This window comes from Semicossyphus pulcher, unplaced genomic scaffold, assembly GCF_022749685.1.
Source record: "Semicossyphus pulcher isolate SPU_LCO1_2020_fin unplaced genomic scaffold, fSemPul1.0.p SCAF_5, whole genome shotgun sequence".
Lineage (NCBI taxonomy): Eukaryota > Metazoa > Chordata > Actinopteri > Labriformes > Labridae > Semicossyphus > Semicossyphus pulcher.
The window spans coordinates 6,832,524-6,891,915 of record NW_027211726.1 but is presented as its reverse complement, the minus strand read 5'-3'; the positions used below and the strand labels follow the sequence as shown (position 1 = coordinate 6,891,915).

The 59,392-nt window shown below is 42.8% G+C and overlaps 2 protein-coding genes across 4 annotated transcripts; both read left to right on the top strand.

Moving 5' to 3' along the window:
- The first annotated feature begins 1,613 nt into the window (after positions 1-1,613).
- LOC138608923 (zinc finger MYM-type protein 4-like) lies at positions 1,614-22,239 on the top strand. Of its 3 annotated transcripts, none has more exons than XM_069681512.1 (27): positions 1,614-1,633; positions 8,291-8,912; positions 10,258-10,404; positions 10,579-10,655; positions 10,833-10,982; positions 11,145-11,383; positions 11,475-11,673; positions 11,794-11,997; positions 12,098-12,248; positions 12,346-12,461; positions 13,531-13,692; positions 14,099-14,249; positions 14,338-14,510; positions 14,598-14,742; positions 15,707-15,802; positions 16,247-16,284; positions 17,367-17,514; positions 17,726-17,838; positions 18,045-18,264; positions 18,446-18,676; positions 18,790-18,899; positions 19,056-19,227; positions 19,321-19,472; positions 19,572-19,686; positions 19,790-20,038; positions 20,670-20,796; positions 20,907-22,239. In XM_069681512.1, exons 2-27 carry the CDS (start codon positions 8,294-8,296, stop codon positions 21,145-21,147), a joined length of 4,545 nt encoding a protein of 1,514 aa, XP_069537613.1. In that variant the 5' UTR covers positions 1,614-1,633; positions 8,291-8,293; the 3' UTR covers positions 21,148-22,239. The 3 variants fall into 3 exon arrangements, with proteins under 3 accessions (XP_069537613.1, XP_069537611.1, XP_069537612.1); XM_069681510.1 differs by lacking the exon at positions 1,614-1,633 and adding an exon at positions 5,546-5,609; XM_069681511.1 differs by lacking the exon at positions 1,614-1,633 and adding an exon at positions 7,183-7,250.
- A 6,236-nt stretch (positions 22,240-28,475) lies between these two features.
- Positions 28,476-59,127, top strand: LOC138608685 (uncharacterized). Its single transcript, XM_069681244.1, has 43 exons — positions 28,476-28,496; positions 28,825-28,938; positions 29,637-29,793; positions 30,122-30,314; positions 30,576-30,647; positions 31,681-33,586; positions 35,564-35,656; positions 35,773-35,823; positions 37,053-37,664; positions 38,405-38,478; positions 39,135-39,281; positions 39,413-39,573; positions 40,398-40,554; positions 40,638-40,829; positions 42,566-42,725; positions 43,259-43,326; positions 43,542-43,780; positions 43,860-44,040; positions 44,167-44,367; positions 44,533-44,683; positions 44,962-45,029; positions 46,045-46,137; positions 46,289-46,527; positions 46,631-46,811; positions 48,236-48,430; positions 48,654-48,804; positions 48,951-49,066; positions 49,531-49,677; positions 50,553-50,703; positions 50,794-50,966; positions 51,181-51,316; positions 51,455-51,580; positions 51,672-51,709; positions 52,340-52,457; positions 52,569-52,681; positions 53,580-53,760; positions 54,298-54,572; positions 54,651-54,816; positions 54,952-55,103; positions 56,140-56,254; positions 56,340-56,582; positions 56,760-56,880; positions 58,756-59,127. The coding sequence occupies exons 2-43, from the start codon at positions 28,917-28,919 to the stop codon at positions 58,982-58,984; spliced, it is 8,364 nt and encodes a 2,787-aa protein (XP_069537345.1). The 5' UTR covers positions 28,476-28,496; positions 28,825-28,916; the 3' UTR covers positions 58,985-59,127.
- Positions 59,128-59,392: the final 265 nt, after the last annotated feature.

The window sequence follows — 59,392 nt, the reverse complement described above, 5'->3', positions numbered from 1 at the left end:
CTTTCCAATTGTATTGTGTAACCAAGTCAATCTTTGATATAAGCAGGTTATTGCTGAAATGCTAACGTTAGCTGTTGTCTAACAGTAGCTAATGGGTTATCAAATATGTTGTTTTAACATGAAATGTGATTTTATTTATCTGAAAAACAGAATCAGTTAAATGATAGTAAAATTCCAAATTCTTTTGTATATGTGTCTTTTAACCTGGAACACAGCAGTACAACATCATAACAGCATTTGAGCTTCACACCCTGAGCGTGATGTCAGAAAAAATGGCTGTTGTGTGAATAAGGTGAATTGAGTGGCATTAGAATAATAAACAAATCATAAAAAAATGTGTAAATATGATTGTATATATAAATATGAATACTTTCTTACAGTATTAATGACAAATATTGGTATCTCGCATTGACATGGTTAAAGGCTCCTTGTTTCATAACGTAAATACATTAAAAATACATATTTTTAAAGTTTATAACCTGAAGACCATTTATGTTTAATATCACCATCCGACATGTAATTTTGGTGTATTTGTTAACACATAAATATCCCACTTTTATGTATTGTCACATGAATATACAAACATTTTCATTGCTGTAGAATGAGCACAGTTTGGGAATTAAAGCATGCTTTTATGTAAATACAATATGTTGTGCAGAATTAATTCAGGCTTCTTTTACAGAAAATCAATAATTGAGGAAAAATGGCATTCTTGATGATGAATTCTTGGTTGGATGAAGTAAAATAAACTTACCAATATGCAGCCAGTCGTTTCATATTTGAACATAAATAAAAGCAGTCCTCTTCTTTTCTGGCTTACCGCTATAAGGTTAGGAACTACAGTCAATGGTCTCAACTAAACTCTGCTAGATAGGTAGGTGCATTCACATGATGAAGACTGAAAATAAGCAAAATTGTTCAGGCTTTAATTAAACGCCTGTTATTTGGTGTCTAATGTGTTTTAAAAGCTGGGAGGCACTTATTAAACACCTGGTGGCGCCAATTAAACGCTGGGAATAGCAGGCGAGTTTTGACCCTTTTGGCTTTCCATATTGAGTCCGCCATCGTTTAACTCTGGTTTCATCATCGTGATAGTACATTGTCGGTATTTTTTACTAATAGCTTCTTTTAGGTTCTTACAGTCTCATATTTTATGCAAATTATCTGACAACATGACGGAGAGGAGGCTCTTTGGAGTAACCGGAAACTAAACCTGTCAGTCTCGCTCTGAAATCTCGCGTTAAGAGGACTTGTTGCAGGAAGAGAACGGTGAAAACGTGAGTTAGTGTGTTGTATTACAGAAAGTGTATTGTTTTACAGGTAAAAAAGGAAAATGGTTCGTTGTTGTGTATTTCCGAATTGTGACAACAGAATGACGCGCAACGCTCCGCACAGCTTTCATAGACTCCCTTTGACGAATATGGAAACACTGAAGTTATGGCTGCTTATTCTACAAATGGATCCAAACACCCCTGTCCAAACATTACAACAAGCAGATTATCGGGTCTGCAGTGACCACTTTGAGCGGGAGGACTACTGCCAGGCAAAAAGAAGAGCCACTATACCAAAACACTTTTTCCTGAAGAAAACTGCTGTTCCAAGAATGGATACTCTGGCTGCACACAAAAGTGAGGTAATGGTTTTATTATTGTTTTGGTATGGCCTCAGTGACGCCCCACACAAAAAGCACACACATGTCAGATGTCATGTCAATAAAGCTTAAAGGATAACTGAAATCGATCCAGTATTCAGGGAGGGAGCACCGGTGTCACAGTTTAACTGGTGTTCAATTAACTGGTGGCGGTCACAGATGTATGTGGGCGTGGCTTATGGGTCCGTTGTACACAAACGACGAAATAAATGACTCTACTCTTTCGCTGCTGTATTTCATTAATTAATCGGTGTCTTTTGAGACATTCTAAGACACAGTTTGCTGGAACATTCATTGTTCATTGAACAAGTATCGACATAGTCACTTACATTAGACATCGTTTTAAACTGATTTACAGGTTGGAGTTCCCTGAGACTGTGCAGCAAGATACGCAAGCAACGTAGAAACTAAATTTAAGAGTTAATGACTTGTGGATAACTTTTTGTCACCCGTGCACGTCAGTGCTCTGGCATCATAAGACGAGTTCTGAGATCGCCTTTGCAACCACAGCCACAAACAGCGGAACGCCACAAGTTAATTCAAACTTCAGCTGACCAGTTAATGTGTTCTTTTACACCACAGATGACTCATGCTTTAGATGTATTGAGTTTGAGTTATTGTGACGCGCTCACCGATTTGACTATCCTCTCTAGTTACTCGATGTTTCCGTGGCATTACGTTATTTTAAGAAAACAGAAGCGATCAGCGGTGGAGAGTGTATGGTCCACTATTGTCATGTAATGTTGTCCACAGAAAAATGAATGTTCCAGGAAACTGTGTGTCTTACAACATCTCAAAAGACACCAATTAATTAATGAAATACAGCAGCGAAGGAGTAGAGTCATTTGTGTACAACGGACTCATAAGCCACGCCCACACACACCTGGGACCGTCACCAGTTAATTCAAGCACTTAATCTGGTACACCTGTCGCCGTGAAATAAGATACAATGTAACTAAACGGGGCACCGGGCATACGCCAATAAACAGCCACTAAAAGCGCTTGTTTTTGCTACTGACAGGCTCAGGTCGTTATAATAAGTCTCTGACAACACTGTGGCTGCCATGCTACTTTACCTTATGCTCTGTTGTCTGTAACAAAGTCTCGCTCATATCTCGCGCAGACAGTAGTTGCAGGAAGAAGGAGAGATGAGTCAGAGAAGACGAGAAGACGCATAAGAAGAAGAGACAAGTACCGTTTGTTGGTTATTGTGTTGTATATATAATATAAGAGAAACAACAACAATGGTTCGAATGTGTTCATTTCCAAATTGTGGCAATAGAATGAGTAGCTACACTTCGAAAAGCTTACATCAACTGCCGTTCTCCGATGTGAACACGCTGAAGTTGTGGCTAGTTGTACTGCAAATGGATCCCCACACTCCTGTAAATACACTGCGCCTTGCAGACCCTCGGGTCTGCAGTGACCATTTCGACCGGGATGACTACTGCCAGCCAAAGAGGCCAAGACGAGCAATAAAGCGCTTCAACATAAAGAAAAATGCTGATCCGAGAGCGGAGATAAGTGCTGCAGACAGAGTGGAGGTAATATTATTAGCAAAATAATAATAAAAAATCAATAAACATCATACCCCATAAAGCTCTACAAAGTGACTATAATCCCAAAATAAACAACACCTTGAATTTCACACAAACGCATACTCTAAACCATAAAACTGTCAACACCTAAAACAATGAATTAGACTTTTAATTTCCTATTAATCTGATTAACTCTTAATGCTTTGGCAATATCATCAATATCACATTCACATCAATTAAGTATATTGAAATTAAATTGATGCCTCTTTTATTTTACAGTACACCATATGAGTAACGTTTGATGTTTCTGTTACTTATTTTTAATGATGTAAATGTGTATCCAGATACAAATAGGTAACTTGACTAAAGTAAGACTTGGATCTTATTTAGAGCCATTCATCCAGCTTTAAAGGCATTTCCGACCAGTTTGGAGACTCTGTTGTAGTTTTTTTTGTAGTTTTAGACTAGCTGCAAATTCCCTTTTTCTTAGACTCTGAATAACAACCAGCAGGATACAGTCTGGTGCAGTTTGTATAGTATAATATGAATATATACATATAGAATACTAGAATATAATATAGTATATAATAATAGTAATGCTAAAAGTATAATATAGTGCAGTATAATATGGAGGAAAAGAGTAGGTCCGGTATAGTATATGAAGATATAATATATCAAGTATATAAGTCAGACCAGCAGAGAGTCAATGAAGAGTGACGGTGATAAGAGTGACTGTCTGTTGGGGGACTTTTCCAGCAGGATGACAGTTTGTGGCTTCAACAGGTGTTGTACAGTCTGATGACAGTGGGTACAAAGGAGCGCCTAAAGCACTCAGTTCTGCTCCTTGGTGGGATGAGGCACTGTCTGAATGTGCTGCCCAACGGCCACAGCTCATCATGGAGAGGGTGAGAGGGGTTGTCCAAGATGGCTTTAATTTTGTCCTCCATCCTCCTCTCAGCCACTGACTCCAGACTGTCCAGTTCAAGGGCAACCACAGAGCAGGCCTTTCTCACCAGCTTGATGAGTCTGTTAGCCTCGCCACACACCACAGCAAAGTGCACAGTTAAGAGCACAGTGTGCTCGCCAATACAAACTGGTAGATGGTCTTCAGGAGCAAACACTGAAGGATCTGATTTTCCTCAGGAAGAACAGCCTGCTCTGTCCCTTCCTTGATAAGGGTATCCGTGTTGTGGGACCAGTCCGGTTTATTGTAGATTTTTTATTATTGAGTTACTTGCATCGTGTAAATGAGTAACTAAACCCCCAGACCACTTTTTTCAGCTGAAAACCTATGTATGTGGGTATTTAGTAGAGTTTAGATCAAATCAGGTCCAAATCTCGACATTTGAGTGCCAAGTGTTTGAATTCTACAAATTGTGTAAGAAATATGCATAGCGACCGCCCTCTACAGGTTGAAACCCGGCTACTGCAAATTCATTTTTCTATTGGCTGATCTGGTGGGTGGTGACGTATGTAGTGGCTGCTTTCGTCACCACACCCGATAAAAGGTACATCACCTGGTTCAGCAAACTGTGGGGTGTCAAGTGAATAGAGAGAACTGCAGAGGATTGATTATAACTGTAACTTTAGTGATTGAGTAGTTAGATTGTACTGTTATCATAGGTTAGTTAAGTGTTAGTTTTATAGTTGGAAGTATATAGTAGTTAGTACGTTAATAAGTGTTAGTACTTTTTAGCTAGGTGCCAGAATGGGTCGGCAATGTTACTTCCCGGGCTGCAATAGCACATCCGGATTGCACTTTTTTCCAGCGAACCTAGAAATTAGGCGCCGGTGGTTGCGTGTAATGGGCCTACAGGACCGTGAACTCCCGCGTAGAGCTGGGTTATGCAACCGTCACTTTTCCAGAGATTGTTTCTCCAATCTCATGGAGGTGGATATGGGTTTTTCTAAAGTGGCTATGCTGAAAGCAGATGCAGTGCCAGACCTTGCTTTCCAGGTGCCAACAGGACGAAAGTCACAGCAGCGGCGCCTGCTTCCGGTAAGTGTATATATTTGTAATAGGCATTTTATCAACAATAAGACGAATGCTTGGCTTATTTTATATGGTAAGAAGCGTCTCTTGCGAGGTAAATTACGTTGGCAAAATTAGGCTAAACTACCCTAAATGATGCTCTTGTGTCACGTAAACCGGGCTATATGCGCCCTTTCCCCGTTGCCCAACGTTATCTAGCTGTTCTATACGGTCTGGTAAAGTGATGAATATTGCAATAATTAGCCTGTGCTGCAATGGTAATATGCTTGGTTGGTCACGTTCATCTATATTAGAGTTAGGGCAGTACACGCGTTACAACACTGGGGCAGTAGCGAGCTCATTAAGTTTGATAACTGCCAAAAAGCAATCAAAAGAAGAAGACCAGCGCTCTCCAGCAAACAAGACATGATGCAAAACATGCAATAAGGTACCAATATCAACGTAATTCACGCATGTAAAGTGTTGTTTAGAAAGTGACATTTTATTTGGCAAACTCAAGAATCGGGGTTTTGGAGCAAACATGGCGGCTACGGAAACAGGCGATGGACAGCTACGGCTGACCACCAATCAAGTCTCGTCTGTGCAAGTCGCTCGCGCGGTAATGTTCTGCACGTTGTAACGGCTGTGTACATTCCTTATAACGTTGTTATATAAAGAAACTGGTACATCTAGAGTAGCTTCAACCCGGAGAGCAATTGAATAAGCATAGTGGTTAGTGATTTGTGCTGAACATATTAATAGTCTATAAAGGCTAGCTAACCTTAGCGAGCTAACAGGGAGAGGGGTGTGCAGATATGAGAGCACGTTAGCCATAGCTTAGCCAGCGGTGAGGGAATTTACAGGTCATTTAATTGGTCAACATGTCATCGTAACATGACTGAGTTTATGGTAGCGACTCAGACAGAGGTAGTTAAACCAAACCGTGTCAAACTCACGCTAGGTTGCAGCTTTGCATTGCTAAACATCTGTGCTGTTGTATTGCTAGGTGTGTTTACATTGCAAGAGCAGTATTGCTAACGTTGTATCAGCAACAAGCTAACTCTCCATGTAGTGAGACTGCGCGAGAATCAGAAAAATACCACGCTCTATGCAAGAACGATGAAATACAATCTCACAAAATTTAAAGACCGGGTTAAGCAAAGTCAGATATGTGTTTTGTGTTGTGCATATTAAATATGTTGGAAAATAGTTGTCGAACACATGTAAAGGGGCCTTCAACTATATATATTTCTGGATTGTGGAGTTAGACATTATGCCGTTTTCCACAATTGGTGTCTTAAGGTCTTTATTGGCAGCGTGACTCCCACACAATATATAAACCCTAAAACGCTACCGCAGCGCTACTTCTATGGCTCTATATCTCGAGTAACAAAATACCAGTGGTAGTTACATTAGCCTTCAAGCTCTGTCACATTATTTAAAGATCCCCTCCAGTGAAAATCCAGTTTTTGACCTTGTAAACATCTCCATGTGGTGTTTTTCATGTGCTACAAGACATATCAGGGACAACGTAAGCAGCCATCGCCATGGCTGGGCCTGTCTGCTTTTAAACTGCAGTGTACCAAGGACAGGCTGAACAACACGTTATCAGATAGGCAGGGTTTGAGACGTCACAAACCGTGACGCTATGCATATCATTATGTACAACCTATTACAAGCACTTGTACGTTGTGTGAGCCACCTGTAACTGTCATTGTAATTTATGCCAACTGACTACTAACGTTAACTACTAACTACTAAATTTCAAGCTAGCTAAATTTCAACAAGTTGCCACTAAACCATGGCAGAGACGTGTTTTGTTTTCGGCTGTAATTATACGAAAGGAAAAACGGTGAGCCTTCACTTGTTACCGAAGGATGGAAAACTCAGAGAGAAATGGGTGCAGTTTATCTGGAGAAATCGTGATGCCCCAGTCAAAGTTTCAGAGAAAACGCTGGTTTGCAGTAGCCATTTTCAAGAGAACAGTTTTTTAAATCTTACACAAAAAAGGATGGGTTTTGCCAAAAAACTTTTATTGAAGCCCGACGCTGTGCCATCCGTTTATCCTGGGGACACAGTTGGTCAACCGGTAAGTTTATTCTTTTTTTCCCCGCCTGTTTTAATTTTGTCCGTTGACTGTCCAACAAATTTGAGAGCTGATTGGGCGGTGAGCAGACTTCAAACAACACACCCACAATGTGTCAGAGCAGAGAATACTCCTGTTTGTACTCCTGGACTGAACTGTAATTGTATATAATAGGTGATTTCCATCATCACACAAATTTGGCGGGGTGTCTAGTCACATATTTTTCTGTAATGTGACAAACTCAAAAGAGTAATCTATCTTTGCTTCACCTGGTGTTAAACTTTTATTCCTGCATGTCGACTGTGCTCACATGAAAACTAGCTAAATAGTAAAGTCAAATAAGTGTTATACAGACCACATGCAGAGTTTTAAGGGAAGAGTCCACCTATGTGTGCACATAGCCCCTTAAACCTGCTCTTGCTATAAAAACAGAGACATAAAATGTAACTCTTTCTCCATCAATGGCTGTACAGCAACACTGGCCGTTTTATCAACTAATTATACCATATTTTTAAATTCATTATGGAGCGGAAGTTTGTTTTCTTCTCTGTCAGTGGTGGCATGTTTTTGCTCGTAGCTTTTTCCTGCTGGACAGAAACTTGTGACTAATTTACTGACAACATTACCACACTCATACAGGTTATAGTGACATCAAAATGAAAATACAAATAGGACCGTTTCTAAACTTCTTTGTAGCTTCTGTGAACAGTTGATTATTTGAACCCATTCCTTGTTTCAGGGATCAGAAAAATATGGGGATCCATCAAACTGAGAAGACCCATCTACACTATTCTAGGAGTGCCATGCATAATCAGCCATTGAAACTGATTATAAGGACTTATGTATGAGCATTTCTGACATATTAAACAGGAGTCAGCTCTGCAGTTGTATTCATCTTAATAATTAATTTTCACCAAAAAAGTCTGAAAATTTTAAATCAGGCTTGTTGTTTTTTTTTCAAATACACATACACAAAGTTACCTGTTGTTAAGGATTGTTTACACAAGAATATCAATGTAAGAAACCTTGTTTTTCTTTCACAGGTAATGGAGGCGACAAACGGAGAGTCCATGGAAGCTGTTACAGAGGCAGGAGCATCAGTGGCTGTTGGAGACCCAGAGCTCGTTCACAGAGCTTCATCCGGACACACGGATCACGAAGAGGAGGAAAAGTTTGTGACTGAACAAGAAATGAAAAGGGAAGAAATTGAACTTAAAGAAGCTGAGGATGCCGTTGATCCTTCTCCCGTATCCCTGTCACAGTCATCTTTTCCCACAGATGAGATAGTCAGCAAAGTCGTGGTTCAAGGTGACGAGCAAGGTAGTTCCTCAGACACTGAAAAAGAGATAACTGTGGTAAAAACGGAGGAAGAGTTTGAGTTATATGAAGAACATGTGGGACTTAGTGACAAAAACTCAGAGGACAGTCCAGCAGGACCTGATGTCAACAAGGACACAAATGTGGACAACAACAAGGAGATCACTGACACAGAAGAAAAGATGAACGCGGATAAAGAGGGGTCTCCTGGCTGTAACTTGAGGGTTTCTACAGTGGACGACCTTGATGAGATGATGGACATTGGTACGGTGGATCAGGTGGAACAGGAAGCTCAGATGAAGGAGGATAAACAGGATAGTTCGATGGATGTGGACAGCAGCCAATCAGGTAAAGTGAAGCAGATGTTTTCACTTGTGTTAATGAAAAATGTAAAATCAACGAAAGTTAATTGAAATTAAGCAAAAGTTCAGTTCTTTTTCAGCAAAGAGTGGCTTCATATTTATGTTTTCCTTATAAAATAAGAACTTTTGGAATAAAACATCAAAATAGTTCATAGAAGTGAACACTTCAAAATCATTGCTAGAAAGAACACTGTTTACAGACCTACTTGTTTAATGCATCTACTACATTATGGCTGAAAATGATCCCTTTCAAACATAAAGGAATACATTACATTGCTTGCTTTGTCTTTTTGCTTTAAAGGCTTAAATTACTTCTTTTCCTCAAAGGGGGTAAAAAGTGATATTTTTAAGGTCGGTTTTCCAAATACGAGTACAATGGAAATACCCTTGGAGAATAAATCTTGATGTACACGAAGAATGGTGGCAAAAACGCTTACACGAAAATGCCACACCAACAGGCGGCGATATAACACAGTCATGCAAAGAAGAAGAATCGCGGCAAGTCAAAAGTCTGAAAAAATCTGAATCCCGACGCCTCGATATAGTAGACGAGTAACATATATGTGTAAACATGTAAAAACGTCCTGTTACACATCACAGTTTTTGTCACGTCCTTCATTATGCAAGCAATGTCGCCTCATGAGGAGATAACGGCGCACAGCCTGACGTCACGAGCCAAAAACGCCGTTTACCCCGTCGACACGTCTCCACGGAAACAGAGTTTCTAAAAGTCTTCACCCTGGCCGTAGTTTTACAAAACATCAATTTTCAGGGACCTAAAACGGCGTTTGTGTGGACAAAAGGCCAAAACGCAGAGAAAAAGTTACTTTTTGGAAAATACCCGTGTATGTGTGTTTTGTTTTCAGGGTTTTCCATCCCTGGAACGCTCTTTAACTCATCATTTTGTTGCGCCCTTTTCTTCTGCAATTGTCTAATGCTGGACAATTCGCACCACCAACTGTTAATCTCTTTGATCGAACTCTTAAAGACATCAAAATGGATTTGAATGAAAACACACATTGATTGATATTGCTACGTTTGGATAGGAATCTGAGTCTGAGCACTTAAATATTCCACTTTAATTTTGTTGTCATTGTGTGACGGATGAAAAAGGATTTGTCACTCATTGACCTCTCTTTGGGAAACTCTGCCACTCTCACAGAGCTGTTGGAGTACAGTGTGAGCTACAGAATTGCAAACTTTTCAAGGACAGTTCAGCAGGACAGAAGCGCTTTAACATGTTTACTTGAATTCTGTATCTCCAGTTAAAAGACATTTTCTGCTGCATCAGAAGCACCCACTAATTTCTGCATTTGAAATGTCCCTCCCAGCCTCCGTGGCAGAGGACAGCAACTCTGTAGAGGAGGAAACTGATGTGAAACCAACCGTGTTACCACTAACCGCGGAGGATGTTAAGACGGCTATGGGATCGATGCGGTCCAGCTCATCTCCATCGTCTGAAGCCACGGCCAGTACAGGTGAGAGGATTCAGAGCAGGTGGCTGTTCTTAGAAGCAGTATTGAGTTATCATTCATTTTATCTGGTTTATTTTTTTTATATTTATGCCAAATGGAAGTCTCAATCAATTATTTTTTATCTGCATGCATTTATTCCCCCCCCCCCCCTTATTTGTGTGGCTCATGTTTCTGTAGGAAGTCACAGCTCATCTCCAGCGACCACAGTGAACGGGATGAAAGTAGTTAAGCTATCGATACCGAAATTAGACACAGTAAGTAAGAAAATCTGCTTCAGCGTTAAAACAGACTCTCAAATGTCTAATTCCAGCTTTAACGCCTTTTAGTATTTCATGTTTGGGTTTTTACACCTCCCTGTAAGTGAAGAAAGAACTCAGGGTGTTAAAGTCCAAACAACAGCAACATATTTCTTCCCTTTGTCCCTGTGATAGGAAAGGTTACCTGCTTCCACTCAGCCAGACCAATCTCCTTCGCCGCCTTTGGTGAAGGTGAAGGATGAACCTGTAGACGAAGAGTACGAACAAGCTCAGATATCCTCTGCGTCCACGGCCAGCGTCAAGGACGAGCCCAACACTGTGAAGGTAAGAAACGCACATCTTATTTAAAACAAAGGTTTGAGCTGACATTTTCTGGAGACAAAAACGTGTTCAATAAACTATGTATGAACATACTGACTTCAGTCAGAATTAGATGGATCTTGAATCCCCGGACCACCTCAGACCTCACTCTTATGTCTTTGACAGGAGGACTTGAGGATCGGATCGGTGTACTCCGTGCCCCCCGCTGCTGAAACCCAAACGCTGCCCATCATCAACCCCCCGACATCGCTCATGTACTGTTCCAACTGCAAGAAGTGCCTTCAGAAGGGACAGACAGCTTTCCAGAAGAAGGGCAACCCTGCGCTCTTCTGCTCCACCATCTGCCTCACGTCATCTCTGCCCACAGGCCGAGCAAACACCAAGATCTGCCACAACTGCCAGAAGTGAGTGCAGCTGAGTCCTCATCTCTCTCACCTGAGGATTGCCCGATTGAACTGACCTTCTTATTCATCTTATCCTGTCTCGTGTCCTCAGGTTGATATTTCGGCCCCAGGACGTCATTCTGTCTCCGGATAATAAAGGAGCCATGAAGGAGTTCTGCAGTCAGACCTGCCTGACCGCCTTCAACTACAAGAAAAACCCGGCGAACTTCAGACCATCATCCAACCCCAAAGAAACAACACAACCAACCGCACCACAGTCCCTCTGCAGCATGTGCACCAGATACTGTGTTGTAAGTCAAACAGAACAGGGCTCCAAGTAACCGTTATCTTCATTATCAAAAAGAAATCATTAAGTTGGAGGATTTATCTCAGAATCTACACTCATTGTTCTTTTGTTATTCCTCCTGCAGAGCAAACACGAGGTGATCCTGAGTGGCTCTGTCCATAAGATATGCAGTGACGCCTGCTTTAACCGCTTCCGCACAGTAAACAACCTTTCCATGGCCGGCTGTGCAAACTGCGGCTCCTACTGCCACAACAAACCCATCATGCTGAAGCTGGAAGACGCCAACAAAACCCTGTGTAATCAAGAGTGTCTGGCCAAGTACAAAGAGGTATGAACATCGACAGTACACTTACCTTTCTGCCTGTAGTAGAGGTGCAAAAAGGCAAAGCTGCTAGCTTAACTTGGTATTTCTCTTTATTTCCCGATAGAAAACCAAGACGACCCATTCGTGTTCGATGTGTCGCACTAAGCGGCCGTTGTCAGAAATGGTGGACAACAAAAACAAAGACGACTCGGTGAATCTCTTCTGTAGCAGCAGCTGTGTGATGGCGTACAAGGTCCAGACCGTCAGTGCTTCAGGTACGACGCTTTCATATGACGGATTTTTTTAGCTGACATTAAATGCTGCATTCATGGACATGATCTTATATATATAACTTTTTTTTCTTTTGCATAGGTTCTCGGTTGAATTGTGATAATTGTGGGAAAAACACAGTTCCATCCTACCACCTGGCCATGTCGGACACCTCCATCAGGAACTTCTGCTCTCTACCCTGCGTCATGGCTTTTCAGGTATGGAGGTTTTCTGCCTGTAGGGGTCCCGATGTACTCGAGCAGAAGTAATTCATATGCACATCCACATTTTCGTGTCTTCTCAGAGCCGTTACACTTGAAAGTGGAGACCGCCATCCACCCGTCGCCTTTACGTTTCAGCTGTTGCTCTCACATTTTAATGCCTTTGTTTCTCACCTAAGATGACGCATTTCATGTTTTCACTGTCAGAGGGGTTTAGTGTGCACCGTTCTCATAAATTAGTTATAAAATCTTAGCGCAGGGCCAACTCACAGGTCATTCAGCTGACTTGTGGTGAAAGTGAGAGAAAAACACACGTGGAAATATAAAAAAATATTAGATATCATACGGTCAAACGGACAAATGGTGTTAATTTAAACACCTAATCTCTTTAATCTCTGACCTTTCCTTGGAGTGTTAACCCTGTGCCTAAAATGTACATGATATATCGTCATGAATGAGTGACCGGGACATAAATTGATTGTTGAGTTGATTAATTGATCTACAGAATCTTTTTTTTTTTTACTTAAATGGCAACTATTTAGATAATTAACAAGACTAGGTCAAAACCTCGTATGTGGCTGCCAGCATCAGGTCAGTGTGCGCTTTTGTGGGCAATGTGTTACAAGGACCGGAGGAGGCCGATGACAACGTGTTTGAAAGCAGGTGCGCGCTGCGGACGTAGGTGAGGACAGCGGATGAGCAGCGGAGGAGCAGCCCCGCCTACTCCCTGAACAAAGTGTCCAGAGCCGTATAGACGGAGAGTCGCGTCAGTGGAGGTCCAATATGCTCCGTGATCCGCCATTGCGATGTCGCAACTCCCTCTCTCTACAGCTGTGAAAGTACCGTCACTCAGTCACTCAGTCACTCAGTCAGTCACATACAGACCCATGTGTAGATTATCAGAACACTTATTATTGCACAACACAAAATTATTGCTCTTTCAGCTTTCTAACAGTCCGTTTCAGAGCTGAGAACTTAACTTGCACTGTCCTCTGTCACTCTCATCTTATTTCAGCAAAAGCAGTTTTCTTCCAACACTTTTGTAAATATATTTTTTGCTTCACAGGAAAGGTTCAAGAAATCCCAGAAACAGGTGAATGTTTTCACCAAGCTGCCAATCGGATCCAACCAAATCCAGGCCGTCGAACCCGCCGAAGGACACCCAAAACTGAACTGCCCCCAGTGCAGCCGCAGCATAACTTTTAAACCTGAACTCATCCAGATCAAGGTACAAAAAAGACTCCGGTCTGCTCACCTGTCACTTTCATATTCCTTAGACAGGCAGCTGGTGTTATAGCTGCAGTGTTTTTTATACCTACAGCCACAGGAATAACTATTCATTGCATTGATCAAAGGACGTGATGACTATTGTAAACATGACGACAGATTTAAGACTTTATTATGGCCATGAAATTAAATGTACACCCATCCATGATGTTTAACATAAACTGAATTAAAAGGTATGTTTCATAGCAGGACTGTTGTATTACACTGCTTCAGTTTTAGCAAGGTGTACCTGTTTTTACAGCCAAAACAGACGTACTGTTTAGCAGCCGTAATTGCAAACTCACCTTTCAGAGTCGTGATTTCTGTGTAGCTATGATCTATCGTTTTAACCATCTCTGTGTTTGCAGGATAAGTTGGTGTTCGTGTGTAGCGTGGAGTGTTCTCACGAGTTCAAGAAAGCCAACTCTGTGACCAGCCTGTGTGAATACTGTAAGATCGAAAAGATCACCAGAGACGCCAAGAGGATAAACAACAAAGACTGCTTCTTCTGCAGCGACGGTAAGGACGTCAAAGCATCTTCAGAGGCGTGAAGCTTGAAAAATAATCCTGCATAGTGTCCCTGAGCTTCTCCTCTTCCTCTCCTCAGGCTGTAAGCTCCTCTTCAGACACGACCTGACTAAAAGCTGGAGGAAACACTGCAGCTCCTGCGTCTACTGCCACCGCATGTCCAAGAAGCTGGTGACGGCGCAGTACGGAGGCTCCACTGAGGAGTTCTGCTCGGAGGAGTGCAGGTCTAAATACACCATGCTGTTCTGCCATGTAAGCAAAAGTCTCTGCAGCTCCTTAATATCAGGGTTAGAATAAAAAGATGGCGGTGATGAGGATGATGTTACTGTTTCCTGTCAGGTTGCAAAGTGCGACACCTGCGGCCGCAAAGGGAAGCTGAAGCAGAGTCTTCCCATGCTAGGGGAGGTCAAACACTTCTGTGACCTGACGTGTCTGCTGCAGTTCTGCTGCGATAATGCGGCCAAGCAGGGTGACGGCTTCAAATGTGAGTATTATCGATATCACTTTTATTTTAATTATGACGTTTACCGTAAAATCTGGAATATAAGTCGCAGTCGGTTTTTGGGGGGGTATCACAGATGGGGAAAAAGGTTATCTATAGCTAATTATTAATAAAAACAAGTTATTTCAATTTAGTTTCATTTGTAACACATTCAAAACACAAAAATTATATCCTACCATCTGTTTTCACCATGTTGAGTTTGCAACCCTGCTAGCTACCGCTGCGGTAGTTGAGCTCAGCCTACGATAACGTTGATTGTTGTGAGGATGGCGGCTGCACTGGCGATAATGACGCCACATATCCGCGACGAAGCGTTAGCTAGATCAGGGGTTCCCAAACTTTTCCATGCAAAGGCCTCCCAAACAGCATTAGCTTCTGGCCGGGGACCCCCAAACCCACAGACAATGCTACAAAATATGCTCCTTCAGTCTATTTGTTGTCAAAAACCTGTCCATTTTGCGCTAGCTAGCTACACGCAAGCTTGAGGAGCAGAGCAGCTTGATAACAACCGCCAGGTCTACACAGATTATGACGTCGTCATGCTGAATTTGCAGCTGAATTTGAGAATCCGAGATTACAGCAGTTTACTCGTTGTATGGTTCAGGAAAAATGGTTATTAAAAAAAAAAAAAAAAAAAAAAATTTTTTTTTGGCATTTTTTTTCTTATCTTCCCTCCGATTTTCTGAGGCCCCCTTAGTGCCCCCTGGCGGCCCCCACTTTGAAAACCACTGAGCTAGATCATAGTGCCGTCGTCTGGGTAAAATACAGTAACACAATGACATACCTCTCTCTGCCTTTTTATACTGGTATATTGGTTGCACTGGTATAGATGCAGCCCACTTTAAAAAAAGTAAAAGTGCGCCTTACACACTGAATTTTATGGTAATTAAAATGTTGTGAAGCCGTAATCACCGCCCTGACTCGGCTGTGTTTTCTGGTGTTCCAGGTAAAGGGGAGGACACACCTGTCATCGCCAACGTTATGTCACTTGCAGGACCTCCGACAGGGAAACCCAGTGCTTCTGACGGAACTACCCAGAAAAGTACACCACAACGACACACACACACACACACACATCTTGATGTTAGGGAAGTCCCGATTCAAGCTGATCAACTGTCAGCTGTTCCACTGTTTTCATTGCAAAGCTTTCATGTAGCAAAACACCAAGTGCAGCAGTAAACTGGCCTCTCTGTTGGGCTTCATGTCTGTAATTGGAGAGCTGAGCTTGGACTTATTCTGGTACCAAAACCAGAACAAGAAATGCCTTTTGATAAAGCCTCAAGTACTGCGAGTGAAACAATTACATTTCATTGATTGTTCTTGTAGTTTAAACTGTGCAGCTGTATTATCTAGGATAGTGTAACGATCTGATCGGGATTTGGAAGCAAAAATCGGGACTTCCCTACTTCATCTTATTTATGTCTGATTCAGTGACCGGTCAGTGTTGTTTGTAAAATGGTTATACCTTTTTTTATTATCCCCACAGGCACAGCAGCTAACTTCCAATCAAAGGACTATGGACATGTAAGTTTGCCTTATACATTAAATGTGTTTTATAAGCAGTTAAATTCATAGAAATATGTACAGTCAGAAAAAAGTGCACAAATGAGTAAAGAAATATAGATGTTAGCCTCCATTTGGGCATTATTTTACAGTTAAGGCTCCTTAACTTTCAGTTCATGTTGAATCTGTGGACAAACATTACTGAAAGGAGCAATTGGCCCCTTGACAAAGCCACAAAGCTGGTGTTCTCTGTAATCGGTAGAAGCAATGATATTTGAAATTGGCTCCATAGCTGTGGAGAAAGTTGTACAAACAGCTCGTGGTTTCGCCCATTCTACATTCCTACAACACCCAGCGTGCATTGCACCCCTCCCTCTGAAAGGAACGGCCCAGCGAGAGACGCTGGAGTGAAATACTTCTGTTTCACTGCAAGGAAGGGCTCAGAGCGTTACAGAATCCGAAATACAACGAGAATATACCGGTGGATCGTCTAAAAAATCTTCAGATCTGCAGTCTACATTTCAAACCTGACGATTTTGAACAAGACACGACATCGGAGGCGGGCGTCCTATATTAAGGAAGTGTAGTTTAGCGAGCTCCCTGGAAAACCTCCGCCAGATGACGTGTTTTACGTAGTCTGACTGGTGAAGGTTTTCCAGGGCCCATTGCAGAAGCGGATAGCATCCTCCAAAGGCACAGAGCCAAATTGCATTTTTTTCCCCTACCGTAATGGCATTAGCTCCCCGTAATAGCATGATAGGACTGAGGTTGAAAATTGTCGAACTGGCCCTTAAAGTGGTAGTCTTTAACAAAACATCTCAGTCATATGTATCACAAACAAAGGCAGCGTACAGTTATTTGCTTCGTCTGACACCTACCCCCCACCAGCGGTTTCAGGCATTAAAAATAACTATAGTGAAATAATCAGTCTCGTCGTTGATGGTCTGGTTTGCTTTTATAGCTCATATAGAGTCATCAGAATTAATTTCAGTCTGTTTCATAACCAGTGAAAAACTCCTCACAGGAGCTTTAAAGACAGGCAGTTGTGGTCACCTCTACCATAAACTTGTCATTAGTCTAATTGTCTTTGTTTTGTCTTTCAGATCAGCATTCAGACAGACACAGTGAAAGCTCATCCTCCTCCTCCTGCCCCCAAAATCCTGAAAAACAAGGCCCTGCTCTGTCGACCGCTGGTGCAGAACAAAGGAGTCTCCTGCAAAACACAGACGGCCGACGTCGAGTCACAGACGGGTAAAAATCACCAAAACATGACAGAACCAGGCTGCAGAAGTCGTTGCTAGTGTTTGTATTAAATATTTAATCATCATTTGTATATTCCAGGCGCCTGGTGTTAGATTTTTCTTTTCTTTTCTCACAGTTCAAAATGATTTGTGCCGGCTTGAAAAGTTTGTATTCAGTAGTTACATTAAGAAACTGTTTTTGTCTCTTTGTCTCTGTATAGATGATGTCTTGCCTAAAATCTTGATTGTGCCCGTCCCTGTGCCGGTGTATGTTCCTGTACCCATGAACATGTACAGCCAGTGTACCCCCAAACCTGTCGGCCTGCCGTTACCGGTATGACAAAGAGTACAAATACCTCTGGCAAAAAACTGCTCTGCTCTATTTTGAAATTCATAATTCATTCATAAATAAATAATCTGATTTGTAAGGTTTAGAAAACAAAATGTATATACAAGACTACAAGTAAAGTAAATAGTCAGCATCTTTGTCCTGGTAGCAAACCCTCACAGGCTGCAATATTCTTACTATGTCCACCACAGCTGCCAGTGCCCATGTTCCTTCCTGTGACGATGGACAGCGCTGAACGCATCGTGGAGACCATCCAGGAGATCAAAGAAAAGATCCCGTCCGACCCCTTCGAGGCAGAGCTCATCCTCATGGCTGAGATGGTTGCAGAAGATGGGGAGAAAAAAGAGGAGAAACCAAAGGAGAAAGCGGCGGAAAAAGAGAGAGGGAGACAAGAAGCACCTGCGACAGAAGGTAAAATAAAACTGTTTTGTACCCTTTTAAGGGCACGGTGTAAAATGAAACAGGGCACGGTAAAGAAGAGGGGAAATAGAGGCTTTTTAAGTCTAACACCTCTTTTTCCATCCTCCACGTGTTCAATGATTTCGATATTTATTGTGCAGGCTGAAGAGTTCCTCTCTGGTTCCTTTAACAGATCACAACAGCAACTACAGTGACGACTTGGACACGGAAGACTTGGCCAGTTTCCTCAACAACTGGGAGGACGGCTCCTCCGATGCAGGTCTCAGGTCTCCCAGTCGACCGTACGCCCACGAGAAGCTCAACCAGATACTAGACATTCCTGTGGGCATGCCCAGTGAGCCTTACTCCGAGCCCCTGCCTCCAGCACCGCCTCCAATGGACGTCGAAGCTGACTTCACTGTTGGTGAGGAGATTGGATATGGGAGTGCACCAAGGACACAAAGTTGTATTTCTATATAAAGCAGAGCACCTGGTTTATCTTTGATGGTCAAATGTTTCTTGTGGTGTCGTTCTTAGAAACTCTGGAGAGGATGGCCGAGCTAAGAGAGCAGGCCCGTCGATCCCCGAGCCCTCCGCCCGCAACTTCACGACGAAGACAGGCTCCCAGGAAAGCCAGAGAAAAGAGGGTAAATATAAAAGTAGCATCTTAGCTCTTCTTGCCAATCAATAAAAATAGATCTTAAAGAAAATAGTTAAGGAACATGGGAATAAGTACCAAGGGCTGGAGAATAATTTAGATTTGTAGGTCATTTTGTCTCACCTGGATCTTCACTTTGTCCAAGGGTCGTAAGCCACAGCGGTCGGCTAAGGCAGCTGAGGCTAAAAAAGGCTCCTCCAACAAGACTGTGGCTGTAGAAATCCCAAAACTGAAGAGCCAGTATGGAGTCGATGCCTGGAAACGATGGATCCAGTGGAGGCAAACACAACCCAACCTGGAGAAGCCACGCTTTGGTTGTAAGTCCGTTCAGCTGATGAGGAGGGGAACCAAACGCATCTGCCAGATCTTCAACCTTTGTTAGTATTTGACATCTTAAATCTTGATTTCAGCTCGCCCCATGGAGCTGAAGGAGGATGTTCTTCGGTGCACCACTGCTGAGCTGAGCTACGGCCTCTGTTGCTTCATCAATGAGGTGAAACGACCCAACGGAGAGCAGTACTCCCCCGACAGCCTGTTCTACCTCTGCCTCGGCATTCAACAGGCAAGACATGTTTCACTTACTTAATGCACAACAGAAGAGGCCTGCTGTGCTTCATAAACATGTCTCATTGTGACCCTGTTACCTTTTATCTCTCTGTAGTACCTGTTTGAGAACGGTCGTGTGGAGAACATATTTATGGATCGGTTCTACAACAAGTTCTCCACTGAGTTCACTAACATGCTGAGAGGTTTCCAACCTTCAATCACAGCTAACGGTGAGTTATAGATGTTTTCTCAAAATGTAAATATTTAAGTTTGTGTTCCTGTCAGGTTCTGTTTTACAAGAGGTGTAACAGATGCCTCTCCCTCTCTTTGCAGGTTACATCCACTCCCGTGTGGAGGAGGAGTTTCTGTGGGACTGTAAACAGTTGGGGGCGTACTCCCCCATCGTCCTCCTCAACACGCTGCTTTTTTTCTGCTGCAAATTCTTCGGCTTCACGACGGTGGAGCAGCATCGTCAGCTGTCCTTCGCACACGTCATGCGCTGCACAAAAACCAACCCGAACAACACTAAGACCACCTTCCTGCGCTTCTACCCTCCTATATCCATAAACGAGGCCGAGTCAGGTACCAATATGGCCAAGTTCAGAATGAAATACTGCAATTTGTTTTGCACAACATGCTTTAATAACAGATGTAAAGGCTTTTCTTCCACCAAAGTGTTTTTATCACTGCTGAAAAGGCCAGGCTCTCTCTTTTAGCTGGGATGCTTCAGCTGCTTCTGGTTTCTGAAGTCTCCAGAAGTAAAAAAAAAATAAAAAAATGTCGGCACAAGGAAAAGTGCTTTCTCTTGACCTCGCTCTGGATGAAGAGAAGCCTGAAGATATTACACGTGTCTTACGAACCCTGCCCAAGGCTTTTAGCATAGATTCTGAGCTGAGCACGGCTCATTCAGCATTATTTTGTTGTGACTATGAGAAGCCAAATTTTCAACATGGCTAAAACGCTTGCTGGTTCCTTTTTACCCACCCGTCCAATCACATTGCAGCACACCCATTGTAGTGAATTGAGAAAATAATCTGACCTCGGGGTTTAAAAAAGCTTTGGTGGATAAAAAGCCTTAAAGTATTATAATCAACAGTCCCCTTCAGTCACAAATGTTGTGGTTTTAAAGGAAAAAATGTAATTGATTGCACATTTTGTTTGTGTATTGTTGTACTATTCATATTAGAAATGGTGTGTGTACTGTGTCCTTCAGAGCCAGATGTTCCAGCAAAGAAGCGAAAGGAGGAGGAGAGTAAAGAGGATGTCCTGGAGATGATGGAGAACACAGAGAACCCTCTCCGCTGTCCAGTCAGACTTTATGAATTTTACCTCTCCAAGTGGTGCGTTGCTTTGCCAATGTCCTTTTATGTTTCTGTATAAGTTTTAGTACTGACATGACACTTCCTGCACAGTGCTACCATGTTGACATTAACTAACTTCTTCCACTCAGCTCGGAGTCGGTCAAACAGCGCACCAACCTGTTCTACCTTCACCCCGAGCGCTGCTGCGTCCCCAACAGCCCCCTGTGGTTCTCCTCCACCCTTCTGGATGACAGCACCATGGAGGCCATGCTCATCCGCATCCTAACCGTCAGAGAGTTGCATATCAGGATGAGGAAAGAGGGAGGGGCGGAGCAGCGACGGAAAACTGATGACCCACCGTTTATACCTGAGGAGGAGGATTCAGAGTGATGGAGAGAACAGAAGTGACCTTTTACTGATGCAGCAGCTTGTGATGTAAATGTTTGTAGATTAACGGAAACATTCATTCAAACAAGAACCAATAAACATGAATGAACAGGACACACACAAATACAAACTCATACATATTTACAATGTGCTGAACTACAGAGAAGATCATGATTTCCAAACCATGTGTTGATCAGGAAATATAGAACAATTCATCAAGCGCACAGTGTCTGCTAGGATGGACTCCGCTCAGCATTCAGACTGTTTACTACTGCTCAGCAGTACTCATAGCTGTCCTTTTGTGTTTTGTCTGCTGAATGGTTCCTTCTCACGAACAGTACTACTTTTTTCCTTCCACATATTATGATTCCTCAAATTCCTGTGAAAACGTGGGTTTTGTCATCCTTGTTTGAAAGAGCTACAGAAACTGTTGATTCCTGTTCGATTCAGTGATCAAACGTCCACCCCAGAAGACAAACTGGACACTTCTTTCTGTGAACCGTCGTGTTCAGTTGCAAACCTGCAGTTTCGTTTTAACCCATCGTTTGCCGTAAGTCTGATAGAAAGAGAACATTTGTTCTACCAGACCCTCTATTTTTGTGGATTGTTACAAAGTCATTCTTAGAAAAACTGGAAATTCCTTTAATCCATACAAAATCACAGATTTGATTATAACAAGTGTAAAATGTTGGTGGATTTTTCCTTCCTTACCTGCTGGTATAATTGATGTTCCAGAGGCTGCTCCATCTTGCCATGATATCATTTTTTTACATTGAAAGTTGTAGTCACTTGAAGGTGAGACTACGTTGATCTTTTGTGTTTGTCCACTCTGACAAACACAATTTTATCACCATTGTTAAGTTGATTTTGGGATTACAACTTTTGAATTGATTTGACCACCTTTTAGAGAACGGTATTTGATTGTACTTACAACTTCTGTTTGTCGAGTGCCAGTTTGAACAAGCTATCTCATCCAAAGCATCCTATGAAACATTGACTTGTTACCTTAACATGTTATTCTGTGAAAATATAGGAAGTACTGTCCCTTAATGTATATCTTGGTTATATTAACCCCTAGTCTTTAGAGTATGGCTGCCAAGGTTCTGAATGTTTTCTATTGTATGTTCTTTTTTGAATAAAAACCTTTCAAAACGTTGTTGTTCTATGGAGGTCCACAGCTACAGGATTCAAGTAATTGAATATCTATATGTGTCTCCTAGTATCTGCTTAAAACTGTAAGCAATTGGCTTCAACATGGGGATAACTGACCGAGGACGTAATTTTTTTTCGATGTGTGTCCTCGTAATCCACACAAACCAGTAATTTCGTGTGTTTGACTGTCCACGGCTGCTCCCCGTGGCCGAGACATCCACGGACGCCGATTCGCGGCTTCTAAAGTCTTGCTGTGACGTTTCAATCGGTGACTGGATGTGATTCCCGCGACCGGCTGCTGAGACTGCTGCGTCAATGTCACGTGGTCTCTGGAAAGACGAAACAGAAAGAAAAGATGGCCGCCATAGTGCTACAGTTGCTTTTCTTGCCTCTACTTTGAGATATTGAAGCAAAGGTAAACGTTGCATTTTAAAACATGTATGCTTTTAAGTATATTTCAGTCAAACGCAATGGTTAAAGTGTTAGCTAGCTTCCACTTAATTCACCTCTTGCTGGTTAATGTTGCATGCTAGCAAGGCATGTGTGCAGTAGCTACATTGTAAACAATAGTGAGAAACAACTCTGTTGTTATATCTTCACATGATTCTTACTGCAGATAAGCTGGATAATTGTGCAATAATTCAACTGTGCATTATGTTGACGTAAATACTGCCTTATACTGTTCATTCTCTGTTATATCTTAACACAATTCATACTGTAGATAAGCTGGATAATTGTGCAATAATTTAACTGTGCAATATGTTCTGGTCTCTACATAAATACTGCCTTATTCTGCTCATGTATATAACTCTTTTGCATCGTAATTCTTATTTTGCATTTAACTTTATTCAGGTAATTATATTTAATTCTGGTATTCATATTTAATCACCATAGATTCACTTCTCAGCATTTAATCTTTATCTCTTATTTTATTGTATATATACTGCACATATTTGATATTTTTCTTACTTCTATTTTATGCCATATAATTCTCTATGCTTCTCTCTGTGTCAGAGTAACTGTAATGCCTGAATTATGGATAATGAACTTATTTTGCAGTTTTATTTAACCAGGAAAAGTCTCATTGAGATTAAAAGTCTATTTTACAAGAGTGCCCTGGCCAAGTTAGCAGCAGCACATTAAACAAAGTTTCAGACATACAAAAAAAAAAAAGTGAGCATATTCTGGGGCACATAGCGGAAAGTCATTCAAAGCATCTACAACCTGATGCATCTTCCTCTAAAGCCTTCAACCCTCTTTTAAAAAGATTTAAAGAGTTCGGCTCCCCTAGACCCAAATCCTCCTGAAGCAGATTACAAGCCACAGGAGCAGCGTACCTGAAACCCTTTTCCCCATTTCAAGACAAACTTTTGGGACAGACAGCAAAATAATTTTTTGCTATGTTATTATACAATTAAAAAATAACATAGCATTATTTGCTATGTAAAAACAAAGACGAGTGTGCCCAGCACTTCTCATATCATCCAAATCTAATTTATTATCTTTGGATACTTTTTCAGCTGACATGGAGAAGGAGAGACGGCAAGTGACTCCTGAGCAAGATGCCCTGGATCACATAGTTGCTTGTAAAGACAAACCCTTTCTGGAGGAAAGGTATATTGATGCCTTTAAAGGTAGGAGATTCTCTTCTAATAACAGTTGTTGTATTGATATTGAAGGAATTGGTAGTATTAACTGACAACAGGCTGGGGGAGTCACTACTTCCTATAAGATCCTATTTTTTGTGTTATCATTGTCATGCAAATTACCATGAACTCTGGTGAACATTTAAGTTCTAAGTAAAGCCGCTTTCCCACTGGTCAAAAAACCTGCTAACACCCAGCTTTTTTGCTTAATGGGAAAGGCTACAATCGGCATTCAGACCCGGCTCAAATGGCTCTGCAGTAGACCCGGGTAACTACTCGGCTCTGATCAACACGCTAATCTCCGCCCCCTTTCTTGCGCGATGCTATACTCCTTGTCATCTCAACTACAAATTCCGCCCGTCTCCATCCAAGCAGCACGCGAACATCTTTCCAGATTTGTCGGCCCCGAGTTTGATACACAGACTGAATGAGTAATAGATACAATAAAGACCTAACCACTGTAACATCTTCACTGTTTACTAACCCTGTTTCCAGTGCGTTTGTGACGTCTGACTGTGATGCAACAGAAAAGAGACCGACAGGAGTATACTCCACTGGCATCTACTGGCCAATCGGCATCTATAAGAGGGTGTTCCCGGGTCTGAAAAACCCACGTCAACACGCTAATTTTGGTGGGAAAGGGGTATAGTGTCTAAATGTTAACTTTTTTCATTCTAGGGAGAGGACTGTTCACCCACAAAGCCATTGAACCGTCTGCGTTTGTTGTTGAATATCGAGGGAACACCTATTCCATCAAAACTACAGCGCCTAAAAAGAAATGTGCTGATTCTTTGATCAACTATTTGTTTGAGTTTTCATGGAATGGAGCAAACTGGTGGTAAGCCTCTTCTTATTATTGAAGTTTGAGGAGAACTGGTTAGTTCATCTCTAGTTTATTAAAATAAACAATATGTAGGTTCTGCAATTTAAAGTATGATTTGAGTTCACAAAGAGTATTTCACTTGCAGCATTGATGCTTCATCAGAGGACAGGACCCTTGGAAGGCTCGTGAACGATGACCACATCAGTCCCAACTGTGAAATTAAGAAAATAGTTTGCAAGGGAAAGCCACACTTGTGCCTGTTTGCAGTCAAGGAAATTTCTCCAGGCGAGGAGATAACGTTCAATTATGGGGACTCATCTTACCCGTGGCGCTCAACGGTAGGATTTAGTTCTAAAAGGAGTTTTGCCTTTTGATTTTTGTTAAAGAATTATTATATCTATTGGAAACAAATACAGTTTTTCTGTTGAAAGCTGTTGATCTAAATGTAAATAATGTCGATCATTTGTGGCCTGCATACATCTAGTTAAAAAGATCATATTTTAATTAAGGCAAAAATATAAAACTATTCAAATTATGGAAAATTGCAGTTTCAGATTTCCACATGATTTTTACTTTACATTTTTACAGGAGTCCTTTGATGGGTCGAATTCTTCGTACAATGACTTCTGTGCATCGACACCAACAAATGAAAGGGTATGTGACCTTGTGAACTTCTTTCACGTGCTGTCTACATTGACTTTTCTGCTAACGCCTGTGAACTGGACTGTACTTCAACCTTAGAGACTGGTCTCTCACAATTGCAAAGCTTACTGATACATTTTTGTGGGGTAGTTGTAACTGTGGGCTGTTTCTCGCCTGCACTAAGTAACCCCCAGCAGAGAGAACACAGCTCCTTGTAAATCCACAAAAGCTTGGTTTTGCACGCTGACGTGTTAATTAGTGAGCTCAGGATGTGATGACAGGTGGTTTTTGTAAGCTTTGGTAGGACCCAGGCTGGCTGCTGTTTCATGTCTTAATTGTCTTAATTATAATCTAACTTGTAATTTTTAAAACTTGGCATTTTGCATTTCCAGGTTGAGGACTCGGATGCATCGTCCGGCTTTGAAAATTCCTGCTCTGATGATGATGATGACATTCCTCATGACAGCAGACCAAGTCCTGACAGTTTTGCTAACACCAGCAGTCAGCCGGAGTTAAAGGACAATTCATATTTATCGGATTTAAATTCCTCTAAAGAAATGTCAATGACCTTCACGCCGCAACCAGGCAGTCCTTCATTCTCCCAGCAGGAACGAGCCTCATGCTCCCAGCAGAACGATAAGTCTCCTGTCAGCTCGGATGAACCCGACTCAGATGGAGACTACAGACCCAGAAAGGCTTTAAAAAGGCCTGAAAAAATTTCTTACACCACTAAAAATTATTGTTATTACTGTGGTGCTGCAGTTTGTAAAATTACACGACATCTATTAAGGCATGCTAAGGATGACCCCGATCTCGCCAAAGCTTTTGCTTTACGAAAAAACTCCAAGGAACGACACGCGATACTTGCCGATTTTCGGAACAAGGGAAATTATAAACATAACCAAGAGGTTTTAAAGAATAAAAGTGGACAGTTAAAACTGAGAAGACGACCGACATCTGACGTTGCCCTTTCTAAATCATTCCTGCACTGTCCATATTGTAAAGGCATGTTGAAGCGACAGGAGATGTGGAAACATGTAGGCCGATGTCCAGCTAGGAGAACATCAAAAGCTGCAACAGATGGACAGACAAAGGTCTTAAGTGAGATTGCTCTTGCAGAGTCCCCTTTAGCCCAAAAACTCACAGATGGTGTGTGGAATGTGCTCTTCCAAATGAAACAAGACGAGATTGCATACGCAGTTCAAAACGATCTCCTTCTCATAGAGCTGGCAAAGTATCTGTGTAGAAATAAGAAAAAACATGAATACGTCAGAGAGAAGCTGCGAGAAATGGGAAGGCTTTTAATAGCACTGCGTGAAAAGTCAATATTGACCTTCCAAGATGCTGTCAAATCCACTAACTTCTACAAAGTTGTTGAGGTTGTCAAAAACATCGCTGGTTTCAACGTGAAGAGGCAGAGCTATAACAAACCAACTCTTGCTTTGAAGTTGGGACATTCACTCAAAAAAATAGGCGCCATTGTCCTCACTCAAATGGAAGACAAGGACGAGTCGATGAAAAAAGACACAAGGAAATTTATGACGTTGTGTACTGAAGAATGGAGTGAACTCGTCTGCCAGACAGCCGTCGCTTCATTGAATGGAAGAAAATTAAACAACCCATCTACAATACCATTCACCCGTGACATGCAGCTTTTCTACAGGTACCTGGAATCGGCATCGGCTTCTGCCATTGAAAGCCTGAAGATGCAAGACGACCAGCAGGTGTACGCCGCACTTTGCAGAGTGACACTCGCAAAAGTGTCAGTGCTAAACAAATGTGCCCCAGAGCTTTCAAAAATGACACTGAAGGCGTTTGAGCAGAGGGAAGACACTGCCCAAGTGTTGTCCCAGCACTTCATCAGAATAAATATACAGGGCAGGTCTGGCCAAAACATCGCTGTCTTGCTGACCTCTGACCTTGTCAGTGCAATAACACTGCTTGTTAGTAAGAGAAGTGCATGCAGCGTACACGAAGATAATCCCTTCTTGTTTGCAAAGCCCAACTCCTCTCCGGCAAGCCTTTACCACGGAGGGAACTGCATCAGGGCCTTTTCAATTCTCTGTCGGGCAAAGAACCCAGAGCATCTCAGGGCCGTGCATTTTCACAAGCACGTAGCAAGAGTCTTCCAGATTCTCAACCTGGAGAACAACGAGCTTGAGCACCTTGCTAAACTCCTGGGCCATGACATCCGGGCTGACAGGGAGTACTATCAGTTGCCAGCGGCAGCGGAGGAACTTGCTAAGATAGCTAAACTTATTCTGGCCATGGAAAAGGGCTCTCTTGAAAAGTTCAAAGGAAACTCTCTGGAGGCAGTTGAGATTGATGGTATGTGTCCACTAAAAGAAACGTCTGACATGCAAATGCTTGTTTAGTTTAGATAAATTCTTGCTTTAAAGGTCTAATCTTGAAGAGTTCAGTTGCGTTCTCGTCGGTGGCACCATTGCCGATAAACGGTAACTATTGGAGCACACTTCCCAATTTAACCACACGTCCACGGTTGGCTCCCTTTGTTACTCTGTAGATTTTCCTCGCTGACGGTCGCTTTCCTTTTTAGACTGTTTGCTTCATCTGAGCGTCGAGTTTGTTTCTTTTTCTTTGGATTTTGCACTTATTGTTGAAGTTGTATCTGTAGTCGTCCATCTTTTCTTTGTTTGTTCAGCCATAGTAGATTACTGTTTACTCGCAACACTTGCAGAGAGTGAAAAAGCAGCCACTTAGCTCCACCTACCCTCTCTGGCAGACCAACCACTGCTGGCTGATGGACAGCTCGTCACTAACTGGGCGCTGCTTGGGATTTTTTTTCCGTGAATGTCGCCTTTTGCAGTATACCTTATACTGCATAAGGCTTTCATCAGTGGGCCATAGGCTCAATCAGCATTGTGTTACCTCATTCGGCGATAGATAGTGACTTAACAGACCTTTATTTACGTGAAAATCTTGGAGATTACACCTTTAACTACAGATCAATCCTTACTGTATTGTCTTGCTTTCTGTTTCAGATAAACTGGAGCAAGATGTGGAGCAAGGCAACCCTGAAACTGGCGATGCTGAGGAGGACAGCGGAGAATCAGAGCTTCAGCAGAGCGGTGTGAAGTCATTTTCATCATTAGTTTTAAGAATAATTTTCTATGAAGAGATGGACGGTGATACTAAACTTGATAATGCACATTGGTACGTAGGATTGATGAGGCAATCAGGGAGTAAAGGAAACACCGATTCTGCCTCGTTGGATGTAAAGTTTAGAACAATAAAGAAACAGATGTATGATTTAATGGAGCAATCCTATTTGAACAGAAATGTGTTGTGTAATTTGCCACGTTTTAGACTTAAAACAGCAGTTAAACAGACATATACAGGGTTTTTGTATGAGAACGTCTTTTTAATACCATATGTTTGAATAACTTTTGTCCAAAGCTGCCAAGAAGAAGCAGAAAAGACAACTGACTCCTGAGCAGGATGCCCTGGAGCACATCAAGGCATGCAGAGACAAACCCTTCCTGCAGGAGATGTTCATCGACCCTGTCAAAGGTCATTTTCTTAATTTTACACCAATATTAACACGTCTCATGTTTCAGTGCACAAGACAAAACATATACTTTGTGAGCACAGACAAATATTGTCCCAGTTTGGGCAAGGTGGGCCTTTCTGTGCAGAGTTTGCATGTTCTCCTCGTGCATGCGTGGGTTCCCTCCAGAGTCTCCAGCTTCCTCCCACAGTCCAAAGACATGCTCGTTAGGTTCATTGGTGACTTAAATTGTCCATAGGTGTGGGTGTGAGTGTGAAAGGTTGTCTGTTTCTATGTGTCGGCCCTGTGATTGACTGGCGAGCAATCCAGAGTGCACCCCGCCCTTCGCCCAATGACAGCTGGGAAAGGCTCCAGCCCCCCGCGACCCTGAACAGGATAAGCGGTATATAGATAATGGATGGATGGATGGTACTGTACCACAAGATAAACCAACTCCAAGAAGTGTCAGTATAACACATTAAAATGAGTGATATGAGTAAATACGGAAATCCTCTGTGGTTCCATTGGAGAGGATTTTGACTGATGTTTTAGCAGTGACTGAAGTTTGTACTAATTTTATATCTACTACATTTGCTGCATGTAGCTTTCACTGTTATCTTGGGGGGTTGTTTCATGATTTTGTTGCAAACATTCATTCAGATATTTGGACAGTAACTGGATGTAACTTGGACTGTTTTTTTCTGCATTCTTGCCTTAACAGGTAGAGGTGTGTTCACCCATAAACCCATTAAACCATCCTCCTTCGTTGTTGAGTATCGGGGGAAAATCGTCTCTCACAAAGAAGGGAGGAAAAAGAAAAGTGGCGATTCTCTGAACAACTATTTGTTTGACTTCTGTTGGAATGGCACAAACTGGCGGTGAGTTTACTGATTATTTTTTAATACAGGGATGTTTATAAATGATCTACTGTTTTTTTGTTATCGGGGAAATCCCTGATTAAGATTGATGAAGAAAACATAACTATTGCTGTTTTTTCATCAGTTTACCTACATAAGTGTGGATTTTTGATTTGTAAACGTTTCACACAAGTAAAAAGCTTTATTCTTCCATAAAATTGAACAGTTTTAATCCAACAGATGTCTTTAATGATGCCTCGAAAGATGTTAACAGTCAACAGCATCAGTCAATTTAACAACTGTTTTAAAACTAGTTCAAGACTCATTAATTCGAGAGTTTTGTTTGCAGCGTTGATGCTTCCAATGAGGATGGGACCCTCGGAAGACTGGTGAATGATGACCACAGAAGTCCAAACTGCAGGATGAAGAAAATAGTTTGTAAGGGAAAGCCGCACTTGTGCCTGTTTGCACTGAAAGAAATATCTGCCGGCGAGGAGATAACTTACAGCTACGGGGACTTCTCTTACGCGTGGCGCTCAGCGGTGGGTTCATCATCTTCTATGTGTCTTAAAATAGCGAGGTTTTCTTCCCTTATGAATATATATCATGAAGGATTCAAATGTTTATGTTGAAATCTATCGCAGACATGTCGACAAGTGTTTTTATTGCCCCTCAACTGATATAATATCTGTGGTAGAAACTTTCAAATCACCTTTAGCAAACTCAAAAGGGGCATTTAGATCTTAGAGTTCTGGGAAAACTGTCACTTCCTTCCTTAGTTTCCTTGTTCTTAACATTTACAGGAGTCCAGTGAGCAGCCCGAAAAATCACAAACAGACACAAACGCTGCTGCATTCTCACCCGTGGATCAAAGTGTGAGTGTTGACTGTAAATCCATTAATGAGCTCCAGGTAGAGCGGCTGTCATAAATCTTACAATGTCTCTGGTGTTAACATTAAGGCTTATCAAATTACACATTTTTCATTTACGTTATTTTCATTTAATCTTCTGCTAATTATTTTTGTCTGTGATCTGTTAGGACTGAAAGATGGGAAAATGACAACCATAACTTCATCCTATTGCTTGTTTGTTGGCCAAGAGTGTAAATGAAAACATGTTTAGCTTTCACAAAGGACACAATCACGAGATCAGCAATCTAATGTGTTTTCAGTTAAGTTTCTCTGGATAGACTATGGACAGATTCTTGTGACTGATAATGTTCCCACCTTCTAAGCTGTGTTGAGAAATGTTATGTATGAATTAGAGATAGACCGATATGGTTTTTTCAGGGCCGATACCGATTATTAGTAGTCAAGGAGGCCGATAACCGATTTTTGGAGCCAATATTCATTTGCAGTAAAAGTGAAAATATTGGCGTCAAAATTTTGAATAATACAAACTCCAACACTTAACTTTGTTTAAATGCCTTTAAGCATATGTTTATTAAACAAACAAACAAAAAGCGCAGGGAGTTCCCAGGGTCAGCAGCATCTCTTCTAAAGTTAACTGAAAATTTAAATAAATAAATAAATAACTTCCTGAAGTTTTATAAAGTAAATAAAACAAAGTTAAATAAAATTTGCAAAGAAATGAACTCTTATCGGCCGTCAGATTTAAAAAATAAAATAAAATAAAATAAAATAAAGCCGATGCCGATGCCGATGCGTCAAAATGCCGAATATCGGTCTATCCCTAGTATGAATATATGTGACGATTGACACACAATTAAAATAGTAGCACCAGTACGTGCAGCGCTGGAGTCTACCTCAAACCTCAGAGGCATGAGAGCAGAAAAAGCAAAAGTTATGAGAGTCTGAAGTCTTGTAATTAGAATTTTTATGGTAAGCACTAGATTTCCATAATTTGTGGTTATGTAAAGTTTAGGACGTTTCTTGTCTATATTTCCAGGTTGAGGCCTCAGGCGGACTCTCAAGTTCTGCAGAATCCTGCAGTGAGGACGAGTACGTGCCGGAAGGTGAAGCCAGTAGCGATGTCAGTGAAGAGGAGTACGTACCTGACGCTGAAGCAAGTAGCGATGAGAGTTACACCAGCGACGACGATCTGAGTTTCAGGAATAAAACGGATTCGGCCTCTCCTGAAAAACAACCGGGCGATGCTTCACGCGAGCAGCAGGAAGCCGAGCCTGATTTCAGCTCTGACGATTTCACCTCTGATGAGGAGCCCAAAGTCCGCAGCAACAGAAACTATTGTTACGTTTGCGGGAAAGCTCCAGTTAAATTCTCTCGCCACCTTTTCACCCACAGACATGACGTGCCTGAGATAGCCGAAGTGTACGCACTGCCCATGTACTCCGAGGAACGATTTGAGAAAATAAACGAGTTACGAAGCAGAGGAAATTCAAAACATAACGAGGAGGTTTTGAGGACTAACCGTGGAGAACTGAAAGTGAGACAAAGAAATCCAGACGTGACCAAGGCTGCAAAATCATTTGCACGCTGCCGACATTGTAAAGTCATGTATAGACACAAGGAGATGAGGCAACATATGCAAAGATGTTCAGAGAAGTCTTTAAATCATGCCAAGAGGAGAGTCCAAACTTTGGCAGCTGCTGCAGGGTTCATAGACACCCCAGACATCTCGTCAGAAGTGAGCATGATATTGGAAAATCTGAGGAAAGATGAGGTCACATCCGTAGTTTTGAATGACTCCTATATATTGCTTATGGCACGGTACTTTTGCCACATGGATGAAAGTCAAACAAAAAGAAAAGCTCGCATCACACAGAAGCTGAGGAGAATGGGAACAGTTCTGTTAGCAGTGAAGAAACATTCAATATCTCGCTTTGAAGATGTTATGAAACCTGAAAACTTCAGCAAAGTCGCTGAAGCCGTCAGAGAGCTCGCTGGTTACAATGCAGAGGAGAAGTCCTACGACACACCAAGTCTTGTAACGCTGTTGGGAAACTTAATGAAGCACGTTGCTGAGATCAACTGTGCCAAGGCTTTGAGGGAGGAGAATGATAAACAGAAGACTGACGAAGCGGAGACTTTTATGAGTCTGTGTTTGAAAGAATGGAGCGGTAACTACAAGTCAAAGCACCTACACAAAGCACCGACCACACTGTTCACACGTGACGTGCAGCAGCTCTACCAGTGCATGGAGAGGACAGCTGCTTCTGCGTTTGAAAGCATGACAAAGTATGAATGCACTCCGGTCTACAATGCGCTCCTCAGAGTGACACTTGCTCAAGTGTCGGTCTTAAACAAAAACGTGGACGTTTCCGGAGCAACGCTCAAGTCGTTCCAGGACAGAGAGGAGACTGAGCTTCAAGGAGACGCTGCTGCTTGCCCGTCACAGCTGGAGCAGATTCTGTCCAAGCACTTGGTGAAGATCAACGTGATGGACAACAAGGGCAAAAAGGTTGTCATGACGTTGACCCCTGACCTTCTCTCTGCAATAACACTGTTTGCAAACAAGAGAGAAGCATGTGGTGTTCATGAAAGTAACCCCTTCTTATTTGCAAATCCTGGTGCCAAATCTATGAGCTTCTACAAAGCGGCCGTGGCGTTCAGGACTTTAGTGGATCGATGTGATGCAAAGAACAAGGTGATTCTCAGGTCTGCGTTATTTCATAAGCACCTTGCGAGAGTTTCCCAGATTCTCAGCCTCACAAATGAAGACCTCGATCAGCTCGCCAAACTGCTGGGCCGGGAGATTCAGACCGACAGAGAGCATTATCAGAAGCCAGAGGCAGCTGGGGACATTGCAAAAATCTCAGAGCTGCTGTCGGCCGTGGAGAACGGAACGCTTGAAAGATTCGAAGGGAAATCTCTTGAGGAGATCGAGATTGCAGGTGTGTGTTCAGTTCAGTAGTTAAAGGTGCCCTAAACAGGCGTACCTGTTGCATTTCCTTTGTTTTTTCTTTACAATTTGAAACCTGTGTTGTTTACATCCATGTTGTCTTGCAAGCAATCTTCTTCAAAAACTCTTTATGGCAGATCACTACATTTCTTTGTACATAATCTCTATGTACAGATTCAACTGAGAAATGTAGTCTTCCATCAGCTTCATCTGACAACGATTTAGCTTCTAATTAATCTCTATAAACGGACATCTGCAGCAAGTTCAGCTCACAAATCTAAAATTCAACTTGAGATAAATTCCCCTGACGCTGTGTCACGAAAGCCGTTCAGCGTTCAGATTTCTCGACTTCCTCGAATGCATCAGAAATGATCGATCAGACTTCAGTTCAACAAACGAGCATTTTAAAATTTGTTTCCTTCTCCTTTTGAAGACAGACCTGACGAAGCTTAACTTTCATCTTTAACTAATCTGCATCATGATGTTATTTCAGCAAACTAAAGACCCGTTAGTTAAAGTAAATCACAATTAAATCTGTTTCTTTTCCGGCTTCATCCCACTGAAGTAAGCCAGAGTGCAGCCTCTGTGTAAGTTACTATTTACAGTGAAACTGAGACTCACCACAAACAGATGAACGGGCGCTCCGCCGGGAGATTTAATGAACCAAGAAATGCCGCCGTTTATTTTGCTGACATATCAGGACGAGCGAAATGCACTTCACTTTTGATGTGAACACACGGTCGCTTCTCAAGTTGCCAACTGGACTGTAAATAAGGCAGCGCACGAAAAAGTCTTGGGTTTATCTCTAACTGCTGGCTAAACCGGACGTGCCCAGCACGTTAACCGTCGTCTCCAGAGATTATATTGTAGTCAGACTATAGTCGATGGGTTCCGAGATTGCAGCAACTGCAGATTCGTCCTGTGCAATTTGGGAATTGTGGAGTTTGTGGTAGTCACTGCCTTGAGTAGTAACCAAAATGGGGACCTCCTAGTTAAAACGCATGCAATAACAGATTTTTGTATCATTATTCATTTGGAGGACTTTTCTGGCATCATGATAAATGTAAGTCCAATATTCACTCTCTTTAACTCTGTTAAAGTCGAGCTGAAACGGCATTTCGAGAGTATCTAGCTTCCATATCGTGACGTATTTCCGAGTGAAACAGGACGTGCAGGCGGGACATATCATTAGAGGGATTTGATTTGATCGTTGAGAAGTGGGCGTAGACAGACGTTTTTCACAGCGCAGTAGCTAGCTAACTGACCGAGCGTTCTTGGTGCTCTGCGGCTAAATGTTGCAGATTGATTGGTTGAAACTTACGTAAGCACGCGTGAATTTTAGTTTTACCGGAAGAAAAAATGATCGGATTTTGATATAAGAATACGAAGAAATGGATTTTCTGTATTTTTTTTGGCCTATGTTGTCAAATAGACGCACAATATTACCGGGGATGTGATCTAAAGGGATTAAAATGACATTTTTCATTTCACCTCGACTTTAAAAAGTGGCACTGTAAACAATGCAGCGCATGCAAAAGGAAGTCTTGGCTGGAGGTTGTTTATCGCTAACACGCCACACACGTGCACCATTGTCCCCAGACAATATAAATCGTCTTCAGACTATAGCCGATGGGTCCTGAGATTGCTTTGTACATTACGACCACCTGTCTGCTTGTAAAAGAGTAAAAACATTTGGTGTAATGTGTAAACGCCACATGGAACTTTTTCCTAGTACACAAAGTACTTTGTTCACAGCTGCGACAGTTCAATAAAATATGTAACTGTCTTTCAGTAAATATGATCCAAAGTGGGCGATCCAATCAAAGTGTAAAGACAGAAACATTTATTATTCAAGTCTTATTTTAACAAATTTATACCATAGTGATATCAATATTGTGTTTAATGCCTTGATAATGATTGAAACCATAAATCGGTCCTACAAATAAAACATTTCTTGTTTCCTTTGAAGATGAGTTGGAGCCACATGTGGAGAAGCGCAAACCTGCGAACAGTGACGCTGTGGAGGACAATGTAGAATCAGAGAGCTCTTTTCAGCTGAACAGTAAGTATGAGACACCGATCTTAAACCAGTCATTGATCTACACGATGAATTATTAAAGCACAGTTATCCCGGGCCAGGATAATCATGACATGTACCTTTTTTCTTTCTCTTTTCAGATGTAAAAAAGAAGACTTCCGTTGCTCGGGACAAAGCCACTAAATCCAAAGGTAATGCAGCAGGTATCGGCAGAACTACTCGCCCATTTAGCTTAGTCAGTAGAGCAGGCGCCCCATGTACAGAGGCAAAGTCCTCAACACATCGACCGCGGGTTTGACTCCAACTCGTGGCCCTTTGGTGCATATAATGCCCCACTCTCTTCTCCCCATATTCCCTGTCACTCTTCAGTCTCAAACTTCAGTCCACCCATGTCTCTTTTATTGTGTACTTTACCATCCATCCATCCATTATCTTATCCGGGGTCCGGGTTGCGGTGGCAGCAGGCTGAGCAAGGTGACCCAGGCGTCACCCACCGAGGGTGAAGTGAGCACTTCATGCGCTCCTTTGTACCCACTGCCATCAGATTGTACAACAGCCCCCCAACAGACAGTGACTCTCATCCCCTTCACTCTTCAGTGACTCTCTGATGGTCTGACTTCTTATATACTTGATATACACTGTTATATACTCTATATACACTCTATATACTCTTACTATACTATTCTGTACCTACTATTTACCTCCCCCAAATTTCCCCTCTGGGGATCAATAAAGTATCATCTTAATCCCTCCGGAGAGCTCTGGGTCTGCCCCGGGGTCTCTTCCCAGTTAGATGTGCCCAGAAAACTTCCAAAGGGAGGCATCCAGGAGGCATCCTAATCAGATCCCTGAACCACCTCAACTGGCTTCTTTCGATGCAAAGGCTCCCTCGGGATGTCTGCGCTTCTTACCCTCTCTCTAAGGCTGAGCCCAGACACCCTACAGCAGACACTCATTCCAGTCACTTGTATCCGCGATCTCATCCTCTCGGTCACTACCCAAAGCTCATGAGCACAGGTGAAGGTTGGAACGTAGATGGACTGGTAAATCGAAAGCTTTGCCTTCAGGCTCAGCTCCCTCTTAACCACGACGGTCCCGGTACAACGCCCGTATTACTGCTGATGCTGTACTGATCCGTGTGTCAATCTCAGTCTTTACCAATCTTAAATAATCATGATTGATTTGTAAACGTCCAAAACCAAATCAGACTGGAACTTTTTAAAATATGAGTTGTTGGTAAGATGCCTGTCTGATTAATATTGGAGCAGACGAACTCGGCTCGCAGACATTTCTATTGACTCTCAAAGTCTGTTTTATCTTTGTTGTCTATGAATTCAACGAAACACAAGAAAACAAAGAAAGAGGAAAAGTTTAACCTCTAATTAATGTTCTCATTTAGCTTTACCTTTATCTCCTCTAGGTCGCTCAAAAGGATCCTCTGCAAGAAAGAAAACACCCAGCACTAATTCCAGACACTGTCCCTCAAACCGACCTGGCCGCGGCAGGGGGAGAGGGAGGGGCAGGGGCAGGGGCAGGGGGAGGGGGAGGCAGGATGGTGAAGATGAAGTGTCTGAGCTGAATGGTGAGAAAAATGATGAGGTGAACACAAAGCAGGATGACAGGTCAGGGGAAAGCCGCACTGTCAACACACCTGAGGAAACACAGTCTCGTAGTCATGAGGATACAACAAACATGTTTAGTGACGATGATGACGATGACATGAATGTGGACTTCGACATGGACATAGACACTGACGAGGACATTCCCAGAAATCAGGAAATTTATGTAGATGATGACACAACTGGCCCAGAAGGAATGCCGTCAACACCGAATGTCAAAGATGAGAAAAAGCAGAAGATTAAAAGCTGTTATTCTAAGAAGAGCGACGGATCAGCGGACAAGCTCAACACTGAAGAGAACGTGGACACGGACGTGGAGGACCACGTGGAGGAGGACGATCAAGAAGAAGGAGATGAACATGAAAGCTGGATGGATGTGGACAGCAGAGGTTCCTCTCCTATCTTAGAACAAGGTAAAATACATCTGTTGGTTCTCTAGAGGAGAAATTACACATTAGGAAAAAACAAAATAATAAGCAAATCCCTCAAGCTTATGTCAAGCTCTTTTAGTTGAAGAGGGGGTATTATGCTGTTTCACATTTTAAGACATATATATATATAATGTTACAATGTTGGATGTCCAGACTAAACGTGGGTGAAGTTTCAGATCTGCAGGTAAAAGTATGTTGGAGTAATCCCCAGGCTTCTCAGCTCAGTCTGCAGGCTGCTGTGAACGCCAGCTTTCACACTGTTTTTTCTACACGGCAGGCTTCGGAGAGCTGGCCAATCAGAAGACAGAAGGCTTGTAGGGGCGGGGTTTCTTAAAGGGACAGAGCTGACTGAGTGTCAGGCAGAGGCTGTATGAGGGCCTGCATAGAGCACCAGTGTGAGAAAATGATGAGTTGTTTTTACTGTAAATGATGCTAAGCTACTCCACAGGTGTCACAGAGTTAAATATGAAGCTTAAAATCAGCATAAAACGAGGAAAAGTCATGGAATAACCGAATTCTTCCTCCATATGACCTTGATGTTTACGGCAAATTTCAAGGCCTCATATTTGTTGAGTTATTTCCTCCAAACAGAGATTGTAATCCTCTTGAGGAAAGTCAGGGGGTCACTAAAGTCTGTAGGCTTTGTACCATGAAATAGTTAGAATTTGAAGTCCATCGCAGCTTTATTGTTATTCATCCATATATGTTTCTTTTATTTATAGAAAAGAAGAAAATATTACCCGCTGCAGTGACTGGAATGAAAGAAGTGAAGATATTAATCCCAAAACTGGACATTGTGAGTATCTAATTACTTATTAATTTCTCTTATATAACAGTCCCAACCAAGTGATCTGATTGGACAAGAGCCATTCCATGAGTGGCGATATAGAGAGCAACATCACTGGGACTTGTATTTCTCCGCCTCAGACAGGTGTTCTGAATACTGTTAATTAACATGACAGCAGAGCGTGTATGTCTACATTAATCAAGCTGGTTCCTCTGAATCACACAGCAGACTCTTATTTCACTGGTTGATGATCAATTAAAACACACAGATAAATGTACATGATGAAAACAGCTGATCTGTGGTAACCCGGAGACACAGAGTGCAGGAGAATGTTTGGGTTGCTCGGCAACAAAAGTCCAGTTTCAGTGAAGTTGTGGAACTAGTTGAGTTAGTGGAGCAAAATAATTGGTCATAATCTATCTGCTGCTTGTGTAACCTCGAGTGCGATATTTGTTGATCGTATTATAAAGTATGATTTAAAACCTTTTTAAACAGACTTTTCGCCAACATTAACTCTTAGTAGCTTTTTCTCTACACTCTCTAGACTCTTCTGTTATACACAGCCAGAAATAATTAACGACAATAAAAAAAGTGTTATCATTTGCAGGCAAGTTTTTCCAAGTGACTGTTTCATGTTTTTGGTGTTTTTCTTTTTTTTTTTACAGGAGAAGTTAAAGGCTCAACTTCGCCTTTCCCTGGTGTCACCTGCAGCTAAACCCGCCGTGAAAGATCAGCCCATCAAAGACGGCAACAAGCAGAGTCCAAAATCCTCGACATCTGCAGACACCAAGAGCAAGCCTAGCAGTGCAAAGGTAGTGAAACAGTGGAATTATATACTTCTCATTATATAATTTTTTATTTTACTTTTTAAGATTTGTCTGCGGTTTCATATTTAGTAGTTTAGATTTTGTTATTTTTCTCCACCCACTCTATTGTACATCAGGAAATTCAGATGATCTGCTCCCACTGCAAGACGATCATGATGAAGGGCCAAACGGCGTACCAGAAGAAAGGATTCACAGACGTCTTCTGCTCCAAAGACTGCCTGTTCCAAATGTTTCCCATCAACAAACCTGCAACCAAGACCTGTTACAACTGCTTCAAGTGAGTCTGTGGAAATCATCACATGAGGGATAATGTACGGAACCCCGACGCAAAGGGGTTCCTGCGCGACAACAACCTGCTCACTATACATTATCCCGCTTATTACACGGCTGTTTACCTACGAAATCAATTATTTGACATAAAATATTGATTTGGAAATTATTTTATTAACTTAAAAATGATTACATTTCTGTTAAATAACAACAGCCTTCTTAAAATGAGCTAAGCTAGCTGTTTTTACTCAGATTAAATGAAACATTTCCTCTGGTGGTCAAGTAAGACACGGTGAACTGGACCGCAGGAATCAGCACCTGATTGAGGTTTTCTGTCTCGTCTGTTGACATTTTCTTTTCCATTCCCCGTCTTGAAACACCGCTGTACCTTACACTGTGTTCTGTTCAATGTTTACTTCATGTGCCATCTTCAGTTTCGTAGTTTCAGTTTTTGCATCGTCTAACCTTTATTACTTTCTCTCCGCTGTTCTCGTCTCTTTTCTTTTTTCCCCTCTGTAAACAAACCGACAAATTTACCAGACTTCTTTTGCCGGATAGATATGTATACAGTTAGTCCTCAGGATTGTGTGATTAGAGGTGCATCCCTAGCAACAGTCTGTTCTTCATAGCAACAGTCTGTTCTAGAGCAATAGCAGACCTCAGAATCAGAATCAAGTATTTAACACAGCCGTGTAATAATAAGTAATTCAGCTAGCTATCAGACCAAACCTCTTTACTACTATTTCCTTGTGTCAAAGTTTATTCAACCAATATCCTGTCAGGCTGATGTTATTCCCAACTGTTCAACATTTTCCCTCCTCGCTCTGTCAGGGTGATATCGCAGCCTCTGGACCTCATCATGGCCGCTGTGGACATCAAGGGAACTATGAAGGACTTCTGCAGTACGATATGCCTCTGCTCTTTTAAGTCCAACCCTGAGCCCATCCAAACCCTGCAGCAAGTCTGCTGCATGTGCAGGAAATTCATTGTAAGCAAAAACAAATCTATTTTCTCTTCATATCATCACCAACAAAACTGTCGATTTGACCGTTATCTCTCCGTGTTTCACAGTTCAAACGTGAGCTCATAGTAAACAACTTTAACTACAAGTTCTGCAGCGACTTCTGCTTGGAGGACTTCCGCAGGGACAACATGGAGCTCTGTGAGAACTGCGGCTGCACCTGCTGCAAACCGCTCATGCTGAACCTGGAGGAGGAGACCCTAACCATGTGCAGTCACAAATGTTTGGACAACTTCAAGAAGGTTCGGAAACATCAAAATATCAGTCCTTCAAATTGACAAAGTCAGAAATCATAAAAGCTTTGACGTACAGATGTATTCACCATTAGCACTGAGGAACAGTATGTAGATCCAAATCATGATGTAATCAAGGTTCACCTAGAAGGCACAGTCTGTAGATATTTATTATATAGTCTTACTCCGTGCTTCCAACAGTGAGAAAAGCAGCAAATCCTCACAGTTAGGAAATTTAAACCATCCAGCCATTATTTATACGGCTGTTGACTGTCGCGCGGGGGCTGCTGTTTATCCCAGCTGCCATTGGGCGAGAGGCAGGGTGCACCCTGGACCGATTGCCAGTCAATCACAGGGCCGACACAGAGAGAGAGACAACCTTTCACACTCACACCTAGGGGCATTTAAGAGTCACCATTGAACCTAACGAGCATGTCTTTGGACTGTGGGAGGAAGCCGGAGTACCCAGAGGGAACCCACACATGCACGAGGGAGAACATGCGAACTCCACACAGAACCGGGATTCCCACTAGAGACCTTCTAGCTGTCGATTATTACCGTAAAATCCAGAATATAAGTCGCACCAAGATATAAGACGCAGTCTGTTTTGGGGGTATCACAGAGGAAAAAGGTTTTCTTTAGCTATTTATTAATAAAAACGTGTATACAAGTTATTTCAACACTATTTCAATTTATTTTCATTTAAAACACATTCAAAACACACGCAAATTACAGCCTACCATCTGTTTTCACCATCTTGAGTTTGTAATCCTGCTAGCTACTGGCTTACCTTCTAAAACTCCCACTGTATCACTTATTATTGGTGCCGCTTACAGTGACCCTTAAAGGGAATGAAATAGTGTTTGCATGAGCGTTAGTGAGGTCTGGCACTGATGTTGAGAACACGTTGCAGCATTAAAGCAACTTCCCTAACCTTGTTGCCACACAAAGTAGAAATTCTGCTATTGTCTGAAATATTAATGTATGCAAAAACAAGATCTACTTTAACTGGAACTAAAGGGCCCAAATCAAGGCACAGAAATACTTCCTCTGGTGTTTGAAGCTTCAGAGTTAAATTGACTGGGTTCCCACGCGTCCTGGAAAACCTGGAAAATGATTGACCAATTTTCCAGTCATGGAAAACATATGGAAAATGAGAAAAAAGGTATTTATCCTCCCCCTGCCTTGTGAGCGAATGCAAACGGGATAAAAGTTATGCGCATGCATATCTGTTGTCACCTTTTTCTGGGCAACATTAAGGCACAGTGCTTCTTTGCTTCTAGCCTGCGCAGCGCCCCGCGTGACGCTACCAGCCAATCAAATTTGCATTTCCGCTTAGAGCAGTTCTGCAACCCAGTGCTTCCAATTGACTTTGTCGCTAGATTTAGCAACTTTTCAGACCCCGTTAAGGACTTAGTGCCTAGAGACAAAACTAGCGACTCTATGTTGAAAAGTGTCGCTAGTATTGGTCCGCGAGTGTGAGGTTTTTCTCTCCCGCGGCCACAGGCTCCTCTCTGTCCTCCGTTGAGTGACGGGCAGAGGAGCTGAGGAGGGTTATAGTGGGCGTGTCGTTCAGAACACTTACAAAGAATGAGGGGGACAGGGGAATGTATTAGTGTATGACGTGATAACTTGTCTCTGTAGCGGCTGAAAATGTCCTGGAAAAGTCCTGGAAAATAATTTCAGGGAAAGAGTGGGAACCCTGACTGAAACTTTCTTTCTTCTTTTCCTTTTTTTTTCTGCAGGAGATCCAGACACCCCACCGGTGCACCATGTGCCACACTTCTCGACCGATGTCAGACATGGTTACTCACAACAAAGGCGATAACATGGTGGAGCTCTTCTGCACTAATGGGTGTGTGACGTCGTACAGGCTGCGGCCTGCAGCTGTATCCAAGCGTCAAGGTACGGGACGATAAACTAAAACGTCCCTTCATCTACTCCTCGCTGTCTTCTTCTCTTTAGCGGGTACTCAGACTGGGAATGAGACTACATTCATTAAAAATATGGGTTTTTGTAGGTGTCGATAATCAGAATCAGAAATTAAGTATTTTTCCTCGCGGGGAAATTCAGGAAGTTGCTACAGGTACCAGAATTACATCCAGGAAGTGCAGATGAAGAAGAAAGGACTCTTGGACATCCTCCAATGAAACTTGTATAAGTCATAATAGAATAATAATGTTCAGCAGGCGTGTGGGTTTATAAACATAAACAAATTACAACATAATTAAACACGTTTTATAGTACAAAATGTGGTTTATATGAGAATACCTTAATTCTTAACAAATCCTGTTCATTAGTGATCATTTAAAATGTTACAAACCATTTATTGAGTGGTTATATCGGGCTTTTAACCACTAAATAAAAGCTGTTTGGTTAGTTTATGTGCAGAATCTGCATTTTCCGTAGACCTAATTACCTTGTGATTCTCCGTTCAGGATGGAAAAGCTCTGCTCAGTTGAAGAACAAAAAGGGAGGCGAGCAATCAGAACAAGTTTTGAATACTGTGAGTATAAAAATGAAAACATCAAGGTATAAATTAAATTTGACACAAACAAGAGCGACACGAGGCAGACGGTGTTTGTTTACGTGTTGCTTTTGTTTTTTTAAATATAGCGTACTTTTATTTGTGTGCTTGATGGATGATGATTGATGTCAACACAGTTTAGCCCTGAGTCCAGGGAGGGCTTCTAATAACAACAACTCTGCGTTGTCTCACAGGAGGATGAAAGGAACCCTTCAGACTCCGCTGCATCTCCAGCTGCTGAATCGTCCAGCGCACCAACGATCATCATCGCAGACGTGTGTTACTTATGTGGCTGCTGCGGAAAGAAACTAGAGAAAGGAGACAGCGTTTACCAGCTGAAGGGCTCACCGGGAGTTTTTTGCTCCAGCTCCTGCGTCTCTAGAAGGAATCCCCACGTCAAACTGTTCACCAAAAAGTGCCACAACTGCTCCGAGTAAGTCCAGGATATCTGTCTTCAAACAACTTCAACGCCCAATGTACAGCTGATTCCTGATGCTGATTCTCATCTTCAGGGTGATTTTGCGGCCTCACAACATCATCCTGGCTCCGGTGGATGATTCGGGGACTATGAAGGAGCTGTGCAGCAGCAAGTGCCTCGCTTCTGTCAACTCCAAGAGGACCGTCACGGCCCCTAAACCCGCTCCTCCAGCAGAGCCTCCGTCCCAGTGCAAGATGTGCACCAAGTTGTGCTCTGTGAGGAAAAGTTGTTGTTTCACTTTTTGTCGCATAATTCCCCAGTGTGTGTTTGTTATGTTATGAAGTGTTCAGTTGTGATCAGTTATCATTAAAACATTCACAAATCTACCTTTTCCTCCTCAGAGCAACTTTAAGTTGACCCTGGATGAGTTCGAGCATAAGGTCTGCAGTGACATCTGCTTCATCAACTACCACAAATTCAACAACTTGCCTGTGGTGACCTGCGACGTCTGCAGCTCCGCCTCCCTCAAACGATTCATGCTGAAGACGGAGGACGGCTTTAAATCCATCTGCAGTGACGAATGTCTGGTCAAGTTCAAAGAGGTGCGGAAATCAAACATCAAAACTGTCGTCATGTTAAATATTTAACCCAGGCTTATATCGTCTTTAAACAACACTGAAGGTTGTCTCACATCGATAGCGTCTATTCAGCGAAATGTCTAAACTGTGTGTCACTTTTTTCTCCTTTTTTAATTCATTACTTTGCAGAAGATTAAGACTCCGCAGCTGTGCCCCATGTGCCAGACGTCCCATCAGATATCAGACATGGTGGAAAATAAAAACGACGAAGGCACGTTGGACTTCTTCTGCAGCAGCCGCTGTTTGATGGTGCACAAGGCTCAGTCGCTCACGGTGTCAGGTACTGCTCCATCCTTGAATGCCATAGTGTCTCTTCCAGTGTCTCCCAGGACTTTTTTGAAATACTTGTTCACTAAACTACAGAATAATTATCGAGCTGTGACTCCATTTTTCTGCTTTCTGTGTGGAGTAATAAGAGGAAACTTCCCCCTCCTCTTATAGACAAGCGTCCAGACCCCTTCTATGCAAGGGATTGTGTCTGTAGTGTCTCCAGTAATGCAAGATCACATTTGGTTTTTAGTCCTTAAATGTTTGGGTCATGTTTTACCACATTTACAGAGAGGAACTGCCCGTCCGTCGAAGAGGAGGACAGCAAAGAAGTGAAGCCGCTACCTGACTTTATCTCTGTGAGTGTTATGTTCCTTATGTAATACACTGATTCAACAGACACAAGAATATGGTTTCTACAATTTCTGTAGGGATTGGTGTGATGTGACTATGGCTGGGGCGACTCGGCTACGTAATCAGCGTAATCGATTACGGAAAAACTTGTATAATGTGCGTCGATGCGTTGCAAAGACAAGAGGGCTGAGTTAAGAGCTGGAGCACAGTAAAGAAACGGATCTCGTCACTCACCGCTGGCTGTCAAAATAGTGTTAAGAGCCGAGTCCGGCTCCTCGGGCGCCACTTGCTGAGGAGCACTGGCTCGAGATTCAAACGTTTTGAATGAAGCCCCGGTACGGTGTTAAGCATCACTTTCTCCCTGCTCCGCTCGTATTTATTGTCACTCTGCCGCTCTCTCTCTCTCTTACTTGCTCGACCAATTACTCAGTGCGCTCTTCAAAAGTTTACAACGAGAGGAGAGGAGGGATGCGTTCAGGTCCAGGTGTGGAAAAACTCAAACTCGATCTTTGAATAGAGGAAAGGGAAAGTAGTAGACCTCTGTAGCACGTTCTCAAAAATTGTTGATTTGTGGTTTGAGGTAGGTTCTGTTGTTTAATTAGCTGCTCGTTATAAGTACTTAAGTGAAAATACAGATTCTCCAGTTCAGGGAAAGAGTTGCTCTGACATACAGTGATTACATTAATGTGTGTGTCAAAGCAATCCTTTGGAATTTTTCTGAACATGCATCTGACAAATACTCTGTTGTTGTTGTTGTTATTATCCCAGTGATGTGGACATTGGAGACTAAAAAAAGTCATAAAAAATATCTTTAGAACAAACAACAAATTAGTCGTTAGATTAACTGACTCATCGTTAGATTAATCGTTAAAAAACTAATCGTTGGGTGCAGCCCTAGATGTGAGATTTAGTAAAGCAGGAAAGTCGTGCTACATTATTAGTATTTTTTTCTCTTGGTGGGTTTCAGCGTTAAGATTTGACACAGCTAATCCGTCTCTCTGCTCTTCACTCCTCTTCAAGATTAAACAAGAGCCCATTGAGGAGGAGTACAAGCCGGATCTCCCACCTTCTGTGTCCCCGGAAAACATCAAGGACGAGCCTCGTGTGGTTAAGGTAGGACACATTTTAAAAGCAAGAATAAAGCCAATATTTTATGTATATCTCACCACATAGAAGACTAATGACACGAGCAACAGTAGTAGACATTCATCTAAATGTCTAGCAGGTTGCTTCCCAACAAAGTTCTCTGTTCTGTGTTTGACAGGAGGACTTAAAGATTGAAGAAGCTTCAGTCCCCTCCTCGTCAGCAGACTCCACGTCTACAGCGCCCACCCTCACCCACAGGGACGTACTTGCGTCCTGCTCCGACTGCAGAAAGGTCCTGATGGACGGAGAGACAGTTTATCAGAGGAAGAGCCACGCAGACATCTTCTGCTCCTCTGCTTGCCTTTTGAAGTTTTACCAGATGAAACAAGTTAAGAAGAGCTGCACCTTCTGCCTTCAGTGAGTCACACAGAAAACTTTGTCCTTCACCTACAGTCTTCTCACCTGTAGTCACACATTCTTATCGCCAAAGGTTGTAGACGTCATCCTTTTGTTCTCTCAGGGCGATAACGCGACCTCAGGACGTCCTCCAGGCCCCGGCGGATAACGAGGGGACTATGAAGGACTTCTGCAGCAACACCTGCATTTCCTCCTTCAACTACAAGAGAATGATGTCCACCAAAGTGCCCATCGTGCCAGTCGCCTCACACTCACAGTGCAGCATGTGCAGCAGATACTGCATTGTAAGAGACAAGGGAACAGACTCCAAAGACTAGGGGTGGGCAGTACACAGGTTTCAATACCGCCACCAGTGTCACGTTCTGCCACGACATGGATTTTGCAATACCGTCATTATCGGGATAAACACACACGTTTTGGTTTTAGTGCGCACGAGAGGGAGATTTACTACTTTGCACCTGCACTTTGAACGAGCCTCCTTCATGTGCGGCTCTCCTGAATCGCGGGGGGAAAATTCAAAACTCAAATTATGTAAATTTGGCGATGTTGATAAAACATAGAGCTCGTGATGAACAACAGAGCAGACAAATGTAGGGAGAGAGAAACAGGAAGGGGAGGGACGAGCCGCTGTGTGCAGGCATGGCAGAGGTGTGTGTCGGGGGGGGGGGGGGGGGGGGTAACTCCAGAGATGCAAGGTGAACAGTTTAAAGTGGTTTGTGAACAAACAGTAACATATGGTGGAGAGTGACGCACAATTCTGATGGTTAAAAAACAGTATAACCTTTAAATAGAGTAATAAATTGCTGATGCTCCTATCGGTGGTGGAATATGTCGGCATCTCCTGTGTGAAGCTATGTGGAGCTAGAATCATGTGATATAAATGTTAGGTCATATCACCTCTACTGTCTGCTGTTAGAATGATATCCTGAACTTAACATAAACTGTGTTGTTTTGATGTAAAGACAGTTTGTATAAATGGCCACATTCTGGTTAGAGTAGGGATGCACGATATTGGATTTTTTGCCGATATCCGATATGCCGTTATTTTACCCCTCATTTGGCCGATTACCGATATTTTTTTCCCGCACGCCTAATTGCAGAGATGGTCAACTCTCTTCTGTATTGGAATTAGCGTACAGTATAATGGTGATACTCTTATCACATTTGTTACAACGGTCGGGGTGACGGGTCTTGAGATGGTTAATCAAGTTTGTAGTGTTGAAAGACTTTGCCTTGGCTCCTCCTCGCATCACCGGAGCTGAGCAGTCATTGCAAATAGCAGTTTTGATATCTATTTGGGACACTTTGAAAAACTTCCACACCACGGACATTTTGGCTTCTAACTCTCTCATGCTGCAGGTAGACACACGTGACGTCATCACGCAGGTCTTCTTCGCGCCGGGGACATTGCGCCGAGGTCCGGCATTTAATCAAGTATGCAGCAGCCCATTATTTTATCGGTTAATTATATCGGCGGATATCGGCGTGTTGACCGATATCCGATAGTTCATTTTTAAGCCAATATCGGCCGATACCAATAACGTGATACCGATAATATTGTGCATCCCTAGGTTAGAGTAAAGTGATCTTTGCCTTAGCGCGTCCCTTTTTTTGTAACCTTTAAATAAATAGTATACACAAAGTTTTAACCCACTGCCCTCTGTTAAAATGGGTACACGTTAATGTCGTTTTGTTTATCCTCCTGCAGATCAAACACGAGTTCATACACAAGGACGTCGTCCACAACATCTGCAGTGATCCCTGTTTCCTCCGCTTCTGCAATCTGAACAACCTGTCGCTCTGTGTGAACTGTCACTCAAACTGCAACACACCTCTCATGCTGAGAACAGACGGTGGCAGCAAGAGGCTGTGCAGTGCAGAGTGTGTGACCCAGTACAAACAGGTAAAACACACGTTATCATAGAATATTTTTAAACTCTATTTTAAAGCTTTGGAGCTTTTTTCAAGGCTGTGGCAGGATCTAGTTTAGTTCTTATTTTATCAGGTAAGGGAGTATAACTGGTTTATTTAGTAAGTAAAGGCAATAACATGAAAAAACAAACATAGATGATCATCTTGATTCGCACTTAATAATCTCTCTCTGTGCTCTTTTTATTGCTTTGCAGAAAATCCAAACACCGCAGCCATGTGCCATGTGCAGCACCACCGGCTCGATGTCAGACATGTTTGAATGTAAGAGCAGTGAGGGCGAGGTGGAGCTCTTCTGTACCAGCAGCTGTGTGGTGGCGTCTAAGATCCAGGCTGTCAGCGCTTCAGGTACAGTAATAATAAAGCTTTTTATGATAATGTGGCATTGAAACTAAAGTTGATGAAGGTTTACAAACGTGTGAGTCTAGTTCTTCTGGTATTCGTAAATAGCTGTAGCAGATAGTATAAATAATGACACCTCTTTTTCTCCACAGGCGCTCCCTTAAATTGTGACAACTGCGACAAAACCACAGTGCCAGCCTGCCACCTCGCCATGTCAGATGCCTCCATCACAAACTTCTGCACTCTCAGCTGTGCCATGGCTTTTAAGGTAAAACAAGAACAGTAGTGCTGATTCTGTAAATACTCACCAAGGCTCCAGATGTCCTCTTAAAATAGCTTCTAATAAATGCTTTATTTATTAAATCTCTATTTACAGATTCTACTTAGAAATGTACAATCTGTAGGCAGGGACGTGGATTTTAGCACGGGGAAGTGTTTATGGTTGTAGTCCGAGTTATATTGACCAATCACGTATCAGCAGGCTGCAGCGTATGCAGTAAAAACAGTCCGTGTGGAGAGCAGAAGCAGGCAGAATGTAATGCGTCGTAATTCAACTTGAAATAAATTCTCTTGACGCTGTGTCACGAAAGCCGACCCGACCCGAGAAAAATACGTACAAGAGACACACCATACATTCTGTGATTGGCGAGTTCTAGATGCCCGGTTTACTCTCGGACTATGTTATACTAGATACAATATTAAACACGTTTCTTTTGCTGTTTTGTGCCACAGGAGACCCAGAAGGATTTGAATGCTGCAGCTAACCCTGCAGGAACCTCTGACCAAACCCAGTGTGATGTCCTCAAAACACCGGAGAAACTGCCGTGCGCCCAGTGTCAGCGCATCTTAAAAAATACCCCCAAAGTCATCCAGAATCAGGTGTGTTGGGTCTGTTTTTATAGTTTAATACTTGAGATGCATTTTCTATCAGCCTTTTCAATGAAAACTGTTCAAAAGAGCAGGTTTTGTGAGCTATCTGCAAAGGTCTGTGAGTGTGAAAAATGTCATTTTCTTTTGGAAGTGATGCATGTAATGTAATTAAATCTCATGTTATCGCCATTAGGCTTGGGAAGTTTCCATTTTTTCATACCGTAATACCTTCTTGCCAAAAGGTATTTTTTTAACAAGTGCTGGAAAACTGTGGAGCGGCTGGTTGGAGGGGGGAATCGCTGTCACACATGTATGACATGGTTATGCAATTTCTTCGCCATGTTTTATAAAACCAGATTAAATAAAATGTTGACTAAATGATACGACTCGCAGAAGGACGCACACACAGCTTAATTAGTCGCTGATCTCTTTGCTCTCCGGGTCACTGCCTGTTGCATGTTTCCGCGGCGCGCTCCCGCTGTAACTCTCCGGAGCCAGACATTGTACACGCGCAGCTTCATCAGCGTTTGCTGGCTCACCTTTCTCAGATCTAAACCCAAAAAACTCCCAAACAGGAGCAGAGGTATTTTTCTTTTTCACAAGTTCGTCCCTGCTTGTGGTCGCCATCTTTCTCAGCTCTGCCGTTCACCCGTTCCTCCAGCGGTAGCCTGACCTCTGCTGGCGTATATTGTGCATTACAACAGAAGAGCGAGCGTCTTGATTTTTGGTGGTATTCATACCGTCAGAATTTCTAAATACCCTGGTATACCTTGATATCACCCAAGCCTAATCTCCATTGATTTGTTTTATTACAGCAGGATTGACCTTAAACAATACTGTTAACTATGATATATGTGTGAATATGTTTGGGTGTTTTTGCACAGGGAAAATTGAATTTCGTGTGCGGCCTGGCCTGTTCTCAAGAGTTCAAGAGGGTCAGAAACATCATGGGAATATGTGAATATTGTAAGACTGAAAAGATCATCAGAGACGCCAAGAGGGTCAACGGCAAAGACTGCTGCTTCTGCAGCGACGGTACGACTAACGCGGGACTGTGTGGCCCAGCTTGTGTTCATTATTACTAAAAAAGTTCAGTCCCCGAGCCTCTACTCTTTCTTCTCCCAGGATGCAAGATGCTTTTTCGACACGACTTGCAAAAACAGTGGGGGGATCACTGTAGCTCGTGTTCTTACTGCCTCTCCATCTCGAAGACGGTTGTGAAAGCGCGGTACGGAGACGCCGACAAGGAGTTCTGCTCTGACGTCTGCAGCTCAAGCTACTATATGCTCTTCATCAATGTAAGTAGAAGTGGGAAGTGTTTACCTATTATCTGTGTGTTCATTTTGTACTGGAAATTGTTACATCTCCTCTCTGCTGGACGTTTAGCGGATTAATTGAGATCTAAATTATCCTCAGTTGCAGGTCCACGTGCTTTTAAAGACGTCTAGAAACTGTAGCTTTTAAAATCCTGATGAAAACAGTGACTACACTTTATTCTCTGCTGTCTTTCAGATTGCAAAGTGCAACAACTGCAGTCGCAAAGGTAAACTGAAGCAGAGCATTTCCTTGATCGGAGAGGTCAAACACTTCTGTGACCTGAAATGTCTCCTGCATTTCTGCAGTAAAAAGGTCAAGGTGGCCGACACAGGTATGAGCTGTAGCTGCCATTTGATGTTTTATTTTCAGTTCTTGAAGTCAAGTTGTGTGATATTTTACGAGATACTGTATACAATGTTATTAAATCGACCTCTAACACTCCCTGCTGGATCTTTTTGTGCCCTGCCAGCAGTCTCGTCTGTCAGCACAGCAGAGTCCTTCCCGGTCATCGCTAACGTTATCTCACTTGCTGGTGCCTTGGCGAGACGGCCCAGTGCCTCTGCCAGCTCTGTGCAGTCACACACACAGACGTCATGTATGTACACTCTGTAGAATAGCTGTTAACTGTGATTAAGATACTTGTCTAAGTTGCTTTTATTCTGACTCAAACTGTCATTTCTTCACAGTTTCTGCTCCTGACATTCAAACGAAGGTTGTTGGACATGTAAGTTTCCTCCAGAAGTCTTCTGCTGCGTTCATGTGGATTCAGGCCGACGGTAGACGGCAAACCGGAAATAATTTTAGTGGACGAGAGCAGGACGGTAAAATGTAGCGAGGCCGCAACGGAATTTACAACCGGAGGTGACGTACCTCCCTATCACAGCAAGAAAACATCGGCGACAACAAGAAGCTTGTCTTATTTTTAAATTACCATATGCGCTTTTGTTTTTGTTGTTTTTGTTGTCTATTTTTCAGACGTAGATAAACAAAGTGCAGTTCTCCTTTCACTATGTTGTAAATGAAAGAATTAGCTTACATTTTAAGGGAATATTTGCAATAGAATATCAATAATAATAAGCAATAATCACGTAGAATGATGACACAAAATAAATGTATCGCTTATAGTTTGTTTAACATCACCATAGCAACATCTCTGACGTTTGCTGTCCTGCCATTGTTTACTTTTCCCGTGCCGTGCGGAAGGTGTTGTCCGTCTGCCGTCTGTCTGAGTCCATGTGAACGCAGCATTAGCCTTCAAAACTAACTCCTGTTCCTCTGCATATTTTAACTATCCTATACTAATTATTTCTTTTACTTTAAAGTTTATAAGTGATCATTTTGTTTTCTTCTTCAGGCCAGCGTTCAAACAGTCCCCAAGGAGCTGAAGAACAAGTCCATGCTGTGCACACCGCTGGTCCATAACAAAGGAGTCTCCTGTACAACACAGACGGTCGACACAGAAGCACAGACAGGTAACGCTCACTCCCAGGAGTTTTTCATTTTCAGTGCATCCTGGTTTCAGTTTGAATTTTAGCCAAACGTCCGCCAATAACTTATTATGTCTGTGTTTTGTCTTTGTGCAGAAAACTTTGTTCCCAAAGCCATCGTCCTGCCCATCCCAGTGCCGGTGTATGTTCCCCTGCCGCTGAACATGTACAGCCAGTATACACCAAAGCCTGTAGGCCTGCCCTTACCGGTAAAACCCTCCTTTATATTACTTTGTTCATTAACATTAAATATTAATCTTAAACATCAGGAGCCGAGTGCATCAGCTGGGCGTGAAAGAGTCTTTTCTCTTACGGCCGACTCAGCTCACTGACACGGTCGAAGCTGCGCCCGGTCTTGTGATGCGCGTCTACGTGAACACTCGCAAAGCGGTGACTGTTGCCAAGCAACACACGTCTCCACTCTCTAATACTCCCATCAACAGAAGATATGCACACACAAAAACAAAAGCTATCAACAAGGAAAGTGATCACCACTGCAATTAATGATGATAAGCGTGCCGTTGTCCGATAAAGCTATACGTAGTGCCTACGGTGTTTTGAAAGGACCCGTTGGCATCAAATTGGAGCTCAGTCAGCACCTGCAGGGCGGGGACAGCGCCGCGTTTCTGTCCCACACATGCCGTAGCTGAGGGGAGAGCTCTTCAATTAATTCAAACAGGTCTTGCCTGACAAAACGAGACATTTCCATCACTCACTTTCCGAGTAGATTCTCTGCGGGTTGGTCCGATCACTGATGACTCTCTCTCATTTTAATGCCCTTTCATGAATCATCCTGTGAAACAACAAGACGCGCTGCCATTGTGTTTTAAGTTTTGTGACCGTTACTTTTACTGTTTGTTTTACCTCCGATTGAAGTCTGACACCTGCTCCATCCTAGATGTAAGAGATGTGGTGCAACACAAACAGAGCTTAAATCTAACTGGTGAACAAGGAGTCATTTAAAGTCTGTCGTAATTCTCAGCTCTAGGACGGACGTAACGTTACACCCATACGCTCAGCTGATGCACTCAGCTCCAGGATTTGCAGCACATTGCAGCACGGCCTCCATATTTAAAAGACTTTGCTCTCAAACTGTCCCTTCTGCAGCTGCCTGTGCCCGTCTTTCTTCCTGTCCCACCAGACAGTCCCGACCTAACTGCAAAATCTAAGAAGAAGAGGATCCAGCGCGACTCTTTCGAGGGAGGGCTCAGCTTTAAGGCTGAGATGCAGAAAGAGGACAGAGTGGTGAAAAAAGATGGACAAAGACAAGACGTTCAAACTCTAAAGGGTAAGAGGTTTGATCAACATAAAAGGAAGGGATGAAACTCTTACAGGACAGGAGGAAGGAAGGAAGGTTTACCAGAGAAACTTAAACTGTTTGGCAAACCTGACCTCAAAGCGCAGGTTTCAGCCCATAATCTTTTATATTATTATTTATATACTATTTAATTTCTGTTATTTAAAAGGGCGTGCAATATTTAACACGTTGCGTGCACGCTTACAGTTCAAAACTGAAACATACACATTTTTACATACAATAAACCGGGCTTAATGTAATAAAGCAAGTGTTAAATAATCACCTCCAAATAAATATGTATCATTTGAAATGTGGGTTTCTGTGAACTTGATAAACTCCTACATGCAGTATGTTGTGTAGGTTGTGAACAGAGTCAAACAGAGTTTGTTTGTACAGTGTGAAAAGGGAATTTTTCCCTCATTGTTTGTGGATGTACAGTCAGCGTTAATTGTAAATGAAGTCAATCAAAGTTATGCATTCCCAAAGCGCGGGCTATCCTGACATTCACAGCTTCTTCACTGTTTACAGAGCATTCCAGTAACTGCACTGATGACTTGGATGCAGACCATCAGGCCGCTTTCAACAACCAAGAAGACTCCTTCTCCAGCACAAGTGTTGGGTCTCTCTCTCAACCCCACGAAAAACAATCTCCAGTTTTATCCTGTGAGCTTGAACATGACCTCCTGAGTCCATCTCCTCTTCCTGCTCCGGAGACGAGAAAGGATCCCCAGAGCTCCCAAAGCTCTGCACCGCCCTCTCCACGATTACCACAACCTGAGAGGAAGGGCCATAACAAGAACAAGGTAACAGTCACCTAAGAAATGAGTCAAGAGGCTGTGGGATCATCTTCCTGTGGTGTAATTTTTTATTTTCTTTTGAAGGGCCGTAAGCTGCAGGATTTATCCCAGGAGGCTACAGAGGAAACACCTCAAAGAGACTTTTCTAAGGCCGTGTGCAGGAAGCGCCACAAACTGAGGAGTCAGTGTGGAGTTGACGCCTGGAAGAGATGGATACAGTGGAGGGAATCACACACAAACCTTTTGTCTTGTATGTTATTCCGTCTTCTGTCTTAATATATACGATGGTTATAGTTTGTGCCTTATTACTGCAATGTAACACGGCACACACAAACATGGCCGACACATCCTCTGACACTGTCTCCCTCCTTCTGTGTTCCGTTAGCTCGTGCTGTGACGTTTAAGGAGGATATTCTTCTCTGCTCTGCGGCTGAGCTGAGCGACGGCCTCTGTGGTTTCATCGCTGAGGTGAAACAACCCGATGGAGAGCCGTGCCCCCCCGACCGCCTGTTCTACCTCTGTCTCAGCATACAGCAGGCGAGTGTCATTGCTGTTTTCCACCCGACGCAGTCGTCATTTTCACGATCAGCGCTCACGTTGTGTAAACAGCAAGTGATCTTGTGCCACTGTTAACGCCCATGGGCGTGTTGGTTTTGAAATGAGGTGTGGTCAGGCAAACGGGTGGTGTGTTGCTATCTTGAGGACGAAGAAAGCGACTGCGCCATACACCAACAAAAACCTGGCGTCTATGGCGCAGTCTGTCTTTGCTATTTGGAGGGTGCGTCATCGGCATACATTCACAAGTTCACAACACAAGCCTGTGCTTGTTACACACACAGGGACGCACAGCGGCGCTCTCACTCAGGAGGAAAAAGCTTTTGATCCCTCGTCTCCTTAAATCAGGTTACTGCTTTCGGTTTGTTACCGATCTGGTGACGCCGGAAGACGAGGACAATCTCAACGCTGCTTCAGAAGAGATTCACCTCGGGGAGATTCCTGCTCGAGCCACGCATGGGCCAAAATGCCACACCAAGCTCTCCATCTCGCGCTCTCGTTCTGATGTGCTCTCTCTCTAATACACGCAGAAACAAACACACACTTACACACATGCAACTAAGAGGTACATTTATTATAATCCTAAGCCATAACTGCCTGTAGCACCGACAAAAACATGAATAGACTGTCCAGCATTACGCACACTGGAGAATACAGCCATGTGATCCAGCAGCAACAATAAGTAAATAAACATTTACAGACGAACTTTCTTTAATGGTCAGCACACAGAACTTTAATTAACACAAGTTCCTGTTTGTCTTGAGATTTAAATAATTAATGCTGTGCCTTGTGCCTTCCGCTCGGCCCTTAGACACCCTAAATCCAAACCACTGTCCTGTCACTAAATACTTGCTGAACTCGGGACTGATTTTTGTTGTATCATCTTTACAGCACCAGCACCCTCTGCTGGAAGAATACACACACTCCAACATTTTCAGATCAGTTCTCTCCTGTGCTTCAGAGGCCCCTTGAATTTGGTGACACATTCCTTACTGTTGTTTTTGTTTTGTCTCTTTAGTACCTGTTTGAAAACGGCCGTATGGAGAACATCTTCAGTGATCGGATCTACAACAAGTTCTGCACTGAGTTCACCGACATCCTGAGAGGCTTCAAACCCTCAATCACAGCAAGCGGTGAGTCATCGAAAAAGTTTGGTCTTGTCTCTGATAAAAGCAGATCAACCAGATAAATGACAGACCTCTCCCTCTGTCTCTGCAGGTCACATCCGTTCTCAGGTGGAGGAGGAGTTCCTGTGGGACTGTAAACAGCTGGGGGCGTACTCCCCCATCGTCCTCCTCAACACGCTGCTCTTCTTCTGCTGCAAGTACCTCGGCTTCACCACGGTGGAGCAGCACTGTCAGCTGTCCTTCGCACACATTGTGCGCCGCACAAAAACCAACCCGAACAACACCAAGTCCAGATTTCTGCTCTTCTATCTCCCGAAATCCATAAACGAGTCAGGTACCAACACGGCCGAGGGTCAAAGTGCAATACCTGATTGTTGAGGAATTGTATTAATTTAAAGTACAGAACATCTTTTAACGTCTTCTGACATTAAATTTATTACAATTTGTTTAAAGAGGTGTTTGATATTTAACTTTATTAACTGTTAAAAATCTTTTCTTCTTTGTTTTTCAGATGCAGACGGCGCCCCAGCTAAGAAGCGTAAGAAAAATGAGAGCATCACTGTGATGATGGAGAACACGGAGAACCCTCTCCGCTGTCCGGTCCGACTCTACGAGTTCTACCTCTCTAAGTGGTTTGTACTTAATTTTCTTCAGCATTAGACGCGCTTATGCTTGCTGCAGCAGTCTGTGTTACATGCTGCTGCGACTCCATTGAAAGAGTCGCGGCACAGATTAGCAGGAGTCACTTTATCATACGAGTTGAGTAAGATAAGTTGACCCATAGCCGAGTAAAGCAGCAGGTTAACGACAAATGTTGGTGGTGGATCTAACGATAAAGTCCGGGGACAGCTTTGGCTGGAGGTATTTCGGGTTGTCCATCTGACCGTCTTTCCATCTTGTGTTAACACGATCCCTCTGAAACATCTGGAGGGAGTTTAATTACACTTTACACAAACATCCACTAAGTCTCAAGAAGCATGAACTGATTACAACTGACCCTTCGCTAAGTCCCTCCCTTGAACGGCCAGTGTCCAGTCTGTCAGCAACCGTAAGGGAGGCATGTCAAGCTTCAGAACAAGGCGAAATGCTGAAAACGGCGGGCAAATGGAACCTGCAAGTCCGACAGCAGATATCCTCAAAGTTTAGAGGGGGTGTCATATTTTTCGGTTGTCGGACATGGATTATAAATTGTCCGCTTGCGATCCTGTCTGACCTTTGCTACCACCGCCGATGATATCGGCACTGTCTTTATTTTACCACCCTTTGGTTTGAGCCATTGTTGTTGCAAACTTGTGCAGGATTTTGTTGGGCTTTCCTTCCTGCCTTTAGGAGATCCAGTGTGTGGATCAAGCCCATGACAGGACATGAGCCACATCCTGATGCGCTTTAAACAAAATAAAAAAGTGGGATAATTTAGTTTTGCTGGTAATGTGCTGTGTGCTGAGTCATAGCTAAACATTAGCTTGAAATAAAACAACATATTGACTCACCCCGCTGTGTAAGAACATTGTTCTTCCTGTGTGATTGTCCTAAACATGAAGTGTCAGGACGTGGGGTGACTGACGCTCGCATTGGGACCGGTGAGCTTTTGCCTCGATTTTCATTCTCAACACTTCGCTGACAAATTATATTCTGGATGTATCTTCCAGATGTGCATTGCTGTGTTTTCTGTCGACTTCTCTCTGATATCTGGGAACTATTTTTCCAGAAATTTGCTATTATTTCCCCTGGAACATCTCTCACTGTTGTAGTTAAAAGTGTCATAATATTTACATGCCGGTGCGCAGGCTTGACAGGCGTAGCAACAGTAACCAAGGGGGGCGGGACTTAGTGAAGGGTAATTTTATGGGTCTCAAAGGTCAAGAATTCATAAAGTCATTATGAAACAAATATCTTATATGATGCATTTTTTTTACCCAAAAGGTCAAAGGTCGATTCCACTGTAACATCATAATGTCCTATAATCGATCACAATCACCTCATGTCAGTCAGTTTTTAAGCAGAGCCGCTACTCCTTCGCAATAAAAGGAGCCAGATGAGGTGGCTCAGGCATCAGGTTAGGACGCCTCCTGGGCGCCTCCCTGTGTAGGTTTTCCAAGCACGTCCAACTGGGAGGAGTCTCCAGGGCAGACCCAGAGCTCGCTGGAGGGATTGTATATCCCACCAGGCCTAAGAACGCCTCGGGATCCCCCAGGAGGAGCTGGAAAAGGTTGCTAGGGAGAGGGACGTCTGGGCTAACTGGCTCAGCCTGCTGCCACCGCCACCCGGCCCCGGATTATCGGAAGAAAATGAATGGATGGCAATTATTTTTATAAAGTTCAGGAAAATTAATCCAAGAAATTACCAGGTGCAAGATTTGTACCATACCACACAGTGTACAGCCAGAAGGACATTCAATTAAAATACAAGATGACCTGCATCCACCGACAGCTGTGGATCTGTCTGATATCGCTGAACATCACAACAACGCCCTTCATTTCCTGTTTTCTCTCCCTTCCTCTCTCCAGCTCAGAGTCGGCCAGGCGGCACCCCGGCTTGTTCTACCTCCAGCCCGATGGCTGCTGTGTTCCCAGCAGCCCTCTGTGGTTCTCCTCCACCCCTCTGGACGACAGCATGATGGAGGCCATGCTCGTACGAATCCTCGCCATCCGACAGATGTGGGGGGAAGATGGAGGAGGCTTGGACCAGCAGACGCCAGAGGAGGAACCATTTATACGTGAAGATGATTCAGACTGAAGAGAGCGTAAAAGACCATTTTTTATTGTACGAAATGAGTCCATCTTTTTTTTTTAAGCAGTTTAACTTGCTGTAGACTCATCCAAGACACTAAAGACTGGTGTAAAAAAAGTTGACTTTGTTTGTAAAGACTTTGTTTTGTTTTGTCCCTCGAGTCTGATGCTTTCAGTTGTGACTTGAGGTTTGCCTTTTTTTATATTTGCTAAATAAAAATATTAAACAATAAACCTTGTTTAGCTTTTATTAAGCGTTTTTTATCATTGTTAAATATGTAATCTTGAAGATTTCAGATTTGTTCTCTTTAGTGGCACCTTGGGGCATTACGGTAACTGCGGGAGTACACTTACCAATTTATGCAGACGTCCACTGTTGGCCGGTTGTAACTCTTGATTTTCCTCGCTGACGGTC

Coding starts and splice junctions, on each gene's coding strand:
- LOC138608685 (XM_069681244.1), top strand. CDS start 28,917: ATGTTCATCGACCCTGTCAAAG. Junction 46,528..46,630: donor AGCTGCACCTTCTGCCTTCA/GTGAGTCACACA, acceptor TTGTTCTCTCAG/GGCGATAACGCGACCTCAGG. Junction 51,317..51,454: donor GGTCAAGGTGGCCGACACAG/GTATGAGCTGTA, acceptor GTGCCCTGCCAG/CAGTCTCGTCTGTCAGCACA.
- LOC138608923 (XM_069681512.1), top strand. CDS start 8,294: ATGGAGGCGACAAACGGAGAGTCCATGGAAGCTGTTACAGAGGCAGGA. Junction 11,384..11,474: donor ATCTGCCACAACTGCCAGAA/GTGAGTGCAGCT, acceptor TCGTGTCCTCAG/GTTGATATTTCGGCCCCAGG. Junction 20,039..20,669: donor CATAAACGAGGCCGAGTCAG/GTACCAATATGG, acceptor TGTGTCCTTCAG/AGCCAGATGTTCCAGCAAAG.